General features: G+C 50.1%; 1 long non-coding RNA gene across 2 annotated transcripts; it reads right to left on the reverse strand.

Annotated features, from left to right (window-relative positions):
* Positions 1-17,367: 17,367 nt before the first annotated feature.
* On the reverse strand, positions 17,368-46,156 carry LOC146870079 (uncharacterized). 2 transcript variants are annotated; one of them, XR_014969066.1, is made up of 4 exons: positions 46,076-46,156; positions 45,536-45,629; positions 43,991-44,222; positions 17,368-19,501 (listed from the first exon to the last, which is right to left on the reverse strand). It is a non-coding gene; the product is annotated as an uncharacterized LOC146870079 (long non-coding RNA). The 2 variants fall into 2 exon arrangements; XR_014969062.1 differs by having other exon boundaries at positions 45,510-45,629.
* Between the last annotated feature and the right edge of the window lie 25,933 nt (positions 46,157-72,089).

Consider the following 72,089-nt stretch of genomic DNA (forward strand, 5'->3'; position numbering starts at 1 on the left):
GGCCCCCCTTCTAAAGATGCCACTGAAGTACCCCTTCCCAATAGTCACCCCTTAGATGGGATGCCTACCACAGAGGATGAGAGTGAAAAGGATACTGACAGTAGTGAGGATGAAGGGAGAACTAGCCCAGTGCCAAGTATTATACTTGGCCCAGCTAAACCAAGGCTATTGGGGACTGACAGTGGGTTCAACCCACTGGATCTCCCCAGTGGACTTAACACAGGGCTTGGAAGGCAAAGGAATCGCTCAGGTGACTCCAATGCTTCCCATGGCTCTAGAGGCTCTCAAGGTCACTCCAGGAGAAGGATGACCACCCCTCAGAGGAGGGAACATGAGGCCAGAATGCAGGAAGCCCAGCTGAGGATCAGGAAGCAGGAGCTAGAAGTAGCCCTGATGGAAGAAAAACTGAGCAAGGCTAGGCAGCATAGAGAGAGTGGGTCTATACCCACTGGTGGCAGCAATGTCCCTAGGGACAAAGATAGGGTCTTTGACAATAGGAACCTGTCCAAGATTGTGCCCCCCTACAAAAGTGGGGATGACATCCACAAATGGATGACTGCTCTTGAGAGAGCCTGCAAAGTGCAGCAGGTTCCTGAAGACCAGTGGGCAGCAATCTTATGGCTCTCCTTTGAGGGGAGAGGCAGAGATAGACTCCTCACTGTTAGAGAAGAGGATGTCAGAAATTACAGAGTCCTGAAGAGTGTCCTAGTTGATGGGTTAGGCTTAACCACTGAACAGTACAGGTTAATGTTCAGAGACACCCAGAAGACACAGACTCAGGACTGGTCTGAATATGTGGAATGTGCCACTAAGGCTTTGGAGGGTTGGTTGCTGGGAAGTAAGGTGTCTGATTATACAGGATTGTACAATTTGATGATGAGAGAGCAGATTTTAAGTAATTGTCAAAACCAGCTTCTCCATCAACACCTGGTAGACTCAGATTTGACCTCTCCCCAAGAATTGGGAAAGAGGGCAGATAAATGGGTCAGGACCAGGATCAGGCCTAAAAACCAGGGTGGTGACCAAAAGAAAGATACCACCAAGCCTCAAGAGAAGGGTGGGGATAAAGAAAAAGAGAAACCTTCCTCAGGGCCCCAAAACTCCACACAGGGTGGTGGGTCCCAAGCTCCCTCCTCTACCACAGCTAAAAAGCCCTACTGCCATGAGTGTAAAACTCCTGGGCATTGGAAAACTGACAGCGGTTGCCCAAGGGCTAAAAACAAAACTGTTCCTCCAATTACTCCTGTCACACCACCTATTACTGTCAGCAGTAATCCCCCAGGTGGTGGGAGTGCCCCCAGAAATCTGGGTGGGTTTACTTGGGGAACACAGGGGGACCCTGGCTTAGCCAATTCCCCTACAGCAACCACTCTTGTCTGTGATGGTGGCATGGGGTTTGCCAACTTCACTGCCTGTCCCAACACTTTGGGTAGGTACAGACAGGAGCCCTACATCAATGGTACAAAAGCTGAGGCCTACAGAGACACTGGGGCTAGCATCACAATGGTGGCCCATTGGCTAGTTCCCTCTGAGCAGCTTTTGCCCGGTTTCTCCTACCAGGTGACTAACATTGATGGCAAACAGAACAGTCATCCCATGGCAGAGGTATGTCTCAGCTGGGGAGGGGTCACTGGCCCTAAAAGGGTAGCAGTGTCCCCAACCTTGCCTGTAGACTGCTTACTGGGGAATGACTTAGAACTCTCAGCTTGGGCTGGAGTTGAACAAGACACCCATTCTAAAATGGTAGGCCTTTCACAAAAGGGTAGGGGGGTTGTGCCATTCACAACCCCTGTCCAAATAGATTTCCTCCCTGAAAAGGTTGGAAGGGCAGTGGTAGCCACAGCCCAGGCACAGACAGACTTCCCTGTAGGGACTGGCAGAGCTGTGACAGTCACAGCTCAAACACAAACTGAGTGCCCCCCTGAAAAGGTTGGCAAGGCTGTAATGGTCTCAGCCTATACTCAGACTGACATAGGTGTAGTGAAGCCTGAAACAATGGATCACTCCACACAAACTGAGAGTAGTGGGGAGGAAGAAAAGTCTCCCTCTCCCCAGACATTAGGAAAAGGTCAGCCTCCTCAGGGATCTGACCTCACCCCTTGTGAAGGAACTGCCCCAGAGGTAGCCAGGCCTGGCCTGGCAGAGCCTCTGATGTCAGTGGCCCCTTCCAAGGTGGGATCCAGTCTGGTGCAGGTAGCCTGCCTCTCTCTACCCTGCCTCAGTCAGCCCAGGGCTGCAGAGGTCAGGGAGGCCAGTGGACCCCCAGAGGGCCCCTGTCCACAAGAACCCCCCCATCAAAAGAATGAGGATTGCCTGGCTAGTAGCCCTAGTCAGGTGATGGGTAAAAACATTCCTGAGGGATCTCCTTTACAGGTAGTTAGGGACCTCCCCCAGGGGGATTCTGTTGGGCACAGGCAAACATGGGACCTTAGGGCCCCAAACCTGACCTGTCCCTCCAGTAAGCCCACAAAAGGGACCCAGCCTCCAGCTTTAGGTAGCCAGAGGCTGACCCTGAGAGCACAGTGCAACTCAGTTAAAGAAAGAAAGGCATCCATGGTGGAGGATGATTGGAGGAAGCTGAGGCCTCACTTTGAGGACACTCACTTCAGTACTCCATCTCAACACCAGCCTTTTACTTTGCCAAGACACACCACAGGTAGAGATTCCCTATGGTGGAGACCCTCTGATACCCTTAGGGTGAGGGATTGCTTAGTGGACCATGAGACAGGGGGTAACCATGCCAGTGCTGGTTCCTCCTTATATGGCCACTTGGGCAATATAGGCTTACCTGGTCAAGGTCAGCCTTATCTCCCTTCGTTTGGGGGGGGGTTGTGTAGGAAGGTGGATATCTGACTATGGTTACCCCCAAATTTTTGCCTAGTGTCTAGCTGGTTTTTCGACTTAGTTGGCCTGAGATCCTGCCATTCAGGCTCTCGGGCTATCTGCTCTCTCTGTAAAATGGACTCCATGTACCCTAGGTACATACCCAATTGGTTGGATCACCCTGTCAGCCCCTGTACCAGTGTACACTAGGTACCCAGGGCATTGGTGTACCCAAGGCCTGCCAAGGGCTGCAGCATGTATTATGCCACCCCAGGCTTGGCCTAACAATTTGACACAACTGGCTGATCACTCAGCTGGGGTAAGTTGGTGTAATCACCTCTTACTTAGGTGTAGTATACCTATACCTAACCTTAAATGGGACACCTGGTAACCTATAAGTCACTCCTATGGCAGGCCTTAACAATCCTGAAGGCAGAGTGCTTGGTTCCCTGTGAGATGGTGCTCTGGCATGAGCTGAGCCTGTCTGCAGTGGTCGGAACAACTTCCTTCTACTGTTTCCAGATATCGTCATACCATATACTCTTAAGTGCATTATGAACCTCGCGGTTAAATGCTAACTTTGGTTTGGCTTTATCAAAACATGTCGAGTAAGGTGTCATACGAATTGGAATACTAACCCCTCGCCAATTCTGGCGACGGGGTTAGCATTCCACCCTTCTAGAGGGACACGACATGTACAGTACCTGAAACCCGGGTAAAATCAGACATAGCCTCAGCTCCACAAAATGGATGCTGCCACCACAGACACAAGTCTGCCCTCCTGCTGCTGGGAGTCCTTCCAGCTTGGGAGGTGTGGACAAAGGGTTTCCTGCCAGGGGAGGTGCGTGCACCACCCCAGACAGGATTTTGTGTATTGGTCAGGTAGGGCTTGAAAGAAACCAGACATGCCTGTGGCTCACAAGGAGCCTCGGTGCATATGCCAGTTCAAACCGGTCCTGGGGCACACCAGTCCCGGGCCTGGGGCGAGCTGGACAAAGGATTGGGGGTGTAACCACCCCCCTTCCTGGTCCCACCCTTAGGGAGGGACCTAGCAGGTAGTCCGGCCCCTAGAATCCGAATAAAGGTAGGAGCTGTGTCCTAAGACTTGAGACATCCTGGAATCAACTTGAAACTAAGAAGAAGACGGGAACTTCGACATTCTGCTGCACAGAAGACTGAAGAAAATCTCCCCTGTGGTCAGGGAGTGACCACCTTGCTAACGCAAGCACCATCCAGCGAATCACCGTCTGCTTTGCCGCCGCCTCCCGCCGGAGCCCGAGCCCAGAGACTGACAAGACCTGGACCTCCAGACCTCTCACCGCCCGATCCACAGTCCCTGAAAAGAGGAGACCCGTGGAGGCACCGAGACACGTGGAGCCAGCCATCTTGGAACGACTACGACAAGCTGACAAGTGCAACAACCGAGGCTCCCTCCAAGTTGTGCTTTGGGTCCTGAGAAGCCCAACCCTCGAGCAGCATCTGCACCAAAGGTGAGCCCTCCAGCATCTCCACGATCTGCGTGGGGCCCTTCTGCATTTTGCCACTCGACGCGCCTAACCGGTTGCTGGCCCGCTGGCTAGTGGCCATCTTGGCGACGAAATCTACGACAAACACCGCTGGTCTGGTTGCTCCAGACTGGCCCTTGCTCCCCTCCAAAGGAGCAATCCCTCTGACCTTGCTGGTCAGAACCAACAGCTGATTTCCGAATCCTCCTGCAATTGCTTTTGCCAAGGCTTGTTTGCTTCGATCAAGTCGCCGACACCGCCGACAGCGAGAGCCCGCGTGGGACAGCTCGTGAGCCGACTCCTGGACGTCGTCGACCTTCAGGGACCACGTGGCTGCGGAGACAAGCTACCCCTCATCACCTGTTTGCACCCGACATCGCCTGGTACCCACCTGGTGCCACGCTGGTCACTGGCTAGTGACTGTGAACACTGTCCCCTCTGCTTACAGGTCTTCAACATCTCCGATCCACTCTTGGATCCACTGCATCTCTCCCGGACCGACCGCCTGCAGCATCTTTGTCTTCAAGCTCCACGGAACAGATAGAAGAAACCCGACGCACTTCGAGGCCTATGCACCCGCTTCCTGTGGGTGAGGTAAAGCTGGCACACCTGTGCCCAAGTGTAGTAATACATCTCTAGTGCCTGTGTTCCAAATCTTAAGTTCCTAGGTCATCCGGAAGATTCCTTTTGCAGTAACTTTGTACTTTTTACGCACCCATTGAAACCTATGGTAGCACGCGTGTGACTATTTGCTCTGCACACGCCACCCGTGGACCTCCTGGTCACTAACTGACGTTAGCTCCTTGTAGGCCCAGCGATTCTCGAGGCCCTAGGCCTTTTCCCTTTTCTGTTCGTGGTACTTATACCACTATTTTAGTATATGGTTCGAGTGGCCACCAGGGCCTATCCATATAAAGTGCAACTTCTGTGTATTCTGTGATAATCTTGTTTGACGATTTGTGCTCCTGTGCTCATAAAGAGACTAGGGGTTACTTTGATAAATAAATCCATATATATTTTGAATATATATCTGTGTGGTGTCCTTTCATTGGTATAAAAGGGGGTTGCATTTGGTAAAACAGCTGGCTTAACACGCATCACGAGTTTAGCCTCAAAGACTGCTTAGCCTACGCTACCACTAGGGCAGCTAGTCCGAAAAGGTTGACTTACAACCACACCATAAGGGTTGCTTGGCATGGTACAAGGTGGTCACTAGAACTAGTGAACAGCATATACCAGGCCAACTTCTCACAGCGTGGCCCTGGGGGTCTGTAGATGAGCGTTCCTCTGAGAGTGGTCTTGGGGTCGGTGTGAATCTGGAAGTGTAGGTGTTCGGCGGCGGGGAGTGTGTCTTCGGCGTTGGTTGTGATGTTGATGGTGTTTTTATAGATGATGGCGATTCCTCCTCCGATTTGGTTGATGCGGTCCTTCCGGGTGATCTTGTATCCGTCAAGGATGGCTATGGCGATGTCGGGGGCTGAGGAAGCGTTCATCCAGGTTTCCGTGAGGAAGGCGACGTCTGGTGCTGTTGTGTTTAGGAGGTCCCAGCGTTCGACGACGTGCTTGTGGACGGAGCATGTGTTGAGGAGGATGCACTTTAGGTGGTTGTTTTTGATGTTATGTCCGGGGGGTGGTCTGCAGGTTCAGAGGCAGGTGAATTTGCAGGCTTGACAGGTGAAGGGTCTGTGTGTTCGCTTCGGGGTGGCTTGGTAGCAGGCGGGTGGTCGTCCGGTGTTGAGTGCGTTGAGGGCGGCGGTGTCGTATCTCAGTCGAGGTCTCAGTCGAGGTCCTTGGCTCCGTCGGGGGCCAGGGGCTCAGGCGCTGGGCGCGGTCCAGGCGCGGACGGGCGCAGCCGGGCTTGAGCGGCGCGCCCGCTGCGCAAGTCCGCTGCGCGGCCTCCATATGAGGGGCTGTGGGAGGGAGGAGCAGCTTGGAGGTGGGAGCGGTGTGGCGAATGGGAACAGCGGGGGGCGGGGCCGCAGGGGCGCAGCAGCGGGAAAAAGGCACAGAGGGAGGCGGGGGAGGGAAAGGACACAGAAGCAAAATGGGGGAAGGGGGCACAAGGGCACAGAAAGCAAAAACGAGGGAAGGGGGCACAGGGTACAGAAAGCAAAAACGAGGGATGGTGGCACAGGGGCACAGAGAGCAAAAATGAGGGAAGGGGGCACAAGGGCACAGAGAGCAAAAACGAGGGAAGGGGGCACAGGGGCACAGAGAGCAAAACGAGGGAAGGGGCACAAGGGCACAGAAGCAAAAACGAGGGAAGGGGGGACAAGGGCACAACACAGCAGTACAGTGAAATGCGAAATGCAACGAGAGGACAGGCTACACGTGAGATGGCAAGGACTCACGCAACAACAGGCAGCGGGAGCAGGCTACAGCGTCACCGGGGGTCCGTGTGGCGGCTGGGGGGGCGACCTACCTGGGGACAGGTCAAGGGTCGCTCACTCTACCGCCGCGCGGCCTCCATATGAGGAGCTGTGGGAGGGAGGAGCAGCTGGGAGGTGGGAGCGGGGTGGCGAATGGGAACAGCAGGGGGCGGGGCCGCAGGGGCGCAGCGGCGGGAAAATGGCACAGAGGGAGACGGGGGAGGGAAAGGACACAGAAGCAAAACGGGGGAAGGGGGCACAAGGGCACAGAAAGCAAAAACGAGGGAAGGGGGCACAGGGGCACAGAGAGCAAAAACGAGGGAAGGGGGCACCGGGGCACAGAGAGCAAAACAAGGGAAGGGGGCACAAGGGCACAGAAGCAAAAACGAGGGAAGGGGGGACAAGGGCACAACACAGCAGTACAGTGAAAAGCGAAATGCAACGAGAGGACAGGCTACACGTGAGATGGCAAGGACTCACGCAACAACAGACAGCGGGAGCAGGCTACAGCGTCACCGGGGGTCTGTGTGGCGGCTGGGGGGGCGACCTACCTGGGGACAGGTCAAGGGTCGCTTAACCTGAGAAACACTGGGAATACCAAATATTATAGGCCTTACAGGCTATTAAATTTGGTATCTCCTAAGGGTACGGATGCAAAATCTTGTGGAATGATGTACAAAATTTGAAAAGATACTGTAGTCTGCTGTCAAATAAAAGACAAATTCAATTTGTCAATGGCTAAGTTGCAACCCATGAAACATAGGGGATACGAGATAATATGGCTATGTGTCAGCCATAATATTTGGCATCCCTTTAGTTAATGATGTGGGAAAGCAAAAGCAAGGGTGCTATTTGGTATAGAAATATTGTGCTCCCCCATCCAACATAAGGCAAAGTCTTATTGAATCCTGGTAAGTTCTAACTCGAGAAACACTGGGGATACCAAATATTATAGGCCGTATAGGCTATTATAGTTGGTATCCCCTAAGGGTACGGAAGCTAAATCTTGTGGAATGATATGATGTACAAAATGTGAAAAGATACTGTATACTGTAGTCTGCTATCAAACAAAAGGCAATTTCAACTATTCAATGGCTCAAGGGTAACCCATGAAACATAGGGAATACGAGATATTACAGCAATGCGTGAGACATAATATTTGGCATCCCTTTAGGTAATGATGTGGGAAAGCAAAAGGAAGGGTGCTATTTGGTATAGGAATACTGTGCTCCCCCATCCAACATAAGGCGAAGTCAAATTGAATCCTGGTAACTTCCAACCCGAGAAACAATGGGGATACCAAATATTATAGGCCGTATAGGCTATTATAGTTGGTATCCACTAAGGGTACGGAAGCTAAATCTTGTGGAATGATGTACAAAATGTGTAAAGATACTGTTGTCTGCTATCGAACAAAAGGCAATTTCAACTATTCAATGGCTCAAGGGTAACCCATGAAACATAGGGAATACGAGATATTACAGCAATGCGTGAGACATAATATTTGGCATCCCCTTAGGTAATGATGTGGGAAAGCAAAAGGAAAAATACTGGGGATACCAAATATTGTAGCCGGTAAGGCCATTATATTTAGTATACTCTGAGGTATGTGAAAGCTTGCGCAATGAAATCAAGAATGTGAAAAGATATAGCTGTCTGCTAGCAAATAAACGGCAACTTAAGTTGATATGTGGCTAAAAGGTAACGCTTGAAAAGTTGGGGATTCTAGATACTACAGCACTGCAGAAGCTGTAATATGTGGTATCCCCACAGTAAAATATTATGGAAAACACAGGGAAGGGTGCTATTTGGCAGGAAAATACTTTGTCCACAGAATGCCATGTCAAATTGAATCCTGCTAAGCTCCAACCCAAGAAATTTAAGGGATACCAAATATTATAGCCCAAACAAGGCGTTATATTTGGTATCAGCGAAAAGAACCAGATGTGAAAGCTTGTGGAATCAAATGAAAAATGCAAAGAATTAGTGTAATCTACTCTCATATAAAAGGTAACTTGAATTGATCAGTGGCGGAAAGCTAACCGTTGAAACGTAGGGGATATCAGAAATTACAGCAATGCAGGAGCAGTAATATGTGATATCCCCACAGTAAAAGATGTTGGAAAACACAGTAAAGGGTGCTATTTGGCAGGAATATAATGTGTTCATCTAGACCAAAGTATGCCATGCCAAATTGAATCCTGGTAAGCTCTAATCCGAGAAACATAGGGAACACCAAATATTACAGCCCTTGTAAAGCATTATATTTAATATCCCCAGAAGGACCCTGATGGGAAAGCTTGTGGAATGAAATCACAAATATGAAATGATACTGCAGTCTGCTATCAAATAAAAGGCAACTTGAGTTGAAAAGTAGGGGAAATCAGATTTGACAGAAATGCATGAGCGGTAATATGTGGTGTCACTGTAGAAAAAGATGTTGGAAAACTCAAGCAAGGATTCTATCTGGTAGCAAAAGTAATGTGTCCGTAGAGCCAACATAAGGCCATATCAAATTGTATCCCGGCAAGTTCAATCTTCAGAAAAATAGGGGTTACCAAATATTATACGCTGTACATGCCATTACATTTGGTATACTCCAAAGGAACCAGATGTGAAAGCTGTGAAATTATATCAAAAATGCAAAACAAGACTGTAGGCATCTAACAAATAAAAGGCCATTTAAACTGGCCAGTGGCTAAAAGGAAACCTTTGAAAAGTGAGGACAAAGATATATTAATGCATGAGCAATTTTGTTTGCTACCCCCATAGAAAAGGAGATTGGAAAACACAAAGATTGGTACACATTTTTAGAAACAAATATTGTGTTCACTTAACCAATATGGAAATGTCTCGTTACTTACCCATTTCACATGTTTTCTAAATGTGAAATACAAAATGCTATGGAGCAAAGGGAGAATGTGCTGTAACCAGTAGCACAGATTGGCTGCTAGTCACTAACCAGACCAAGTAGAGGAAGTATCCACCACCTAAAACCAAATAACATATTGAGGCTAAGGATATTTTTTAGCTTTCAGTTTTTTTTAATTTGCTATATTTACCCTTGTATTTGGCATGCCCTTCACTTTGCACCTGAAGCAACAGCCTAGTACACCTATAAACTCTGATCGTAACTTTTATGTGTTAAAGTGAAGCTTGTACTGCAGGTATTTGAATGTCTGTATTCTCTTTGGGTTGTTGACCATTACACTGTTCATTACCACACAGCTCTTTTAGTGTTCCCAAGCCAGTCAGTCTTCTCTTTTAAACTACAAGAGCGCTTTGCATGCTGCAATTTTTCAGCCATACTGTCAATCTTAAAAGAGAAACTAAAAGTCCCGGAATGCTCAATGTAGACAAAAAATTGAGGATTTACATCTCTCATAATAAAGAAAGACTTGACACTAGGGCTGCACCAGAAACAAATATCATTTGGTTATGTTTACTATTCTGAAACAGCCAATGAAAAGGTATTTGTGTAAAATGCCCTGTATTCATTTGTAACAATTATGCTTCCTTTTAATAATCATTGTAGGAAATGACCATATTTTGTGTGGCGTCCCTCTAGTTTTTCCCATATCTGCTTTGCTGGCTTTAAACTCTGTGCAATTTACCCCTGCTAGTAGAGTGCCTATGCGCCCTCGTAGATATGGTTAATTTGGCTTATTCCTCGTTGGAATATTTAACTTGCTTGGATGTCACTACTATACGATGTAAAAAGTGAACACAGGGTCTGGAAATGTAATGGCACTAGAGGACTGCAGTGCCTATAGTGCCAACAACTACAGCGGCAGGGCAAACAGGACTTCAGGCCTACCCTGTGTATTTCTGACTGCTGCACTGTGAAAATCTTCTGTGCATTCATTTAACAAAACATTTTTGTTAGGTAAAATCATTTCTTTTAAATATCAAAAAGTCACTCCTGTGTAGGCCGTATAGCCCACAAGGCAGTGTGCGTAGTCTATGAAAGTAGAATAGTAGAAATATACAGTTAACAGTAGAAATATACAGTTAACATACCCTTATAGTGACTAGCACCCAAAGGCTATTTTTACTGTGAGAAGTCTCTTGCTATCCCAAAAGGAAACACTAGGAAGCGATTGTAAAAATAAATGTTGGTATCTCCAGTTAGGGTCCAGCTACAAAAATGATGAAACAACTATTCTCTATTAGTTATTAAAATCACAACTCAATGGTGTAAAGTCGTATTTTAATGAATTTTAGGAAAAGGTATATTTTAGAGAGTAAAATTTTCCCTGCTTGAAGCTGCTCGGGCTAATTTGCATTCTCTCATAAGCAGTGGCACAGCCAGAAATAAGCTGTGATGAATGGTATGAAAAATGATCATAGGGCAGGTACAATAGCTTGGGAATCTGGAGTTGTTTTTCTCTTCCCCTGGTAGAAAGACCAGTGGGGTTGGCCCAGGAACTTAATTTACTTTGAAGGGGTGTCCCCTGTAACAGGCAAATGTTTGGTAACACCTGGAGAGGTCCGGGCTTATGTCCTTCTGTTGGAAAGTGGGTTATTGGTAGGGGCAAATGTAGGTCTGCCACTGGCAATAAGGCCACTAACACATGTCAGGACTCAGCATGGGTCTCAGAAAAGTATTCCTATGCTCAACCCTTGGTAACGTGGCTGCGAGCAGACAGACTTAACTTCAAAGACAGGTATATAAAGCATTTAAAAACACCAATTCAGTAAATAATTAAGACACAACACGTAATAGAAATCCAACACCAATTTATAAAAATAGGAAATATTTGTATCTTTAAAATCACACCAACACCACAATAATCCAATTTAGGGAACCGGAGATATGTATTTTCAAAGATTTAATAAAATATAGCACTTAGAAGATTATAGCACCATATTGTTATACCTGCTCGCAATAGACCGGGCCAAAGTCAAAGTTTCAGGCCAGGCACGATGGAGCCCTGAGCGGCAACAGCTCGCGGCAGGTCCCGGTCTCAGTTTCTACTTTCACACTTAGAAACTTTTCTGGAGCTTTTTCTCGCCGGGTCTCTCGATGCTCCCAGCCAGTCCAGATCCGGTGAGGGTTCGCTGGCTTGCCTTTTGACGAGCTCCTGGTCAATTTCCCTGTAGCGAACTTTGAAAATTTTCCTTTAATGCTTTAGCGGGGCAACCCAAGAAACCAGGCCGACACGCGATGGAAGGCAGGCAGGCAGCTTGGCTCTTGCGGTTGCTCCCTGTCACCTTTTCTACAAGCGCACTTAGAAACTTTTCTGGAGCTTTTTCTCGCTGGGTCTCTCGATGCTCCTCATGTAGCCGGATCCGGTGAGGGTTCGCCGGCTTCAGTTTTCTTCTAGTCACGGTCTAACCCTGGAAGTTGGACCTATGGAGCTTTTAACGGGACGAACCTGGATGGTTTGGCCGGCTCGCGGTTGAAGGCAGGCGGCCTGGCTGGCCAGGTTGAGTCGGTCCCTCTATGTAGGTTTTTTTCAAAGTTGCTCCAAAGTTCTCCAAACTTCTTGAACTTCTTCCTGAAGTTCCTCAAGGGGCTCCAAAGTGTCTCAAACTCGCTCCAAGGGTCTGGAAGTTCCAAGATGGTCCTTGAAAGTTGAGGACTTCAGTTCCCACAGTGCACTGGTACAAAACCCTTACAAATCCACTGGTAGTTCTCCAATGTGTAGATTTAATTGGTGATGTTCCAGATGAGCTCTTTTAACCTGTAGCTTTCAGGGAGTCCACTCTTTAGTTCTTTTTCCGCAAGATAATCCACAGGGCTGTAGTTTCAGATGATGCAGTCTTCAGAGGTCAGGCCTTAGAAATCTTTGCACAGCAAAACTTTTCAACAGGGCACTTCTTGCTTCAGTAAGTTTCAAGCAGCAGATCTGGAGGGCTCTGCCCCTCTCACATACTTATTCCAAGTTCTCTGGGTCAAGCAGGAGGTCACTTCTGACCAATGGGAGCAGGGTAACTCCTCCAAGATATGACCACATCCTGTAGAGTGTGGTATTATTTTGTCCCAGAGTGCATTAAATCTTCCAAATCCATAATGGCTGATTTTCCAGCTAGGCGGTATGAGCTGGCTAAACACACCCCTAGGATGGCTAATTTACTTAGACTCTCCCCCTGCATCTGCTCATACCTTCCTTAATCCTACCATCTGCCTAAGGTGGGAAGTTCAGCGTTGTAAATGACACTGTTCTCTGCTCTCCTCTTTGAAGAACATAGTTTACGAGTCCTCCCCCTGGCCTGGCATTCCTATGGAACAGCGCACTGTCCTGCCAGCAGAGCTGGGTAACCCCAGGGGCTCTTTATCACCTCTACAAGGCAGCCTGGCTAATCCACTTAACTCTGACCAATCAGGGCAGACCTCTGGAAGGCTGAATGTGGACTTACAAACAAGAAAGTCTTATAACTTCTTGTATGTACACTTTAGGAGAAATTCAACAATATGATATTGTTGGATTTATTAATACCATTCTGGGAAGTCTTTAATGGCATTTCTAGCCCTCTCCTATCAAGAGTTATTAATCAATAACTTTCTACCATGTTAACCTATGTAACAGGGTATTTGCAATGGGAAAAATGACTTGGACCATTTTTCCAGCACCAGGACTTACAAAAACATATTTTATAAGTACGTGTCTTATATCTACAGGAACCCTACCCCATGTGCAACTAGGGGAGACTTTAGGGGTTCTGAATCTGTAGAAATATTGCAGACCCTCCCTCCACAGTGCTCCTAGCATCAAAGTTGAATTTGAGCAGCACTTTACCACAATGTGGGGAGTGAAATGTGAAATTTCAATCAACCCGGGACATATAAAACTCATTTTATAAGGGTGTACCTTATAAATATCTGCCCCCCCCCCACCACTGGGACACCTAAGGGAGACCCTGGGGGATTCTAATATGCCAAAACATTGTAGGTTATCCATTTTTAAGTGCGCTAAACCCCAAAGTCGAGTTTGGGCACAATTTGCTTTTTAAAAGCAGTCCTGGAACCCAGTGCTTCTTTTAAACTGACCCCAGGCTTCAGCAGTGCACACATGCAAGTGCAAAAAGAGCTGCTGGCCTCTAAACTGCCATGCCCTGGGGTACTAGGGACTTCTAGGTAGTTTCAATCCCCCTGCCCTAATATATACTAGGGGCCTATAGGGTAGGTCATGCCAATCACAGGGGTACCCCACCATACCATTGTGTACCCTAGTGTGTGTAGGTGTTTTAACTGTATTCTAATGTGTCTCTTTCAGCATAGCACTGGCCCTGGGCTTGGTTAGGCAGAGCCCAGGGTCAGTCAGAGTCAGTTACCACCAGTACTATTCAGCAAAAAGTTAGGGGTGCCCAGGGCACAGGATGACTTTGCAACACCTTCTTATTATGCTGGCCTCAAATGCTACCTCCAGAAGTGGTGTAGGGTGACCTCAGAGAAGGAGAGTGTTGATTTCCCTACATCTGGGAGGGCAGTGCACACAGGCTCTGGATAAAGAGAAAAGGATTTCTCCATCTTGGATTTTGAGAGTGAGGGGGCACTGTGGGATTGTTTACAGAAGGGCAAACAGGAACAGTTTCAAAAGCGGGTAGGGTTACCCCTAGGAACTTTTAAACATTCGCTTTGGGCGCCATTAGGAGCAATACACTATTTGGTACCAAGCATTATTATGTAACCTCAAGACACCCTTTATGGACCTGTGGAAGAAGAGAAGAGGACCGGCCCTGATTTCTGTAACTAGAGCAGAGCCTTGAAGGATTGGACTTGCTTCCCCTTGTAACCGGGACAAAAAAGTAGACGCCTATTGACCTGTGTAGCTATAGGGACACAACAAGCTGAAAGAGGACTTTTCCATGCAGTGCCCAGCTGACCAATAACAACTGGACCTGACTTGGAACCTACTGATGGCCTCACCTGGAGTGAGTCTTGACTCCCAACTGTTGTTTCTCGGGTCCTGGAAACCTGAGCTGTGTCTAACTGCACTTGTCATACCACCTCTGAAAAGTTGGGACCTACAAGGTTTTATATTTCCAGTTCTCAGGAGGACCGGAACACACAAATCCATTCTATCCAACCAAGGCATAGCCACGCTGGTTTGAAGAAAGTGGTTTCTCCCACTTGGAGCTTCACCGCAGCAGCAAATCAGTGGGCCCTGATCGATAAGGTACCCGGCCTCATGGAACTCACTGTCGGATACAGCCTGGCGGCTTGACTTGCTGAAGGATTTTGACTTCAATTTCAGAGACTGAGTACCAAGGAAAAACTCTACTGTGGCCATTGACTATCAATGGTGTGTAATCCTTTTCAGTGCTATTATCACTTTAATTGTTTTAATTCTTATCTGTTGTATACCTTATTGGATTAATCTTGTTTTGGTGTCATTTTGCTTATTAAATTTTACTCTATTTTTATAATTCGGTTTGGTATTTGTATTGCTTCGTGTTTTTTACTTTATTACTGTTCTGACAGTGAATAAATAAGTCACACATTGCCCTAAATTAAGCCTATCTTATCTACACCATTCCTATCAGCGGGTGCCGCTTAGGTTAATTAGCGACTTTGAAGGTCCACGCTGTCTCGAGTTGTGATTATTTCTTGAGATGTATTGTTGTCCACCCCAAATATAAATTCAATTTCTTGCAATCATAGAAGAAATGCATATTTTTAAAAGACTGCTTTGTGTGCTTCTTGTTTTAGGTGTAAATTTTAAAAGGAAAAAAAAAAAGACATAGTTGTGTTGCTATGTGGTTGAACCTAGGGAACGCACATGTGTTGTCTGGAAGACCTGTTATATTGATAAAGGAGTTTGCTCCTGCCTGCTGCTTATCATTGGTTCAGTCCAGTGTGGCTCTTCTTTGTTGCCTCCTAAGTGGTTCATGCAGCGATACCTCACTTCAGTTTTTCGCAGAGGAGCACCGCCTAAATACAGTTTCTTGCCGCTTGCATTCTTCATCTGTTGTTGGGGAGAACTATTTTTTCTTATTGTTGCAGCGCGGCACGCCATGCTTTATCACTGTGCAACAAATGTAAAGCCCAGCTCTTATGTACAGCCGCCCACCACTGCATTTCTATCATTCCCATCCCACAACCCCCACCATTTCTCTCATCAGTCAGTGGTGAGAATAAAATAGTGGAGGCTCGCCTGGATGCTGTGAACCTAAATGCATGAAATGTGCCCTCCACGTGACAGTGCCTCTGCTAAGAGCTGTCTCGCTTCTTTCGCTAGTACTTGTGTTGTGTTGCTGTCGCTGTATTAGGTTTGCGAGCCCTCAACCATGATTACGCAGTTTGCGATCCCTTAACCAAGATGGCACAACCTAAGCTGATTACCTTCAGCGTTGATAGTACCTTAACTAATATGGCGCCCTTAGGGTGACAATGTATGGGTGCTGTGCTGGTCAAAATAATCCAGTTTTTGCCTTCCTTCTGCCTCCGGTGCTGGCTGAGCTGCTGGAGGCCCTGGAAGGCAGCAACGAGTCCATAGGTTCCACGCTGCTGCAGCAGCAGCAGCAGGTGAAACTGGGTCTGGTGAAGCTGGAGCAGTCAATGCGCATGGCCTTGGAGCTCCATTTGTTAAGGTAGGGCAGGGGTGGTAGGCTGTTCGGGCAGGTACAGCATCACAAGTTCGGCAGGAGTGCTTTTTAATACAATACATGCTGAACACCTGAAACTGTTATCTGCATCTGTGCAAGGCATACAAAATGTTTCTGGAGCGTGCTTTGGGTATAGTTTTACTTCTGATTTGTGAAGCTAGACTATCGTTTTTTCAGAGCGTAGTGCAGCCTTATTTCCTCTTCGTAGTGCTTCAGTGAATGTATTGGTCAGGTGTTTGGTGAGAGAATAAGGACTTTCACCTAGCCCATCAACTAAATCAGTACATTAAACATTCTGGAGCCACCCCTCCAGATGAGTGCGCCAGTACTAATTGTCGCTGTGCGCCATAGTATGTCTGTGCTTATGTGCATTTATGTGCGTCTGTGTGTTAATACAATCTGCGCACAGACGCGAAAGCTTTTAAACACAGAGTTCAAAGTCTTCACCAACATCACGGCGCATTACAGACTGATCCTCTGTAATGCCGTTGGGCGCATAATCTGGCGCACAGTACAATTAGTGTTGGTGCAGTCATCTGTAATATAGCCCCAGAATATGATATATTTTGTTTGGTCTTCCAATCGAGTAAGCATCAGAGAAACTGGGAAGCTGCTGCTGTGTAGGCTCACTCGGAAATGTTGCAGTCCTCAGAACAAAAAGATGGTAATGCTGCCCCTACTGTGCCAGTCATGCCATCCCTTCCTTGCGCTCACACGGTTACAAGTTGGAAGGCTCCGGAAACATGTAGCATGCCTTTTGTGTGCATGACATGCACCAGAGAGTTTACAAATAGGCCTATATTTGGCAGTCTCAATGCCACAGAGTGGCATAATTGTGTTCATCAACAGGGCATTGTCAACTTGACTTGCAATGTGCAGAACACCACATGCAAGTGCTATAAATGGGACCAGTCATCAGACTTTTCCTTCATCAGTCATAATTAGTAACTGTCTCCTGTAAGGTTTGATGGAACACAGCATTTAAGATTTGAATGGGTTCAACCAGCATCCAAGTGTAATACTGTGTTGGAAGACTGCAGATTAGGCAGGCATCCAAGCAGCTGACAACAAAGCATAGTTTCGGGGTAAGGGCACAAAACCACCACCAACTTCTGAACTGTAAATGGGATTTTATGTTTATTGAGATCTGGGCCACCATGTAGCCTGATATATTATCCAGTCTTGACCAAAGGTCCAATAAAGTACAACACATTCCTTTTTATAAATATTTTCCCTATGTATCCATCTTTATCTTTCGATACCAACCATCTGTAACTTTCCTACCCATGCATCACCTACCATCTTTTCTTTCATCTGATCACCCAGACATCCATGCATGTACTCATAGAGCTATCCATCCATTCAAGCATTCATACAAATAGCTATCATTCCACCAACCCATCCATACTAACTGCACCTCTGCTTCTTAAATGCTCACATTATCTGGATGGTAGCCACATAATTCCACTACACAATACATACACCGACTCTACTCTATAAAACATTAATATTTACATTTACAACACCAATAGCTCTAACTCTTGTTTTCTAACTGATCACTCCACTGCAAACAAAAAAAAGCATTTGCAATGCAATAGTTCTCGCATTTGCGAGAGTTTAAGCTACCGGTATTGTAAATGGCAATGCCTTTTATTTATCTATTTTGCAATTAACACATAAATAAAAAACATTGTCATTTACAATGCTAATAGCTCAAACTCTTATAAATACGAGACCTATTTCCTTGCAAAGAAGCAGCTGCCATTGTCCCGGGCTACTTGGAAAGTAAAAGTATCCATGGCGCAGTGAATATTGCAGGAAAGCCTGTTCTGCCTGCAGTAGGAGAAACTCATTTGAAAACCAGCATTAGATTGTGCTGTGCAGCATGAGGCATAAGCGTGCACTAGGTTACATGCGTGAAAACCAGCCATGTGGGAAACCAGCATTAAAGTGTGCTGTGCAGCGTGAGACACAAGTGTGCACAAGGACATGTGCCTTAAAAACAGCATTATGGAAAACCAGCGTTAGAGTGTGCTGTGCCGCATGAGACACGAGTGTGCACCAGGGTCCATGAATGAAAACTACCATTAGTGTGTGCTTTGCTGCGTGAGGCATGAGAGTGCACCAGGATCCGTGTGCGAAAACCAGCCGTGTGGGAAACCAGCATTAGAATGTGCTGTGATGCGTGAGACACAAGCGTGCACCAGGGTCCGTGTATGAAAACTAGCATCAAAATGTGTGCAGTGCTACATGAGACACGAGCATGCACCAGGATAAGTGCATGAAAAATACCCCTGCGGAAAACCAGCATTAGTGTGTACTGTGCAGCATGAGACATGAGCGTGCACCAGAATCTGTGCATAAAAAACACACATGTGGAAAAGTAGCATTAGAGTGTGCTGTGCAGCATGCGACACAAGCGCGCACCAGGAGTTGTGTACGAAAACCTGCCCTGCTATGTGGAAAACCAGCATTAGAGTGTGCTGTGCAGTGAGTGACATGAGCGTGAACCAGAATTCCTGTACAAAAACCTACCACGGAGGAAGCTGGCACCAAATGTATGCCGTGAGCCACCAGCGTGCACCAGGATCCGTGTACGAACAAAGGCAGTAAGGGAACAAGTCCCAGAATGTGTGCTGTGTAGCCTGAGACACAAGTGTGCACCAATATCTGCGTACGAAAACCAGCAATGTGAGAAACGAACATCAGAATGTGTGCCACCAGTGTGCACCAGGAACCATATATGACAAGCATTTGCAATGCAATAGGTGTTGCATTTGCTAGAGTTTAAGCTATTGGCATTGTAAATGACAATGACTTTTATTTATCTGTTTTGCTAATTAACACATAAATAAAAGGCATAGTCATTTACAATGCCAATAGTTCAAACTCTTGTAAATACGAGACCTATTCAAAGAAGCGACCGCCGTTATCCCTGACTGCTCGGAAAGTGAAAGCACGCATGGCGCACTGAATGTTGCAGGTAAGCATGTTGTGCCTGCAGTAGGAGAAACTCATTAAAGAAAATAGTGCTTACAGACTAAAAAAGACGTACTGTGTAACAACTGAAGTAAAAGGGCCAAGGCGGTACTAAGGAGGGACTTACAAGCCTATTTACGAATCAGAAGCCAGCATTTACGAAGGACAATGACACAAGCCAATGGCAAATATAGGAGGAGAGTGGGCGGAGCTTCTAGTCCAGGCTCCAATACATCATGCCACAGAGTAGCACATTCGCTGGCCAGGCTCGTCCTAAAAAAGAAGTAAAAAACATTGTCATTTACAACGCCAATTGCTCTAACTTTCACAAAAGTATGAGACCGATTGCATTGCCAATGCTTGTTTAATTAGCATGGACAAAAAAAGATAGGGCAGCTGGTAAAATGCCAAGTATGTTGTATGAGTCAAACTAAACATGCACTTTTATTCAACATATTGTGCAAGTTATATGTTTGTTATTAACACCTTGTAACATATTCATTATCTGAAAATCAAAACACTTTCTTCCCCGTTTTAATACTTTGCTTTTTTCATTGCCTTTTTTTTTACCTTTACCCTTTAATCTTTTGCTCGTTTTGATATTATTTTCCCCCTTATTTGAACCCCTGCCATTGTTTCTATTCTCTTCCCCTCATGTTATTTCATTACAATTCGATATGGTTCAGCAATAGTTTCTATGCTTTCACAATGTTTATTAACTTAATTGCTATTTCCATTACGATTCATTCTATTTATTTCTGTCTGTCTCTCTTTGTGCAAAAGTTACAGGTGATTTATCATCAGAGCCGATTTTGGCATTGGGCCAAAAGTGGGTACAGCACAGACCACAGACTAGCTTGTTGGTGTGGAAAAGGCCGCTTTATTACATTCCTTGGCCTGTGCCGTACAAAACTAAAACCTCACTAAATATTATCCTCCTACCTTACCCCCCTCCCCTCCCCTCCTCTAAAATTGTTCCCCCAGCAAAAACATTATAAACCCCCAAAACCTGCAACTTCCTAACCTTTCTTCACCTATCTATCTATGTACACTTCCTATGCTCTTTCCCCTTCCTGCGTGCTCCCGAAGTGACCTTCCCAACCAATAAACTGTAACTGTAACAGCTGTACCAACTATACCCAGGGAAAAAACGCCCCCTCACAACATAGCTAACCACACCAGCACCTGTTGCAAGCGACAACCAAAGTACATGCTTCCCCCCCCGATGCACTTGTTCCCAACAAAAACTACCCAAATTTGCTCTGGAAAACTAAAAGCTGTCTACCCCTCCCCCCAGGGCTTCCAGAAAACCCCCCTTTACTTTGGGGCGGGAGGGCGGGACAAAAGTTTCCACACTAATTTCCCCCCTTTACCGGCTGTCATGTCACAACCACCAAAATGGTGGCTAGTGACATAAAATGGCCGGCTAAATACCTGCCAGCCCAAAGCCAGCCCACAACCTAGCCCAAGGCACCCAACCTATCCCAGAGACAGCCCAACAAGCCCAACTGGGCTCCGGCTGCCCCTGGTCCAAAATCCCCAGGAGGGGCAGGCCTCCAGGTGGTCGGCCACCCCCCCAAAGCCCTATTGGGCCAAAAGGGGGTACAGCACAGACCACAGACTAGCTTCTTGGTGTGGAAAAGGCCGTTTTATTGCAAACAGGTGCACCTTACACATTCAACATTCCTTGGCCTGTACCATACAAAACTAAAACCTCACTAAATATTATCCTCCTACCTTACCCCCTCCCCTAAAATTGTTCCCCCATGCAAAAACATCATAAGCCCCCAAAACTTGCAACTTCTTAACCTTTCTTCACCTATCTATCTATGTACACTTCCTATGCTCTTTCCCCTTCCTGCGTGCTCCCGGAGTGACCTTCCCACCAATAAACTGTAACTGTAACTGCTGTACCAACTATACCCAGGGAAAAAAAGCCACTCAGAAAATTCCGCCACAGACTTTTCTGACCCCCCCCCACTTGGGCTCCTGTCGTTTCGGGTATGTACATATGCCTAAAGCCCTGTCCAAAGCCTCCTTAAGCTGAACTATGTATAACTCCATACCATACTGGGACAAATAGATCCCATCTTCCCTAAAGAAATAAACTGCCGCATAACGTAATTCTGGATGTTCCATCCTTCCAAAACCTTCCTTGTCACAGAAAATCTGCATGTCCCTGTTAATCTTTCTTCGTGCCTTATCTATTGACGCCGGCCGCTCTGCCCCCCTCCAGCATCTCCTGGGAATAAACTCTGACCATATCACATGACAACCTGACCACTGCCGCCGAATCTCCAAAAGGTCCCTCTTCATTTGCTTCAACAAAGCCAAGTCCTTACACTGCACCAAATCGTTTTCTCCCAAGTGGATAATCAACACGTCTGGGCAAATCCCACCACGGATCACCCTGTTCAATGCCGGCAACAACTCGTGCCATTTCATGCCCCCTTTTCCCTGCCAATGACACCGAAACAACCTAGGATCCAATTCTAAATTCACATTTTTCAGAAAAGAATGTCCTACGATGAGGATGGACAATGCCTCCGATGCAGGCCCCGCCACCGCACCTGAAAAGACACAAATGTGAGAAAAGAGGAAGGAAAGTCATGCCTCTCCCCCCTCAGCACCCCGCAGTCTGATGTATGTCTTATAACAGTCTGATTTCCATCGCCCCAAGCGCATAAGGTCTTCCCTCCCCCACCCCTGTCTTGCTGCATCCGCTGCCGCACCTATGCGAAATTAATGTGTCCCAAATTGTCCCGGGTTCTCACCCAGGCTTTGAAGGGCACGCCTCAATATCCACAGTAGTTGAGACACTGTCACCCTGCCACCTTCTCCCCGGCGGAGAACCTCCCCCACACCTAGACCCCCCCGGCTGCTAAGAGCCTACCCCACGCCGCGGAGCACACCTCCTGTTCTACTACTGACCCCATAACCACCCACTTCCCTGCTCCCCGTTGGTCCGTTTTCGAGCGCCCCAGTAAAACTGTAACTTCATTGACCCACAGGTCCACCCACCGTGCACCCAGAAGCTCTGAAACTCGAAACGCCCCAAAGTACATCCACGACATTAAAGTGGAAAACAGAACCGATTCCTCACGGTTGCGGCATATTTGCGGCATAAGCCGTGTCAAGCCAACGAGAATACCCATCATTATGGGCCGCCGTTGCCGCACTCTGTTGCCTCTTTCCCGTGCCCAGCCTTCCAATAAACGCGCACCCAATTCCCCCACTGACGGTGCGTAACCCCACCACAATTTTCCCATGAAGGCGATGGCTGACAGTTTTCCTGCCATCGTCACCTTGGACAATCCTTTGTCCATCATGGCCAGAATAAATGGTACCACCTGCTCTCTTCCCTTACCCATAGCCTGTCATACCGCGTCGCGCCACTTTCCAGGAAATCCCGCCACTTCTGCTCGTATGCCCTCCAGGTGGATGTGGCCACTGACCCTCTTACCAATTGCAGGACCCTTTCTCTCCTACCGACCACATCCCTGCTGGCACCGGTGTCCTGCATTCGTCCGCCTCCGTGGCTAGCCCATGGAACCTCTGCCACTGTGAACAAGACAAAGCGTCCGCAATGTCATTGTCTACCCCCGAAACATGTCTGGCTCGAAACAAAATATCATGTTCCGGGGGCATGGCCAAGCGAGCCATCATGGCGTACGTGTGCTAGGAGAGCTCCGTCCAGCCCATGCCGTAATCCTCCGATATACTGCTTCCCCGGTCCACCATCCAGCTTCAATTGTACCTGACAGGCGCTGTGGACCACGGAGCATTGTCATTGCGGCGTCTGGAGGTCCGGGCGACTGTTATCAGCGGAGGCTGTGGTCGGGCGGGAGGCTGGAGACAGAGGTCGCGCTGCCAGCGGGCACTGGGCCCCGCCACAGCCGACGGCAGACGATCCGCATGGGTGGCACTGGCCTTTTCCGATGCCCTGGAACCTTGGAGCCACCTGCAACGGACATCAGAGGCCTGCGGAGTGCGGACTGCGCCCCCCTGCCAGCAGCAGTGTGGTGAGTCCCACGGTGCGGCGGCCATATCGGGCCGCGTGGGAGAGAGCCGGGGGGGTTGCGGGGGTGCGCGGCATCGGACCGGCGTGGGGGGCTCCCGGACACCTGAAGCCCTGTTGGTGCCCGTTTTCCCCATGACGGGAGGGGCCCGCATCGGCGGCCATACCGGGCCACGCGGACTCTTATAGGGGGTAGGGACAGTGCCCCTGGTGGCTGCAACGTGCCCCCCTGTTGCCCCCCCCCCCGGTGATCTGTCGTTATCGGACCGGCGGCCATGTTGGGCCGTGTGGGGGAGGCATGCTAAATATCCTCTCCGTGGTGCGCGACTCCTGGGCCCTGTGGGTGCCCGGTAGGAGGACTCGGGGTCGTGCCTGTATATTGATTGTCTGGGAGGCCAGACGCTTGGTGCCATCTCCATTGTGAAGGCGCGCTGGCAGCTCTATGGGTAAAGCTGGTATTGGGTGCTGGTGTCTGGAGCTTCGTAGTCCCCCCCCTTCATCTCGTCTTCGAGTCCATCCTGGGATCGGCGGCCAAGCCGGGCCAGTAGGAGGGGGCCCCGGGATAGGTGCTGAACTTGGGGCTGTGGCATACTACTTCCATCCGGGGGCATCTTGGGGCCTCATACTGTCCGTAGCTTGTCCTGCAGGGGTCAGGCGAGACAACCCCTAACCTACAGGGAGGCCTTGGATGGATAATGACAAGAGATCGGCCAGGTGGTGGGTCCTCCAAACAGAGTACTATGGACAAATTCACGGGCCCCGGGGCCTCTGCCGTGGCGTCCGGGGGGATGCCTGGCGCGGTGCCCGATAATGCCACCCTCGCTGCAGCCATCACTCAGTCACGAGACGCCCTAGACGCCAAGATAGGGGCAGTGGGATCAGACGTCATGTTGCTGCGTCAAGATCTACGCAATGCGGTGGCACGAATCACAGAGACTGAGACGCGGGTCTCTGGGGTGGAAGATGTAGTAGAGACTCTGCAGAAGCGGGTGACCTTCCTGGAGACTATTCAACGTGGGCTGGCGTCCCGAGTGGGGGATGCGGAGGGGATGGCCCGCCGCAATAACCTTCGGTTTGTGGGATATCCGGAGGGATGCGAGAAGGATGGTATGGAGCGATTCCTCACCCAGTGGCTCGAGAGTTGGCTCCCTCCAGGGTCGTTGTCCAAGTGTTTGGTGGTAGAGCGCACTCACAGGGCGCTGACCCAGAAGTCCCCGCCTGGTGCTCGCCCGAGACCTGTCATTGCGAAAATACTAAACTATCATGACCGTGACACCATCAGGAAACAAGCTAGGGTCAAGGGTCCACTACTATTTGACAATGCCCACATCCTCATATTCCCGGACTATACTAAGATGGTCCAACAACGCAGGCAGTCTTTTACGGTGGCGAAGGCTCATCTCCGAGAACTCCAGCTCCCATATGCTCTACTATACCCGGCTAGACTGCGGGTAGTCTATCGCTCTCACATGTATTTCTTTGATTCTCCGGAGGAGGTCTTTTACTGGACAGATGAGACGGTGCACCTTCATCCGCACACGCCACCCCGGAGAAACTCGAACTCCTCCGCGAGCGAGATGGTCCGGAAGCAACCAATACCAAAGGAGAAGGGACGGCGACGATCCAGATCCAGGCACAGGTCCCAGTCATGTAGTACCTCATCCCGAGCTGCATCGATCCAGCATCTGCCTACTACATCAGACTAACTTGGGGGGGTTCTTGTACTTCCATAGTTTCTAGAGCTGTTTTCTGTGACCGGGGAAGCACAATTGAGGGCCGATATCCCTGTAACACGTTTGTTGACAGGGAAAGGGCCAGCTGACAATGGGCTGTATGTTCGGGATCCATTGGCAGGCGGGGGAGGGACCTCCTGTTGGGGTCTCCCGCTCATACTCGCCGCGACAGATACTTCATTGTTTCTGAGGTATAGGGTGGGGGGGAGTGTGTTGTTGGGTTGTTTGGGGGGGGAGGGGGGGTTCTACTTTTTAATCGCACTGGCCTACACTGCACCGGAGGTATTGTATTCCGACCAGGTATTTGTGCCCGATACACATTCATTCTTTGAACTTTTTCATGGCTGGGCACCTTAGTGACGCGCGGGCCCCTGTTGGGACCCTCAAACTAATGAGTTGGAATGTCAGGGGGGCGTTGGATCAAATTAAGCAGGGCGCAATTTTGAAGCAGGCGAAGAGAGAGCAGGCAGATGTTCTCCTGCTGCAGGAGACACATCTTATGGTGTCTAAGGCGCTTTGTTTTCAACGATTTGGGTTCATGCATGTATTTCACTCCGGGTTTGCGTGGGGTTCTTGGGGGGGGTTGCGATACTGATACATAGACGGGTCCCATACACGCACATAAAGACCTGGAGGGATATGCAGGGTCGGTATCTCTTCCTTCAGGGGAAGATAGGGACAGAGTCTATAGTTTTGGGATGGGTATACACCCCTCCCCCTCTTTCTTGGAGCTTGGTGGAGAAGCTTACGACCCTTTGGACACACATGCCTGATGGACTAGCTGCTGTGGGCGGAGACTGGAATGATGTGCTCGACATGGTTGGAGACCGCTTGCGGCCTGGGGGCCTGCCAGCCGCAGGTGGGACTACCAAGCTCCACTCAATGGTATCGGGCCTGGATTGGGTGGATCCGTGGCGTCGTTTACATGGGCCGGAGCAAGGCTATACATACTTGTCGGCTGTGCATGGCTCCTTCTCCCGCCTTGACTACATCTTCGTTCCCCGGGTCATAGACTACAGGGTGGTTGCCGCAGATATTCTTCCACGTGGTCTCTCAGACCACTCGCCGATCACTCTTACATTGCGCGTGGATAGAGCGCCGCAGCCATTTCGGTGGCATCTCTCGGCGTGGAACCGTCAGAGAGACAACTATAGAGAACATATGGCGGAAGCCATCGACCACTTCTTATCAACTAATGTTGGGACAGCAGAGGGGGCGGATTGCCTCTGGGAGGCGATGAAGCCTACGCTTCGAGGTGTGGATATCTCATATTGTGCAGCGGCCCGCAGATTGCGTAGGGAGTCCCTCATTCAAGTGGAGGTGAAGCTGTTGGAATTGGAATTTAGCAGCAGGAATAGCTCCGGTCGACAGGCTCGCTGCCAACTTCTGTTGACGCAGCAAGAATATTCCCACACTTTGCTGGATGAGGCCCGACAGGCGTGGCTGGCGACCCGGAATAGGATCTACCAGTGGGGGGATAAGTCCAGTAAACTACTGCATAGGTTATGTCAGCGGTCGCTATATTCTCAGTCGCTCCCGGGCATTCTGGGTCCAGATGGGTCCACCCTCTCGGACCCCTCCGTGATAGCGAACAGCTTTGCTGCGTAATATGCAGATCCTTATGCCCCCAGGGAATGCCTCCTCGGCTGCTTTCTCGAGGATTTACCGCCCAGGACCATCTCCGATGATGTGCGCGAGGAGCTGGATCTCCCGCTCACGGAAGAGGAGCTAGGTGCGGCATTGGGTGAAATGCAGCCCGGGAAGGCCCCTGAGCCCAATGGTTTCCCATGTGAATTCTTTATACACTATTTCTTGCAATTGGGACCACATTTCAGGGGAGTGGTGGAGGAGGCCAGGGAGCGAGGTTGCCTGCCCCGTGACTGGAGACACGCGGAGATCATAGTGTTTCATAAGCCCGGAAGACCTTCGGATCAACATGCGTCGTATCGCCCCATCTCTCTTCTTAATGTGGAGGCTAAGGTGCTGGCCAAGGCCCTGGCCAACCGCCTTCGTACACATATTACATCTCTGGTTCATCCCGATCAGGCCAGGTTTATGCCTCAGCGGGCAACCCGACACAATATTCGCCGAGCCCATGTGGCGGTGGCTACCGCCCAGGTGTTGGGGGAGCGAGCCACGCTATTGCTTGTGGACATGGATAGGGCCTTTGATTCCCTCAGCTGGGTGTATCTATTCGCTCTCCTCCGCAGGTTAAATTTTGGACCACGCTTCTTGTCCTATATAACTCTCCTATATACAGACCTGACTGCGTCTGTATGGGTGGCGTGTTCTGTCTCCTCCACGTTCTCTATCAGACGGGGCACTAGGCAGGTGTGTCCACTGTCTCCCTATTTGTTCGCCCTAGTGATGGAACCTTTTGCGTCCTGGGTATGGATGGATGCCCAAGTGACTGGTCTGGAGTGGGCGACGAGCCTGTCGGATCGCATTGCTCTATATGCGGATGACGTCCTCTTCTTTCTTACGGATATCGACAGGACGGGACCGCGCCTTCTGCACATTATGCACATTTTTGGGGAGACCTCGGGCCTATATATGAACCCTCGCAAATCTACTCTATGGGTCATTGGGGGAGGGGCGGGCCCTGATTCCTGGGCCTCCTCTGTTGAGGTGGCCTCTGGGGGCTTGCAGTACTTAGGAGTGTTCATATCGGACTCACCACTCGTCTCATGGGAAAATAATCTAGCCCCTGTATGGGATCTTGTGCGCGAGGATTTTAAAGTCTGGTCCCACATGCCCCTATCAATATATGGCAGGTAGCCATCTTTAAGATGGTATCACTTCCCCGCCTCCTTTACCAATTGCAAAACCATCCATATCCGATCTCTCCCGGATGGTTCCGACGGGTTAATGCGGCCCTGAGTCAGTTTTTGTGGGCGGGTGGAATGGCGAGAGTGGCCCTGCGGACGTGCTTTCGGTCCACATATTGTGGGGTCTTGGCAACCTCTGATTTACTGTACTATTATATGGCCTCCCACCTATTAGTCCTGAACGAGTGGTGGTATGGGGAGAGGGCGGATCCAGCCTAAGCGGTCGAGAGATGTTGTATGGGGGACCACACCCTACATACTATACTTTATTCGGCAACGCTTCACAGCTCCTTGCCCCCGGCTACGAAACTTGTCTTTCAAATCTGGCGACAGGTGCTGCGGAGGACCGGGTGGTGGAACAAGCTAACTCGGGAGACTCCCCTTTGGCACAATGGGAGACTGCCGCAACTGGCTACATTGTCAGGTTTTCGAGACTGGGACCATATCGGCATTTCTACTCTTGGGGATGTCATGCGGGGCTCGGTTCTGAAGTCCTTTCAAGATTTCCAAAAAGACTTTCAAATGCCTAAAACCCAATTTTTCAGATACCTACAGTTCCGTCATGCTATCACCCCATATATCGAGGGGTTGGGGTCCCTGGCCGAGTTTAGTCCCATAGAGGCTAAGGTATTTATGGGGGACCTCCACGACCGCAAAATCTCAAAGATCTACCAGTCATTGTTCATGCATTGCTCCCCTACACTACAGAGACTTAGAGAAGTCTGGGAGGAGGTCATAGGCCCGCTGGAGGAAGAGGACTGGGTGGAGGCCCTGGCCTCCCCGCAGGGGGTATCCATAGCCGTGAGTCTTCGCCTTATCCAGTTTAAGTATCTCCATCAGGTCTATTTCACGAGGGTCAGGCACTGGAGGGCAGGATTGGTGGCCTCCCCGGTGTGTCTCCGATGCCAGCACGAGGAGGGCAATCTGCTGCATACTATCTGGCACTGCCCTAGCACAATTTTGGCGGGGAGGTTTGTCGTGCCTCTCTGAGGTGCTGGGATGGGACCTCCCCAACTCCCCAAAGCTAGTCCTGCTGCTTGTGATGGACGGCATAGGAGGGAACATATACAAGCGCCATCTTATGCTACTGGGGTTCACCTTGGCTAAGAGGGACATCGCTAAAGCATGGAAGGCTCCGAGGGCGCCCTCGGTATCAGTTTGGAAAACTGGCATGGATTTTTGTATGGGGCTAGGAATCCCTATCTTTGTGGCCAGGGGGTGCCCGCTTAAGCATTATAAAATTTGGCGGCGATGGGCAGAGTGTCTAGGCCTAGAATTGGGACCCGTTTCAGTAGCCAGTCCCCCAGACTTGGCGTCCCTCCCGGTATAGGGGTTATGTAACATTGCTTGGTGGATGTGGGCGTACAGTATCTGGACTGCTGGGAATGTTTCCTCTGGTGCTGCTTTTGGGTAGGCGTGGGTGCGATTGGGGGAGGGGGTTTAGGGGGTTTGTTTCTCTTTATTTCTTAGGGTAGTATTGCAACTGTATTGCTCTCAGTTTGTCCTATTTTGTTCCAGAAAGTGTCAAAGTCATTTCTGTCTACATTTTCTTTGCATAACTGGCTGGATGGCAGTGCTCTGCAATATCTTTGTTATTTGACTATTAAAATCTGTTTAAAAAAAATATATATCATGTTCCAAATATAGCAGCACAAACACCCTCAACAACTTGAGAACCTGCATGTCCCTGGCTGATTGCCTGTTCACGACCTGCACCACAGACATATTGTCCACCTTGAAAATCATCTTTTTGTGCACCAACTCCCAAGCCCACACAGACACGGCCACCACTAGCAGAAACAGTTCCAGAAAGGCAATGCTCCTCCTCCCGTTCTTCCAGTGCAATGGCCATTCTTCGGCACACCACGTCCCTTGCCAGTAAAGTCCAAACCCTCCTGCCCCTGCTGCATCCGAGGAGATGGTAACGTCCCATTCCCATTCTTCCGAAGGGGCCATTGGAATACCATTAAAGTGTTCCAAAAATGTTCACACTTGCGCAGATCCTCCCTGGTGCCCACCGACAAGCGCATATGATGAGGTAGAGTCAAACTGGACAATGACAAACCTAGTCTTCTGCAAAAGGTTTGCCCCGCCCGCACCACCCGGCATGCGAAATTCAAATGCCCTAAGAGGACCTGTACTTCCCATACCGTCACCTTCTTTTTCGCCAGCAGATTGTCAATCAAGAGCAGCATATGCACCTTCTTATCCCCCGACAAACGGGCTTCCATGGCCACTGAATCCAACTCGATACCCAGAAATTACAACACTGTGCTGGGACCTTGTGTTTTCTCTGGTGCCAGGGGCACACCCAGGTAGCCCATGAGCTCTTGAAAACTAGCCAGCTGCTGCTGACAGTCCACCGAACTGGGCAGTCCTACCAGGAAAAAGTCATCCAGGTAGTGTGTCACCGTCTCTTTACCGGTGTGCCACGAAAAAATCCACTGCAAGAAGGTACTGAAACGCTCAAACAAGGCACAAGATATGGAACACCCCATTGGCAGCGCTTTTACCCAACAGCTGATAATCCTCAGGGTGTACCGGGAGCAGTCGAAATGACGACTTGATGGATGTTGCATTTTGCCATGACGGCCCCCTCCCCTACCTACACGACCAACTGCCGCGCCACGTCCACAGAAGAGTAGGACACCGAGAAAAGCTCAGCTGCGATGAAATCATTGACCGACGCCCCTTCCGGCCATGACAGGTGTTCTATCAGCCGGTATTATCCAAGTTCCTTCTTCGGTACCACTGCGATAGGTGAGATGATCAGGTCCCGAATAGGAGTCTCCTGAAAGGGGCCCACCATACGCCCTTCCCGGACCTCCTTGCCCAGTTTTTCTCGTACTACCGCACCGTGCGACCTGGCGGATTTCAAATTTTTGGCCCACCTGGTGGCCCTCGGACCCTCGTACCCCAGCCGGAAACCCTCCAGAAAACCCTGCTGCAGCAGTCTGGCGTCCTCGGTCCATGGATAGGCCGCCAAAAATGTTTCCAGACAGTCCTGTTTAATTGGAGTATGAGCCTTTGCCCAGATGCCCCTGTCCTCCTCTACCCCCTCTACCCCCTGCCTGCTGCCCCATATGCGTAGCCTGCGACCCTGTCCGCCGCTACCCGTCCCCCAGCATTGCACAACTGGGTGTCGACCTGCGCACTTGGAGCATTTGTGCCGAAACTTGCAGTATTGCCGGGCGCAAGAGCCCTTGTTAAAATCCCAGCACGCTCCCACTGTTCCTTCAGTGTTGCTTCTCGCCTGACCCACCCCTCCACGGGTGGGGCGGGCCAGAAAGGGGCTCCAGCCTGCTCAAGCCCACCCGCTCCCTGCAAGTGCGAAGCAATTCCTTCAGGTCAACACTCCCCCTCTGCTGCGCGCGCTGCCTCTCTGTGTCCCTTTCCCTGCTACATGACTCCTGGCCCCGTGCCCCTGCGGCCGCATCGACCCATCAGGGTGGCATCACTAGGGACCAATCACCCCACCTCCTGTACTCCGCTACTGTCAGGTCCCTCGTGGGTGCGCAGCTGCCCGCACGAGGCAGAGCCAGCCCATCCTCTCGGTGGGTTAGAGCCGCATGCAACTCTCCCGAGCACCTCGTCATTCTCTCCTGCCAAAAAGAAGTGGAGTCCGACATGCCGGGGTTAGTCCTACCCCTCACACCTCCACTCCTCCAGTCCTCCCCCCAGGGAACCCCCCCATCCCCGTCCGACCCCCGCCGCACTGGATGAATGACCCACCCGCCGCGATGGTGTAGACCTCCAGGACCCTGGCTCACCCCCCTGCCCAGGGTGCCCCACGCCCCCTCCGGGAAACCTCTCTTCCCCCCTCCATCACTCCATTCCAACGAATCCACCACCCGCCGCCCAGAGCCACCTTCCCGCGCCCCTCCCCGGACCCTTGCGCACCCCTCACCTCCCACGGCCTCCAAAGACCTCCCCCAATCCGCCGATTCCGACCACCGGTTGAGCATGCCTATTGGTGCCCTCTCCAGCCAGCCCCCCAAAGCGAGTGATGCCATTGGCCCCCAACGCGGCCCCTCCCTTGCGGCCACCCCCATCCTACCCCCCTTGTAGGAGAGTAGGATTTGCACTTATGTTGCCCCCACTTTTTTTCTGATGTTAACACTGGTTTCTGGCTATAGTCTGGCTGGGTCCCTGCCAATCAGGACCCCAGCCTCTGTTCTCTCTAAACAACTTGGAGTGCATATTAGATGCACTAGTGATTGGATACTGTGGTACCTTATGAGTCCCTAGTATATGGTACCTTAGATACCAAGGGCATAGGTACTTCACAGGCCTACCAGGGGCTGAAGCATGTATTATGCCACCCCTGGGAAGCAGACTAAATCTGACACCACAGGCCTGCTGCTGCAGCCTGGGTGAGGTAGTGTTAGCACTCCTCACTGAGGTATAGGTTCCCTATATCTCACCTTGCACACACATATAAACCTATCAGTCACCCCTAAGGCAGGTCCTATCAATCCTGAGGGCAGAGTGCTTGGTTTCCATGTGAGGGGGTGCCTCTGCCTGAGCAGGGCCCCTCTGCAGCTCTCAGAGTCCATTCTCTGTAGCTGTTTGTGGATGCGGTTAAACCATATACTCTTAAGTGCATTATAACCTAGCGGTAAATGTTAACTTTGGGATGGCTGCATCAAAACATGTCATGTTTGGTGTCAAACGCTTTGGAATCCTACCCCCACACCAGTAACTGGTGTGGGAGTATGATCCCACCCTTCTAGAGGGATAGACATGTACCCACTGTGGAAACCCGGTAGAATCCTGAAGAGCCCTGGCATCACAAAATGAATGCAACCAGCACAGACACTGGGCTGCCCTCCTGCTGCTGACCAAAACACGCAGTGGAGGAGGCCCAACAATAGGCACCCTGTCACAGCGAGGTGTAACCACCTTCCAGACAGGATTTAGTGTATTGGGGCTGGGTGGGAGCACTCCTAGAGTGCTTTGAAGTCCTGCACTGGGGGAGCAGGAGGCTCCTCTGTGCATATGCCAGCTCAAACCGGTTCAGGGGCTACCAGCCCCTGCTCTGGTGCGAAACTGGACAAAGGGAAGTGGGTGTAGCCACCCACTCCCCTGACCCTCCCATAGGAGTGGTCATAGAGCAAGTCCCTCCCTTTCATTTAGTATAAGTTAGGGAACCCTTGCCATTGCAAACTAGATATTCCTGGATGACGCTTTGAAGAAGAATCCTAGACCTTTGACGTTCCACTACCTTTGAACGACTGAAGAATCTCCCTTGGATTCAAGGAGTGACTCCCCTGCTTGGCAGGCACCAAAACTTTGCATCGACAGTCGCAAACCTTCCCGCTCCCGCCGGAGTCCGAAGTCCCTGAAGCCCCGGAAGTGGATTTCCTGACTTCTCAACAGCCATCGTGAGTCTCTAGCAAAGCTGAGGCAAGTGGACCCCACGAGTGATGAGGAACGGCAATACCCGGGTACCGTGCACTATTGTCAAGTGCAACCCCTTCACGACGTTCTACGATCTTGTGCTTTGGACCATGTATGGTCCAAGCCTCCAGCAGGATTTCTGCTGAAGATCAGAGGCCTACCTCGTCACGAGTGACCGTGGGCTCCTGGTGAGTGAATCCTCCAGAGGCGTCTTTGTGATCCTTTTCCAGTTGACTTGTGGGTCCCCAGAAGACTTTTCTACAGAATCAAAGGGCTGGTTGCTCCAGGCCTGCCCTGACCTACCCTTCCTGGGTGAGTCCCTCAGACCTTGCTGGTCTGCACCACTGACTTTATTCACTTTCTACAAGACTTGCTGTTGCCAAGGCTTGTTGACTCCAATCCAGTTGCTGACACCTCAGTAAGCTGCAGACTTTATGGGACACTCCGAATCCAGCCCCTGGTCATCATCGACGCCTCCTGGACCTCGTGGCTGAAAAGTCAAGACACCTGTGGTCACCTGAATTCACCCGACTACTGTGGGCATCCAACTTCCTGGCCCCGGGTCACTGGCAAGTGACTTTGAACACTGTCTCCTCTGCTTTCAGGTCTTCTTTCTTCAGAATCCAGCCTTGGATTCCACCGGACACTTCTCCTGTCTTCACAAGCAGCAAGTCTTCTTTGGCTCCCATTGAAAACGACGCCGCGACCCGACACCAAAAGACACCTATGCACCCGGCTTCCCTGGGAGAGGTAACTTGAGCACTCCGGTGCTCCTGTGTGTGTTGGCTCTAGAACTACTTACCCTGTAAGTTACTTGCTTGTAGACTCTCCCGAAGTATCCTAAAACTTTAAAATTCCAACCGCGACTTGCTCCATTGAAGTCTATTGGGATCCGCGGCTGTGTTCTAACACTGCATGAGTCTCCCGTGGGTCCTTTACTTACCTGCCTTGGGTGGATTAGTGAGGCCCCAGCGCTTCTGAAGACCTTAGGCCTTCTCCCTTCTCAAGTCGTTCTTTTTATACCTCTTTTTTAGTATATGGTCTGGTAAGGCCCTAGAGCCCGAGCCATATAAGTGCTTAACTTGTTGTGTAATGTTGATTTGTGCATATGTCCTTGACTTCTAATCTCATAAAGAAAATAGTAGAGTGTGTCTAGTAATAAATACATATATACTTTATATATATACCTGTGTGGTGTCCTTTCATTTAGTGATTCAAGAGATTATAAGGTAAAACAAGCTGCTTTACATTCCTCTGAGACTTAGCCTGAAGGTTGCTCTCCACAGCTACCACTAGGATAGCTGTCTTTAAAAGGTTGTCTTAAACCTATCTACCATAAGAGTCGAATTGTACTGGTGCAAGTTGGCCACTTTAACTAGTGACCAGCATATACCAGGCCAACTTCTCACATTGGTGGGCAGCTTGTGGGATTACAGCTTGCCATTGTTTTACCAGAAAATCTCTATTTGAATTACTAACTGAAAACCACTAAAGGTACTCAAGGTACATATAAAGTCAAGCTTAGTATCAATAAGTTCTACTGAACTTAGAGCTGTGTGTGAAGGGATAGCACACCCTTGCTACAGCTCAAGCTAGGATCAGTAGGCCACAAACTAGTGTAGGTAGTACAACACTGCATAACACTAGAATGTCCTTAAGGGTTGGAACCAGTGGGTCCACCCAGCCTCAGTATAAGGACATGACTTTCTTTGACTTGAAAGCCATGTGTTCTGCAAGGCACTTGAGGATAGGACAGAGTCCCTCCACACTACACCTGATAGATCTGCTGACAGCAGATGATCTTAGATTAGCTCTAGGAGCTAAAGGGTCTGAATCAGGAAGTGGGTCAGCTATAGTCTCTGAGTCAGATGATGAAAATCAAGATGACTTGGACTCTGTGGTTGATGGGCCAGATCCACAGGGATCTGAAAAGGACAGAGCAATTCTCCCTAAGAGAGCTGACAGAGTGGAAGAGAGGACTAGGTCCCCTTCAAGGGAATCTGACCACTCCTATCAATCTGGCAGAGAATATGTCCAGCAGAGGAATTCATACTTTAATAGAAGAGAGACCTCCTCTGAAAGAATTTACAAACTGCTGCAGTATGAGGAAGCAAGAGTTGTCCTCAAGGCCAAGCAGTTGGCATTAGACAAAGAAGCCTTTGAGCTCCAGAGAGCTTCTAAAAGCGAGGGGTTAGAACACGCTGGTGGCAGCAACAGTGTCCCTAGAGTCAGAGATTACATTCCAGACCATAGGAACCTGTCCAAGGTTGTTCCTCCCTACCAGAGTGGGGATGATATTCACAAATGGATAACTGCTATAGAGAGGGCCTGTAGAGTACAACAGGTCCCCCAGAAACAGTGGGCAGCAATCTTGTGGCTCTCCTTTTCAGATGAAGGCAGAGACAAGCTCCTCACTGTTAGAGAAGAGGATGCTGATGATTATGAAGTCCTGAAGAGTGCATTAATAGATGGGTTTGGCTTAACCATTGAACAGTACAGGTTGAAGTTCAGAGACACCCAGAAAGCACAGACTCAGGACTGGACTGACTTTGTAGATTGTGCAACCAAGGCTCTGGAGGGTTGGCTGGTTGGTAGTAGAGTTACTGATTTTAAGGGATTGTATAATCTTATGATGAGAGAACAGATCCTTAATAATTGCCAAAACCAGTTGTTGCATTAGTACCTGGTGGACTCTGATCTGACCTCTCCCCAAGAATTGGGAAAGAAGGCAGACAAATGGGTCAGAACCAGGGTGAGGCAGAAAACCTAGAACCAAGGGGGTGACACTAAGAAGCAGGATCCTAAAGGCTCTGAGAAAGGTGGGGATACGTCAAAAGACCAGAAGTCTTCACAAGGGCCCCAAAAATCTGCATCTGGTGGGGATTCACAGTCTAACAAAGGGAAAGGCCAAAATAAGCCCTGGTGCAAATTCTGTAAACAGAAAGGGCACTGGACTTCTGATTGTAACAAGTCCAAAGACCAAACCACCACCACTCCTGCCCCTAAGGCAACTGTTCCCCCTAGTACTGCTACTGGCGGAGGAGGTAATCAGAATAAGGGTGTAGTAGGGTTGACCCTGGGTTCTGAAGTGGACTCTGGCCTAGTCAGAGTACCCACTCAGGCATTGCTGATTTGTGATGGAGACATTGATATGTCCTTCCTAGTGAGCCCCAGTAATCTGGGCAAATACAAACAGCAGCCTGTAATAAATGGCAAACAGGCTTTGGCATTCAGGGACACAGGTGCTAGTGTCACCATGGTGGCAGAGGATCTTGTGGACCCTGGGCAGATCATCCTGTGTGAAATGTACCAGTTTACCAATGAAAGCAATGTCAGGACCAACCATAGTCTGGCAGTTGTGAATTTCTCCTGGGGAGGGGTAACTGGCCTCAAGAAGGTAGTAGTCAGTGCAGACCTCCCTGTCAAATGTCTATTGGGCAATGATCTAGAGACTTCAGCCTGATCTGAATTAGAGTTATGGACTCATGCTGAGATGTTGGGCATACCTGCAGAGGTATTTGCTGTGACCAGGTCACAGGCCAAAATGCGTTAAACTGAACCAGTTCTGGATCCTGAAAGTATGGACCAGGTGCTACCCAAGAGGAGGAGCAGTAGGGTTAAGGTAGTGCCTTCCCCTCTGTCTCAGATTACAGATTCCCCTCCTGAGGGAGGAGAAGCAGATCCTGAAGAAGAAACTGTCCCAGAGGGACTTGAGCCTGATCAGGTTGAATTCTTGGGGGCAGGGGACCCTTCTCGGGAGATCTGAGCAAGGAGCAACAGTGCTGCCCCTCTCTTGAACCCCTCAGACAGCAGGCTGCTGCTGAGGCTGCTGGGAGTGCTAGTGGGTCCCATAAAGTTTATTGAGATGAGGGACTCCTATATTCTGAGGCTAGAGATCCAACCCCTGGAGCCACCAGGAGGTTGGTAATACCTCAGAAGTTTAGGGGGGTCCTCTTGACCCTAGCACACGACATCCCTTTAGCAGGTCACTTGGGCCAAAACAAGACCTGGGACAGGCTTGTTCCACATTTTCATTGGCCACATATGTCAGAGGAAACCAAGGAGTTTTGTCGCACCTGTGTCACTTGCCAAGCCAGTGGCAAGTCAGGTGGCACAACAAAGGCCCCCCTGATACCACTACCTGTGGTGGGGGTACCCTTTGAAAGGGTAGGGATTGACATTGTTGGTCCCCTTGACCCTCCAACAGCATCTGGGCACGGATTTATGCCTGGTGGTAGTGGATCATGCCACCAGGTACCCAGAAGCAATTCCCCTAAGGACCACCACAGCCCCTGTGGTGGCAAAAGCCCTCATTGGAGTTTTCTCCAGATTGGGTTTCCCAAAGGAGGTTATATCTGACAGTGATACCAATTTCATGTCAGGATATCTAAAAGCAATGTAGAAGGAGTGTGGTGTAAATTATAAATTTACTACTGCCTATCACCCACAATGCAATGGGTTAATTGACGTTTCAACAAAACCCTAAAGGGAATGATTAAAGGCCTCCCAGAAAAGCTTAGGCGAAAATGGGACCTTTTACTTCCCTGCCTTCTGTTTGCAAAAGAGAGGTTCCACGGAAGGGGTTGGTTACAGCCCATTTGAACTTCTGTTTGGGCATCCTGTAAGAGGTCCATTGTGTTTGGTGAAGGAGGGCTAGGAGTTACCTCTCAAATCTCCCAAACAGGATGTGATGGACTATGTACTTGGTCTCCGCTCCAGGATGGCCGAATACATGAAGAAGGCAACTAAAAACCTGGAAGCCAGCCAAGAACTACAAAAAACTTGGCATGCTAACTGTGTACCAGCCAGGACAGAAAGTATGGTTGTTGGAGCCTGTGGCCCCAGCAGCTCTCCAAGACAAGTGGAGTGGCCCCCATACAATTGTTGAGCAAAAGGGAGAAGTCACCTACCTGGTGAATCTTGGAACTCCCAGGAGCCCCCTCAGGGTGTTCCATGTCAACAGATTGAAACCATATGTTGACAGGGCTGACATGGGCTTGCTCATGGCAACTGATGAGGAACAGAAGGAGAGTGACCCTCTCCCTGACCTGCTCTCACAGAACCCTGATGATGTGTCAGTAGATGGTGTTGCTTTGGCAAGCAGCCTCACTGATCATCAGCAAACTGAGTGCAGACAAGTTTTGCAACAGTTTAGACATATGTTTAGCCTGACCCCTAGTCAGACTTCCTGGTGCACCCATGAGGTGGACACTGGAGACAGTCTGCCTGTCAAGATTAAAATCTGCAGGCAACCTGACCATGTCAGGGACTGTATCAGGACTGAAGTCCAGAAAATGTTGGAACTAGGTGTGATTGAGCCTTCAGATAGCCCTTGGGCTAGTCCAGTAGTCCTAGTACCCAAACCTCATACCCAGGGTGGTAAGAAAGAAATGAGGTTTTGTGTCGACTACAGAGGCCTCAATGCAGTCACCAGGACTGATGCCTATCCAATTCCCAGGGCAGATGAACTGATTGATACTTTGGCCTCCGCCAAGTATCTGAGTACATTTGACCTAACAGCTGGCTACTGGCAGATCAGGTTAGCTGAGGATGCCAAAGCCAAAACAGCATTTTCAACCCGTGGTGGGCACTACCACTTTGTGGTGATGCCCTTTGGTTTGAAGAATGCACCTGCCACTTTTCAGAGGTTGGTGAACAAAGTTCTGACAGGGATGGAAACTTATTGCTCAGCTTATCTTGATGATATTGCTGTCTTTAGTTCCTCCTGGCAGGATCACTTGGTCCACCCCAGAAATGTTTTGGAGGCTCTGCAAAAAACAGGCCTCACTATCAAGGCCATCAAGTGCCAGATAGGGCAGAGTTAGGTTGTGTACCTGGGCCGCCTTGTAGGTGGAGGCCAGGTTCAGCCTTTACAGAGAAAAATCCAAACCATCATGGAATGGGTTGCTCCACCCACCCATACACAGGTGAGAGCCTTTTTAGGCCTGACTGAGTACTATAGGAGGTTTGTTAAGGGATATGGATCTATAGTGACCCCTTAAATGATCTTACCTCAAAGAAAATGCCAAAAAAGGTTCAGTGGACAGCTAGCTGTCAGAAGGCATTTGAAGACCTAAAGCAGGCCATGTGCACTGCCCCCATCTTACAGAGTCCAGACTACACCAAAAAGTTAATTGTCCAAACAGATGCTTCTGAGCTGGGTGTGGGAGCTGTACTGTCTCAACTGAATGATGAAGGTCAAGACCAGCCAGTAGCTTTTATAAGCAGAAGGCTGACCCCTAGAGAGAAACGTTGGTCAGCTATAGAGAGGGAGGCGTTTGCTGTGGTGTGGGCCCTGAAGAAGCTGAGGCCATACTTGTTTGGCACTCACTTTATAGTTCAGACTGACCACAAGCCCATCCTATGGCTTAAACAGATGAATGGTGAAAACCCAAAACTTTTAAGGTGGATCATTTCCCTACAGGGGATGGACTATACAGTGGAACATAGACCTGGAACCCAACATGCCAATGCAGATGGACTCTCAAGGTATTTCCACTTAGAACATGAAGACTCAACTGGTCAAGGTTAGTTTAGTGTCCCTGCATTTGGGGGGGTTGTGTAGGAGAGTAGGATCTGCACTTAGGTTGCCCAAACTTTTTTTTCTGATGTTAACACTGGTTTCTGGCTATAGTCTGGCTGGGTTCCTGCTAATCAGGGCCCCAGCCTCTCTGTTCTCTCTAAACAACTTGGAGTGCATATTAGATGCACTAGTGATTGGATTCTGTGGTACCTTATGAACCCCTAGTATATGGTACATTAGGTACCAAGGGCATAGGTACTTCACAGTTCTATCAGGGGCTGAAGCATGTATTATGCCACCCCTGGGAAGCAGACTAAATCTGACAGTGGTGTTAGCACTCCTCACTGAGGTATAGGTTCCCTATATCTCACCTTGCACACACATATAAACCTATCAGTCACCCCTAAGGCAGGCCGTATCAATCCTGAGGGCAGGGTGCTTGGTTTCCATGTGAGGGGGTGCCTCTGCCTGAGCAGGGCCCCTCTGCAGCTCTCAGAGTCCATTCTCTGTTGCGGTTTGTGGATGCGGTTAAACCATATACTCTTAAGTGCATTATAACCTACCGGTAAATGTTAACTTTGGGATGGCTGCATTAAAACATGTCGTGTTTGGTGTCAAACGCTTTGGAATCATACCCCCACACCAGTAACTGGTGTTGGAGTATGATCCCACCCTTCTAGAGGGATAGACATGTACCCACTGTGGAAACACGGTCGAATCCTGAAGAGCCCTGGCATCACAAAATGGATGCCACCAGTACAGACACTGAGCTGCCCTCCTGCTGCTGACCAAAACTCGCAGTGGAGGAGGCCCAACAATAGGCATCCTGTCACAGGGAGGTGTAACCACCTTCCAGACAGGATTTAGTGTATTGGGGTTGGGTGGGAGCACTCCTAGAGTGCTTTGAAGTCCTGCACTGTGCATATGCCAGCTCAAACCGGTTCAGGGGCTACCAGCCCCTGCTCTGGCGCGAAACTGGACAAAGGGAAGTGGGTGTAGCCTCCCACTCCCCTGACCCTCCCATAGGAGTGGTCATAGAGCTAGTCCGTCCCTTTCTTTTAGTATAAGTTAGGGAACCCTTGCCATTGCAAACTAGATATCCCTGGACGACGCTCTGAAGAAGAATCCTGGACCTTCGACGTTCCACTACCTTTGGAAGACTGAAGAATCTCCCTTGGAGTCAAGAAGTGACTCCCCTGCTTGGCAGGCACCAAAACTTTGCATCAACGGTCGCAAACTTTCCCGCTCCCGTCAGAGTCCGAAGTCCCTGCAGCCCTAGAAGTGGATTTCCTGACTTCTCAACGGCCATAGTGAGTCTCCAGCAAAGCTGAGGCAATGGACCCCACGAGTGACGAGGAACAGCAATACCCGAGTACCGTGCACTATTGTCGAGTGCAACCCCTTCACGACATTCTACGAACTTGTGCTTTGGACCACATATGGTCCAATCCTCCAGCAGGATTTCTTCTGAAGATCAGAGGCCTACCTCGTCCCGAGTGACCGTGTGCTCCTGGTGAGTGAATCCTCCTGAGGTGTCTTAGCGATCCCTTGCCAGTTGGCTTGTGGGTCCCCACAAGACTTTTCTACAGAACCAAAGGGCTCCTCTGGTTGCTCCAGGCCTGCCCTGACTTACCTTTGCTAGGTGCGTCCCTCAGACCTTGCTGGTCTGCACCGCTGACTTTCTTCACTTTCCACGAGACTTGCTGTTGCCAAAGCTTGTTGGCTCTAATCTGGTTGCCGACACCTCAGTAAGCTGCAGACTTCGTGGCACACTACGAATCCAGCTCCTGGTTGTCTTCAACGCCTCCTGGACCTCGTGGCTTAAGAGTCAAGACACCCGTGATCACCTGAAATCACCCGACTTCTGTGGGCATCCAGCTTCCTGGCCCCGGGTCACTGGCAAGTGACTTTGAACACTGTCTCCTCTGCTTGCAGGTCTTCTCTCTTCAGAATCCAGCCTTGGATTCCACCAGACACTTCTCCTGTCTTCACAAGCAGCAAGTCTTCTTTGGCTCCCATTGAAGACGACGCCACGACCCGACACCAAAAGACACCTATGCACCCGGCTTCCCTGGGTGAGGTAACTCGAGTACTCCGGTGCTCCTGTGTGTGTTGGCTCTAGAACTACTTACCCTGTAAGTGACTTGCTTGTAGACTCTCCCAAAGTATCCTAAAACTTTAAAATTCCAACCGCAACTTGCGCCATTGAAGTCTATTGGGATCCGCGGCTGTGTTCTCACACTGCATGCGTCTCCCGTGGGTCCTTTACTTACTTGCCTTGGGTGGATTAGTGAGGCCCCAGCGCTTCTGAAGACCTTAGGCCTTCTCCCTTCTCGAGTCGTTCTTCTTATACCTCTTTTTTAGTATATGGTCTGGTACGCCACTAGGTCCCGAGCCATACAAGTGCTTAACTTGTTGTGAAATGTTGATTTGTGCATATGTCCTTGACTTCTAATCTCATAAAGAGATTAGTAGAGTGTGTCTAGTAATAAATACATATATACTTTATATATATATACCTGTGTGGTGTCCTTTAGTGATTCAAGAGATTGTAAGGTAAAACAAGCTGCTTTACATTCCTCTGAGACTTAGCCTGAAGGCTGCTCTCCACAGCTACCACTAGGATAGCTTTCTTTAAAAGGTTGTCTTAAACCTATCTACCATAAGAGTCGAATTGTACTGGTGCAAGGTGCCCACTTTAACTAGTGACCAGCATATACCTCCATCACCCGGGGATCCTGGCTGACCATGGCTGCCATCGCTCACTGCAGAGTCACCCAGCGATACTCGGACACCACACGTACCCAGGTGAGCACCAACACGACGAAAAGCGCCACAAACCCACAGACGACAAAAGTTTCCACACTAATTCCCTCCCTTGGCCGGCTGTCATGTCACAACCACCAAAATGGTGGCTAGTGACATAAAATGGCCGGCTAAATACCTGCCAGCTCAAAGCCAACCCAAAACCTAGCCCAAGGCGCCCAACCTATCCCAGAGACAGCCCAACAAGCCCAACTGGGCTCCGGTTGCCCCCCCGGCCCAAAATCCCCTGGGAGGGGCAGGTCTCCCAGTGGTCGGCCGCCCCCCCCAAAGCCCTATTCTGTTGAATCATGTATCCCCTAACTCAGCCCCAGCAGTGATCAGCTGCTTCTGTTTGAACCTGCCCGGGCTGAGTTTTGTTTCCCAAAAGTGCCGAAGAGCAGGGGACACACGATACCATGGGGATACCAGATATTACACAACACCGTAATGGTGTCTGTTCATGAGCACACAGGTCAGCGACGGCCAGTGGCACACGCACACCCTGTCGCTGGAGGTGGACGGAAATTATGCCAGGTTAGTTCTGGACCGAGTTCACATTGCGTCGGGCACTGCTCCAGGAACCCTCCGGACGCTTAACCTAGACAACCATGTCTACTTTGGTGGCCACATCCGACAGCAGGGCACACGACATGGGCGGAGTCCACAAGTGAGCAACGGTTTCAGAGGGTGCATGGTTTCCATTAATCTTCACGACTAGAGCTTCCTTTGAACAGCAAGTCCCGCAACTATGCGCACATTGTGGAATCAGTCGAATTCTCACCGGGATGCTCCCTCTCTGCTCTGGAACCTTGCTCCAGTGGCCCCTGCCAGAACGGAGGCGCGTGCACTCCAACCGCCAGTGGAGGTAGGCCAGCCTTTCATTTTTCAAGCATGTTATTCATTGCGCGAAATTACCCCCTGAAAAGTTTAAATCTGTATCATATATTGTGTCCAAAAGTGCGCTGCCAAATTGTAGTTTTTTATTGTAAAAGTTAGTCTCTTTCCAAATTCATAGACAAATTTGAAACGGACTATGATTCATGCTTTTAGAAGCTACTGTGGTTTTTAGTTGCTTGAAAGCGTGTACAATTAATAATGTGAATTCATAACCGAAAGTGAAAGGTGTCACTATTACATGGGATACATTTTCTTTCCTTAGAGAAACAGCTGCTCAGTTACTGTCCATCTTGATTTGTAGTTGCATTCATACAGTGCTGTATACCCCTGACAAGTTGCTGATTGCTCGAGACACCGTGTCAGTGGTAAGGCTGGCAGTGCGTGTCGATAGTGTTGTGTTTACTCTATGTTGTCATCGCGACCTGCCTCGCGCTGTCCCTTCTACTATAGAACCTTGGGCGAGGGTGGCGGTTGAGGGCAGTTGGAGGATTACTGCTGTCATGAGGAGACGCCTATTGGTGTCAGGGCATTACCTTGAATAAAGGCTACTTCACGTACCTTTATCTGGTGTCGTGGTCTTTAAAAATTTGGCGATGAGCGCCCTGGCACCACGACGGACCTGCGTGTGTGTGTTCTGTACACCTCTGTCTCCCTCCGGATATACATCTTCGTGATCGGAGTTCTTCAGGCATCGACTGCTCCAACTCCATTGCCACTGTACCGACGTACTGATGTTGCAGATCGTGTGGTGTAATTAGAGCAAAGATTCTTCCTTTATTAATTTTAGGCCCTAGAGGAGGGAGTAGAAATGAAATGTAACAGAAAAAACCTCTATGCCGGCCTATATACTTATGTGAATGATCTAACTAGATTCTACATTACCAAAACCTCCAGCTTTATGTCATACAATATCCTACTATCGCTCTATGTAGACAAATTATAACTTCTTTTTATTTTTAAGCCAGAATTTGTATTTCTTTTTTATGAACATATACTGTTAAACTTAGTAGCACATACAGTTAAACAAACATAAAATTTTTTTTCCTTTTTTTAACATAATATGATTTTTGTACTCACTATAATTTTGGTACATACATATAAAGTGCTCTATATTTCAAAACGACATCCTAGACATATAAAATCACTTACATACTCATTCATACTTGCATTCATACGAAGAAATGATGCACTATCTAAAAAGAGGAAAAATTTGGGAAAAGGGAATAGGGAACAGAGGACCCTCAAGTTGGTCTCAATGTCGTCGTGTGGTGAGTTAGATCATAAATTTCTCCAGGTCACCATGATGGGAGACATCAATCTCCAATATCAGTATGCTGAAAACAGATTCGCGGTCAACGCACGTTTCAGTGGGAGACCACCTTCTTCAGGACCAACAGGAATTTTTTAAAAGGTGAAATTTATATACAAATTGTCAGGATGTCTGTAGAAAAAACAAAAAGGTGGTGACATTGGCAGAGATACTTCCTTATATTTATTTATACTTTCTTTATATTAATCTCTTTGTTTGCTAGCAGTGCTCAAATTAGTGAAAAGTGTATCTGATGACTCTATGCCCCAATAATTCTGTGTGGCTAAAACAAACACCACGAGATAGAAATTGTGTAGGTCCCATAGAGATTAGTAAAGTGGGGGTAATGTAGAGGGTGAAAGGATTCCAATTTTAGCCCAGGATCTGTTATAGGGGTTAAGACACACCACCCTGGGGTCTGGGCTAGGAAAAACTGACCTGTAAGTCAGAATGCAAATTCCAGACAGAATGCTGTAAGAACCATCTGTGCGTTCTCTAGGAAGGTTCCAACTTTGAAAGAGGAGACATTATTTTTACTGAAGCTAATCATTATTTTTGTCTCAAAACAAAGTCTAAATGTAAAGGCCAATGTACCTGTGGCAGCTTGGATGAAAAAAAAGTTCAAAGGGAATTTTTATGCGTCCGTATCAATTTCTGAGGTCAATTTGCCAGGTGCTAAAAAGAAAAGAAATGACTTATCCGTGTCATAATCTCCTACGGATGTTTAGTTTTCTAGCAAGAGGCAGTTGTTCCAATAGATTTGTTTACCTTTTTTAGGGCATGAGGCTGCTCACCTGACCAGCACGAAGCAGTTGCCAAATTCTCCGTATGCTTCTAAGATCTTTTCTTTTTTATTTCTATAGGGGATACTGTCCAGCCTAGTGTTATCTGGAAGATAATAGAACAAATTGTCACATATCGAGAGATGCCCTTGATATAATATGCGATGTCTTGTTACTTAGATATATAACATACTAGTCTTGGGAATATTGATTCATTTTGCATAATCAAAGGGAATACTTTATATTCACTATGATCTTAGAAACAGTTCAATATATGCTTGCTGATGCCATGTCGTGTTAGAGAGCATTTCAAATGCCTATTTTCTCATTTCCATGTTCTCCCTAATATATGAATACAACGGAGTGCTTTATATACAAAGGCAAGCCCTCTGAAGCAACTATCGGTTAAAAAGATTTACTAGAGACCGCAAGTCAATACTAAAGCTTGTATACAAGTGATGCACTTAGAGGTTCCTGTTAAAATAAGCTAATGAAAAAATAATAAACTGACTGAACGTACCAATCACTATTGAACATGAGAGTTCCACATACCTGTACGGGTTGGAGCCCTGCCGCCAAACGCTAAACTAATCTTCGGAAAGAAGCAGAACTCCAGAACGGGCGTATTTTAACGCTGTGGCAATCTCGCGAGATTTAAAGCCAACGTGTTCTCGGCTTAGTTATTCTAAGTGCGTGTAGATGCCATCTTTGAAAGATGATAAAACGGTATATTTAGGATCATAAAGAAGGTAAAAATGTGGCTCCACTCTATACTTAGATATTCTGCACGCAGACCTACACGATGTGTGGACTCTTACTCTAATGTAGTCATTTCACAAAGTGAAAGGCAGAATGACGTAATTTGCGTTACAATTGTTCTAAGAAAGCGCCATCTTGGAATGGTGTTAAAATCATGTCTTAAGAAAGACTGACATGGGCAAAAGTCCATATTGTTTTATACTGTGTGAAGAGATTTTGTCTAATGATGTCCCTGTATATGGACTATAATAATAGCTCCCAATTTTTTTTTTCATATTATATTATGAGTGAGATTGATACTCAAGCGTGACTGTATTACTCTGTGTTTATCTCAGCGCCATCTTAAGAAGGTATTAGAACAGTAAGGAGTCAGCACAGCGTGGGTTATAGAGTGTACTCAAAAAGGCAAGTACATCCTAAGTGGGCCATATGTAAGGAAATCTTACTTTAATGAAATGTAATGCCCCATTAGTGATGCATGGCCATTCAGAGAGAAAGAACGTGAAATCACGCTACAAGTTTGTGGAAAATGAAAAAATAAAAAAATAAAAAGCCAAATAAGTCTAAAAAGGATCTCATATTTCCAAGCATCTCTGTGATACATAAGCCTTTGATCGATGAAGGTCTACAAACAGGGGGAACACCCTGGTCATATAATCGGAGCTACTGTGTCAGAGAGTATAGGTATGATGTGTGGGAATCAGAAGATGTACTTAATATCATTGTATAGCTACAAGGCCGAACAGTCCAGTGGGTATCCCTGTATGTCCACAGTGCCACCCAAACTATTGGAAAAAAAATTCAGGACTACAGGGCACAGGTGCTGTAGTAGATAATTCAAAGGTACCAGTGATGGGAATTGAGAGATAAGATCTAAATAGTTGTTATTATGTGATGATCCAAGTTATCTCTTCATTGAGGCCCCTACGTACTGTGTCACAATGGAAAATCCCAAAAGTCTCTCTATTTTTCCGCACTTTACTGATTTCTTGACCTGGTTTGTAGGTTATCTTTTCTAAAATCAGCCATTTCAGATCGTGTTCCCCATGGTTGTGATCTAAAAAGTGTTTTACCATGAGAGCTTGTGTTTTTCGTGTTCTGATCGCCGATTTCTGCTCTGATAGCCTAGTACGGAATTCTCGACCAGTCTCGCCTATATAGCCCAGGCCACAAGGGCAAAGGATAAGGTAGATTACGTTATTGCTTCTACAATTGGTATGGCTTTTGAGCCTCCCTGTCCTTGTGCCATATGACCATTCTTCTGTTGTAATGGCTGTGGGGCATGCGTGGCATGTTCCACACCTGTGATTTCCTAAAATCTGTGGTAGTCCATCAATGGTCGTTTCTCCAGCAAGAGTGTTGCTTTGCTTCATTCTGCTGTGGACTAATTTATCTCGTAAATTAGAGTTTCTTCTGAAGGCCACTATAGGTTTGTTAAGTGTTTTACTGCTTTCATCAGTATTTAGAATTTTCCAATATAAGTATATAGGCCAGATCGTGTGGTGAGCAGTATAATCTCCACTTCACGTAGAGATCCATGCTGGTTGTAGCTACTTTGCCTGCTCTGCGCGGTCTCGCACCGATTGTGGGGAGCCTTTGATTTCAGCGCTTTGTTCGCCTGTGATATTCCCAAGGACCGAGCTGTGCGTGAAGGTGTTGCTGTTCGCGAAGGTATTGCTTCTGGGTCATTGCCTTTGAATTTCTCGATGCTTCCTTCCACCGTGACACTTGCGCTTCTCCTCAGACTGCATCGTGAGGGCCTACTGCGCACTTAATTACGTCACTGGAACGCATGCGACTTGCGGCCATTTTGCCTTGGGTTTACACGTTCTACGTACAGCAGCCATTTTAAGAGCATCTCACACGTCACTGGAACGCATGTTAATTGCAGCCATTTTCCTTTTGAGCTAAATGTTCTACGTACAGCGGCAAATACAAGAGTATTACACAGTGATGCGCACACTTCCTTTAACATTATACAGTGTGTTTAGACTGTTACTATTATGCGCACACTTTCAGCTTTATCACTCCATATGCCTCTCATCCTGGATTACGAGCACAATCTTGAGGACTAATCCATGGTTATGCACACTTTTCCTCCTGGATCACAGAGTGCATTTCTACTACAACAACGACTGTAATTAATATTCTGCTGTGTTGCGCACATTTTTTTTTTTCAAGTTACACCTTATTCCTCACAATCCTGCATAATAAGCACTACGGCCTGTATACTTCAGTGATGCACCCACTGCTTCGTGCATCTTTCAAAGACTTGTTGTATTTTTATATCATTTATGTTATCTTCTTTGTCACCTGTTCCAGTTCCTTCTCTACTATTCACTGTTCTTACATGTTCCTTTCCCTCTACATCCCTATTCTCTCTATACTCTACTAGTATACAAGTTTCCTTCTCTTACTTTTCCTTTCCCTTCCATCCCGTTCTCTCCATGGCGTCAGGCAACATTTGGAACCTCTCACCTCCTCAAACTTTCATCCCTTCGCCAGGTGATTCATCTCTTAAATGGAAAGACTGGCACGAGTACTTTGAAAATTACATCTCCACTTTTGAGGAGGAGGGTGAAGAGCTAACTTCAGAAAGAAAAAATAAAATTTTACTACACTGTTTAGGTGCAAAAACTATGAAAATTTATAACCGCATCAATAAAAAACCCAGACCTGAAGGGGAAAACGATGTTTATGCTAATGCCTTAGAGGATCTGACACATTACTTTAAACCCACTGTTTGCGTATCAGTCCACAGGTACAAATTCTTCCATCATAAACAGAATCCAGAAGAATCCATTGAAGACTTTGGTGCCGATCACGATCCGGTAAAAACCGGGTACGAACCGTCGGACGGAGCATAATCTCCGTCCGACGCGTACCCGGTCGTCAATTTTTACAAACAAGGAATCACGATTCGCACGGGTACACCATTACCGTACGAATCGTAAAAAAGCCCGACCGAACCAAAAAACACCTACCAATGCGATCCGGGAAAGCGCCGACCTGACGTCGGGACGCTCGCAGCCAGCCATTCACGACCCAGGAATCACGATTCGCACCGACGTCACCCCGCACGGTGAATATTTTGCGGCAGCCAAAAACTGCCGGGAAATCAGGACGACGCGAACAAGGACCACCAGTACGCGACGGACAGACGACGACGCGAACAAGGAGGACCAGTACGTGACGGACACACAGGACGACGCCACCAAGGAGGACCCGTACGCGACAGGACGACGCGATCAAGGAGGACCCGTACGCGACAGGACGACGCGAGCAAGGAGTACCAGTACGCGACGGACAGACATGGACCCGAACCTACGAGTCATCCCTGCCCTCATAGCAGTCCACCTCCTCTACAGGTTACGACGCAGACGCCGCAGAAGGTCAGAATAACTAAGGGAGGGGGGAAAGTGGGGTGGGGTGGGGGTGGCAGGACCAGGGCAGGCCACAAAACAACCACATAAGTCACACACCACACATGGCCTGGACATACCTGACTCCCATGCCCTGGTCACCACGAGGGGGTGGGGGCGTGTCCTGATAAGCCAGCGACCGCCACAACGGAAGTCCGTCACCACGCGAACCGGCAACACAACCAGACAGGTACGTCCCGTACCCACGCCTGAAGAGCGTGGGTACGAGTCGGACCACGCCCACACACGTCACCCCAACAATGGCGGGACGGATCGCACCCACGTGGCAAAGGCCTGGGTACGGGCTGCACAAGCATCACATAGCGTGGGCACGGATATGTACGGACCCTACCCCCACCCCGTATGCAAGGAGCGTACCCCCCACCCCAACAGTGAAAGTACGACCCGTACCCCCACCCGCGTATGCATGGAGCGCACCCCCCATGCCAACAGTGTAAGTACGACTCGAACCCTCACCCGCGTATGCAAGGAGCGTACCCCCCAGCCCAACAGTGTAAGTACGACCCGTACCCCCACCCGCGTATGCATGGAGCGTACCCCCCACCCCAACAGTGAAAGTACGACCCGTACCCCCACCCGCGTATGCATGGAGCGCACCCCCCATGCCAACAGTGTAAGTACGACTCGAACCCTCACCTGCGTATGCAAGGAGCGTACCCCCCAGCCCAACAGTGTAAGTACGACCCGTACCCCCACCCGCGTATGCATGGAGCGTACCCCCCACCCCAACAGTGTAAGTACGACCCGTACCCCCACCCGCGTATGCATGGAGCGTACCCCCCACCCCAACAGTGTAAGTACGACCCGTACCCCCACCCGCGTATGCATGGAGCGTACCCCCCATGCCAACAGTGTAAGTACGACCCGTACCCCCACCCGCGTATGCATGGAGCGTACCCCCCACCCCAACAGTGTAAGTACGACCCGTACCCCCACCCGCGTATGCATGGAGCGTACCCCCCACCCCAACAGTGTAAGTACGACCCGTACCCCCACCCGCGTATGCATGGAGCGTACCCCCCACCCCAACAGTGTAAGTACGACCCGTACCCCCACCCGCGTATGCATGGAGCGTACCCCCCACCCCAACAGTGTAAGTACGACCCGTACCCCCACCCGCGTATGCATGGAGCGTACCCCCCGGCCCAACAGTGTAAGTTCGACCCGTACCCTCACCCGCGTATGCATGGAGCGTACCCCCACCACACCAGTGTAAGTAGACTCGTACCCTCACCTCGAATGCATTGAGCGTACCCCCACCGTGTATGTTCCAAGCGTACATATCCTGAAATCGGAGGTGTGTGTGCAGAGTCCACCCAGCAGTGCCCTGAGACAGGAGGGGTGGGTGCCTATCACTCCCAGCATTGCCCTGAGACAGGAGGGGTGTGTGCAGAGTCCTCCCAGCAGTGCCCTGAGACAGGAGGGGTGGGTGCCTATCACTCCCAGCAGTGCCCTGAGACAGGAGGGGTGTGTGCAGAGTCCTCCCAGCAGTGCCCTGAGACAGGAGGGGTGGGTGCAGAGTCCTCCCAGCAGTGCCCTGAGACAGGAGGGGTGGGTGTGGAGTCCTCCCAGCAGTGCCCTGAGACAGGAGGGGTGGGTGCAGAGTCCTCCCAGCAGTGCCCTGAGACAGGAGGGGTGGGTGCCTATCACTCCCAGCAGCGCCCTGAGACAGGAGGGGTGGGTGTGGAGTCCTCCCAGCAGTGCCCTGAGACAGGAGGGGTGGGTGCCTATCACTCCCAGCAGTGCCCTGAGACAGGAGGGGTGTGTGCAGAGTCCTCCCAGCAGTGCCCTGAGACAGGAGGGGTGGGTGCAGAGTCCTCCCAGCAGTGCCCTGAGACAGGAGGGGTGGGTGTGGAGTCCTCCCAGCAGTGCCCTGAGACAGGAGGGGTGGGTGCAGAGTCCTCCCAGCAGTGCCCTGAGACAGGAGGGGTGGGTGCCTATCACTCCCAGCAGTGCCCTGAGACAGGAGGGGTGGGTGTGGAGTCCTCCCAGCAGTGCCCTGAGACAGGAGGGGTGGGTGCCTATCACTAACAGCAGTGCCCTGAGACAGGAGGGGTGTAACACATGTGTGTGAGGCCAGAATTATCCACATGCATACTGGCTACAAGGGAACATGTCCCCATGAACTCATGTCAACAGACTCCACACACAAGTACAGTGATCACCAAGGATGCCACGATTGTTGCAGGTGGAGACATGGCCCTGCATGCATGGCCAAAGTAGAAGGGCTCCGTCACACACACAGCTCATGTAGACACAGCTCTGCGCTAAACATTGGGAACACCCTGCAGGGAAGAAAGCTGGGTACACAGAGGAAGGAATACACCCTGGGACAAGTGCACCATGCAGTAACTGCTTACATGAACAAAGAAAGTTAGCCAACACCTTGTGATGGCACACAGATCACAGGGTCCCACCAATGAGCAGTACACTACTACATATCCCACACACCCAACCCCTTACACACCACCCAAAACCATGTAGCAGCTCCACCAACACCAACACCAGCATAGCAGTAGTGTGATAATGAAAACAAAATTAAGCTTTATTCAGCATGAGCACAATGTCCGTGGATCGCAGGCAGTTCAATCTTCACAAAGCCCATAGGGCAGTCAATGATTCTCAGCTGGATGGGGGACACAGTGGGATGCGTGTCCCCTACCTTGCCTGCACAGTCAAATGGCATCGTCTTCCACACTGGTGAGGGCATCAGGGGGGGGGGAAGCAACAGGCACCGCAGGGACATCAGGGCAAAGGGGCGGCGTTGTGGGTGCAGGGATGGAGGACTCCACCACAGGGGGTGGGTCAGTGCCAGTGAGGGAGTGGACTGGGTGAAATGCGGACTCCCACTATGGCTGCGTGTCACACGTTTGCCCCCCGACCCAGTGGGTGTGCCTACCTCACCCTGTGTGTGCGTGTCAGGAGGAGTGCGGTGGACCTTCCCTGCTGGTGTGGTGCCCGTGTCCGTTGATGTGGGTGCATGCCGACGTCTGGGTGTACGTGGGACAGGCATGGGAGTGGGAAGTGTGGATGGGGCAGGGGTAGGTGGGGGGAGGTCGCGCTGCAGGAGACCCACTGCTGCAGTCAGTGTGGAGTCTATGGACCTCAGCAAGTTGCGTTGGTCAGCCTGCGATGAATGAATGCCCTCCAAGAAAGCCTCGATGTTGGTGAGGGTTTTGCCGTGGGCATGGAGGACATTAAGGATCGCAGCCTGACCAACCTGCAGTTGCCGCTGGATGTCCACAGACTCTGCATTGGCGGCAGCAGTGGAGACAGGGGCAGGGGGTGCGGTGCCTGGCAAGAAGGAGACATGCTGTGACCGGGCACGCTGGGAAGGGACACGAGCAAGTGGGAGGCGGCTGGTGGAAACTGAGGGGGCGGTGCGAGGTGTTGTTCCGCTGTCAGCTGCTGGTGCAGCCTCCGCCCACTCGGAGACATCCTCCTCGGACCTGTCAGCTTCGTAGTCTGATGTGCCAGTCGACAGGTCCTCGGCCACACTCTCCTCCGCCTCTGTCCCACTCGATGTGCCAGACCCGATGTCACGGCTGGCACTGGTGCTCGGTCCCTCCGCCTGGTCTGTGTCCATGTCTCCCTCTGTGTCCCCCGACGATGCTGTGGGCAGGGTGGAGAGACAGAAATTAATCAGACACCTGTACACATCTGTCACATGAGTCCAATCTACATAGGTAACATTGCATGGCCTGAAAAGGAAGATCCCTAACATCTACTGAACAGGGTACCGATGTAGGGCATGAAACACACAGTTGGTTGAGCCACCATGCCACTGAAATACCATGGAGAGCATGAGACAATAGCTAAACACAGGAAACGGAGTCTGACATAGCACCCAGGCCCTGGGGACAATCCAGCACTGCATCTGCACCACACAGCGTTGGCGAAAATACCGATGACCAGGGAGCATATCCATGAACTTGAGACACATGCTGCATAGGTAATGCTGAAAACATGCACAACATGACTCGGTCACTGCACATTGCGTGTGTGTCCAGACACATCACACACTGCCCAGACCCAGCAAGTGGAAATCAGGAGTTAACACATAGGCATTGCCCGCCCCAACAAGACCCTACACGAGGCAAATTGTTGTGACACAGGTGGCACCAACATCTCATAGTCTGGGTGATACACACAGGGGCAGGCAAAAAGCAAGATTGGACGCCAAACAGCCAAGGTGCGCCTGTACAAATAATGAGGTACCAGTGCCCATCCTCAGATGAGTATAAAAAGACACACAGGCACTGGCAACTGTGAGTATGAAGAAGGACAATCAGGTCAGGCTCCACAGTGGACACCTGTACAAAATAGCACGTCTATATACATGGTGACAGGGGACAATGGCACAGAGCACAACCTACGCTGTAGACACTGAGATTGGTCACGTTTATGATGACACATACACCACTGAGGAAAAGGTGCCCCAGGGGACAGTAGTGGGCACGCAACTACATGCTACTGAATGGTAATGACTGCAACACACGTCACCATCCCTGCACTATGTGTATCGCACACTCATGCACATCATGTCACAGGCCACTACATAGGACATGCTCGCTGTAAGGCATGACACATGAGAGACCAACTCCCATGTCTGGAGTCAGCATCAGTGCCAACTGACATGGAACCCACATGCAGTGAACTTGACAGTGCACAGGCAAGGTCCCACAACCTGTTACACACCACCCCCACACATGATGCTACAGTCATTGTTCTCGTGGACAAAGCGCCAGCCTACATTACCTTGTGAAGGAGTGACTAAGCACAGAGCAGGGAACACATTGCAAGGAGGGGAAGGGTGGCAGGGGCACAGCGCTATACTGGGGCAAACAGGATCTGCACAGCACCTTTAAACCCTGCCAGTGAATTCATGCTACTGTGCCCTTACAAATGCCGGTGACACACAACAAACACACATGTACCTACCCCCTTCCGGCTGCTGCATCGCCTGTAAGCGCCTCTCCAGGTCTGGAAAGACCACCGGCAGCACACGCCTGTGGAGGTGGCTCAGACGGCGGCGGCCGCGGTTCTTGTGGCTCTCAGGTGAGTCCCCCAGCAGGAGCCGTGCAATCCTCCACGTCCAGCACTGGATATCCTGCCAGCGTTTCCTCACCTGGGGCAGGCTCCGCCTCCGACCATCCACACCCCTCACAGCACTGACGGCGGTCAGCCAGATCTGCTCCTTGGCAGTGGCGCCTACCTGTGAGGAGGAACAAGTGACACCACATCAATACACCAGCCACATGTCACAGAGAGACATATGGGTACAAATTAGCTGGTTACAACAAGGCATGTCATGCAGCCAACGCATTGCACCTTTGTCATAGGGACATCATCCCCTGGTGAGGGCAAAAGCAGTACGTGCCACAGTGGGTACACAGGTGGAATGATGGCAATGTCACAATCAATGATCAAGGCTCACACTGTGCATCACACCCACCCCTCCTGTCTCAGGGCACTGCTGTGAGTGATAGGCCCCCACCCCTCCTGTCTCAGGGCACTGCTGTGAGTGATAGGCCCCCACCCCTCCTGTCTCAGGGCACTGCTGTGAGTGATAGGCCCCCACCCCTCCTGTCTCAGGGCACTGCTGGGAGGACTCTGCACACACCCCTCCTGTCTCAGGGCACTGCTGGGAGACATCAGGCACCCCCCCCTGGGACCCCCCCGACAGTACATGGCATGTGTGTTACACCTGGACGCAATGGCAGAAGTCACAGTCACAACATAGGGACAGTCTGTGGCAGTGGCCTATGCACTCACCTGATACCCTGGTCGCCCATACAGCATGGAGTACTGTGGGAGGATCACATCCAGCAGAGCCATGTTCTCCTCCAGGGTGAATGGCTGTGTCCTCTCCACAGCCCTTGACATGGTTCCAGGGAATCAGTAGCAGCAGCTGGGTCGACGAATGCAAAGATGTGCAGGCAAGTGCTCCCTCATGGGACCTGGCTGCCTTATATGTGCCCTTCTGCCCAGTCTCATGCACAGGAGTACAGAGTGATTGGTCACTCACATTTGCATCCTATGTTTCCACCAATCCCTTCAAACCTAGCAGTCTGTGGGTTCTCTATCGGTTTCATTCTCCTGCATGATGTCAGCCCCACAAACACATTGCAACAAAGTAGAAGAATTCCAACTGACTTCTGCTGTGCACCTTCCAGAACAATTTCGAAATTTGAACTTGGTCTCCATGACAACCAGCATGCATGTAGGCCTTAATACTTGTCCCCTATGTAATTTGGAGCATCACACACAGGTACGGTGCGTTTCGGGGCCCTAGGGCACCCCAAATGCATGGCAACGGCCCGTACATGCATGCCTACGTTCACTATCACTATGGGTCTGCACGCGTATGCGTACTCGTAGTGGTACGGACCGTACACACGCATGTACGCTCACTATCACTATGGGTCTGCACGCGTATGCGTACTCGTAGTGGTACGGACCGTACACTCGCATCTACGCTCACTATCACTATGGGTCTGCACGCGTATGCGTACCCGTAGTGGTACGGACCGTACACACGCATGTACGCTCACTATCACTATGGGTCTGCACGCGTATGCGTACTCGTAGTGGTACGGACCGTACACACGCATCTACGCTCACTATCACTATGGGTCGGCACGCGTATGCGTACCCGTAGTGGTACGGACCGTACACACGCATGTACGCTCACTATCACTATGGGTCTGCACGCGTATGCATACTCGTAGTGGTACGGACCGTACACACGCATCTACGCTCACTATCACTATGGGTCTGCACGCGTATGCGTACTCGTAGTGGTACGGACCGTACACTCGCATCTACGCTCACTATCACTACGAGTACGCATACGCGTGCCGACCCATAGTGATAGTGAGCGTAGATGCGTGTGTACGGTCCGTACCACTACGAGTACGCATACGCGTGCAGACCCATAGTGATAGTGAGCGTACATGCGAGTGTACGGTCCGTACCACTACGAGTACGCATACGCGTGCAGACCCATAGTGATAGTGAGCGTAGATGCGTGTGTACGGTCCGTACCACTACGGGTACGCATACGCGTGCAGACCCATAGTGATAGTGAGCGTACATGCGAGTGTACGGTCCGTACCACTACGAGTACGCATACGCGTGCAGACCCATAGTGATAGTGAGCGTAGATGCGTGTGTACGGTCTGTACCACTACGAGTACGCATACGCGTGCAGACCCATAGTGATAGTGAGCGTAGATGCGTGTGTACGGTCCGTACCACTACGAGTACGCATACGCGTGCAGACCCATAGTGATAGTGAGCGTACATGCGAGTGTACGGCCCTATCACTATGGGTCTGCACGCGTATGCGTACTCGTAGTGCTACGGACCGTACAAATGCCTGTACGCTCGCCATCACGATGGGTACACATATGGCAGCACTCCCACAGTGATTTGGGAACATGCACAGGCCCTCTCAGCAGCAGTACGGCGGTTTTTACACATCACTGTGGTGATAGGCGACACACAGGTAGGAATAGGGCGGACATACTTGTCCATGGATGGACATACTTGTCCAGGAATGGACATCAAGGCATCGTCTGTGCATTACTACATGTGTGGGGCACAGGTGTCACAGGCTGTGATGTGGAACATGCCTCCTGAGTGGAGAAGGCACCAGATGTATGATGAGATGTGTACAGGTGTACTGTGTGAGGGTGCAATGTGTGCCAGGCATGCCCTTGACTCCTTTGACATGTGTGCATGTGGGACTGCGCACTTGGGGTGAGCGTCACTGGCATGGCACGGACACCAACACACGGAAGTGTCCCATGATGCCCGGTACAGGGGTCATGACACATGACTTGTCACTACCCACAGTGCACAATGTGACTATGTCATATATGTGTCCGGGATTTACATCAGGTTGATGTTGTAGCACCCTCAAAAGCTGCAGCCGTTGCAGCAACCAACATGTGGCTGTGTGTAGATTGTCATTGCACACTGTTCCGCACACCATGCCACATGTGTTATCGGATGTGAGGTGCACATGTATGCATGGGACACGGAGTAGCGTGACAAGGCCATGTCAGCATCCTCACAAGGAATGTGTGGTGAGTCATGACATGTGCACCTTCATGGCAAGGTGTGTGGGCTGGACTAGTGTAATGTCATGTGACCTGTGGCTCCAGTGTTCCGCTACCAGTCTCTGCAATCGGCATCCCACTTCTGCTGATGTGTGGGTGTATGTCACTCCTGTCTTGCGTCGGGCTGTGCACTTGCACTGGGACACAGCTATGTCCATGGCGTGGCATGGGGAGGTTCTCAATCACTGTGTGTAGCTGGGTCTTGGAAGGAGTGTCACCTTGCATCCATACGTGTCCTGGGCATGTAGCACATACCTGACTCCCTATGTAGCATGTGTGTATTGCCAGATTTACATGTGCTCAGTAGACATGAGTTGTTCTCGTAGTGCACTCACTCTTCCTTGTCACTTCCAAATTACTGCAGAGCGCCGCCTCTTGCCCGAAGAATTCCAGACTTGGCTACCATGCAGGAGAATGACAGGATCCGGCTCTACCGCTTCACCCAACCGTTGATTCTGGAGCTGACGGCGAGACTGGCACCACACCTGCAACCGCAGCACAGGTATCCTACGGCACTGACACCCCAGCTGAAGGTAATGGCTGCCCTACATTTTCTTGCCACGGGTACCTTCCAAAATACCATAGCTCATGTTGGTGGCATGTCCCAGAGCATGTTCAGCGGTGTGCTGCATGATTTCTTGGAGGCCATGTTGATTCACCTGGATGACTTCATCAAGTTCCCAACCCCTGAACAGATGACTGAGGTCAAGCGTGGATTCTATGCCCTGGGAGGGATGCCCCATGTCATTGGGTCCATAGATGGGACACATGTAGGTTTGGTACCACCACACGCACGGGAGGTGGCGTACCGCAATCGGAAGCACTACCACTCCATCAATGCCCTTGTGGTGTGTCTGTCCAATATGGTGATTTCACATGTCTGTGCTCGTTTCCCAGGGTCAGCACACGATGCCTACATCATGAGGCGTAGCGGGATGCCTGATATGATGATGCAGCTGCGCAACGAACGGGCATGTGTTGTTGGTGGGTACAGTCTGTCTGTCCTGTATTCTGTATAGCCGACCAGCAAGACCGCTTCACCAGTTCTAACGATGTCCATGTGCTTCCCATGTAGGGGACGCTGGCTATCCCAACATGCCTTGGCTGCTGACACCTCTCCGCAACCCCATCACGCCGGCCCAGCTCCGCTATAACACCGCCCATGGCCGGACAAGGCGAGTGATAGAGAGGACGTTTGGCATGCTGAAGAGCCGATTCCGGTGCCTCCACAAGACCGGCGGTGCACTCCCTTATGCCCCGGCGAAGGTCTGCAAGATCTTCATGGTCTGCTGCATGCTGCACAACATGGCAGTTGAAAGAGCTGTGCCACTCATCCTGAATCAACATGACGAGGACCATCCACCCGTGGAGGACGAAGGGCTTGGCAATGGGGCTAGTGATGTGGAGGATGTGGAGCCGCAAGAGGACATCCGGACTCGGCTCATACGCGACTTCTTTGCTTAGTGCTGAGTACCAGGGTCTGAGTGTGCACGCATTGGTCCCCGTGTGGCATGCGTTGTGATGTGTGTCTCCACCTGCATGTATGGCACGTGGGTCAGAGGTGTGTGTGGGTGTGTCACTGGAGTGATGGTGGCAGTGATGGTAGTATTTCCCCAGTCATAATTGTGACCTAGCATGTTGTCATCCATACATGTGTCGAGTAAATGCACATGCAAGTGGCTGTGCTTTTTGTGGCTGACTTCTTGTGTGTCTCTCTTCCCCAGGTACCTGCGCATGCCGTTTGCTGGTTGCATTGTTGTGGCACTGCTATTCCTCATGGACATGACATCGTGGGCTGACTCAGCGTTACAGGCACGGACACGTTTGGAAGTCTCCATGGGGTAAGGGATGCATCTGGGGTGTATTGGGTGTGGCAGTTGTTCACCATGTGTGCACACTGCCCCGGTCGGGGTTTGGTTCCTCTGCAGTCATGTGGCATCCCCATGGGACACGACATGCAGCTGGGTACACCTGAATAGATGGGCTGCCTGGTTGTCAGTCATCAGTGATGGGATAGTGGATTGTGATGATGGCATCAATGTGTGTGACACTGCCCTCGGACACATACGGTTAACATTGTCTTGACATGGCGTGGGACTTCCACATCAGCGGATCTATGGTGTATGTCAGGCTCTCCGTGTGCAGCTGTGGGTTTTAGCTGTTAGCCGACACTTGTGTGCCAGTTCCATGGCTATCACGCATTTGTGCTGCAGAAGGGGGGTGCCAGTGTTGGACCCACATGTTACTCCACATGATGTGTTCATGTGTACTTCAAGTTGCCTCTGCAATCCCAAAAACATGACTAATAAAGGTGTCCCTATGCCTCCAAGGTGCCTCTTCTCAGTCAATGCTGGTGTGTTGGCACGGTGCATCCTGCATGTCTGGCATGGTATTCCCTGATTGTGGCTATGTGTCAATGTGTCGAGTGGCAAGATGCAAGCTGTGTGTGTGTGCTGAGACTGTGTATTGGGCATGATGTCCATGACTGTGTGGGTATTCTGACATGTGCCATCCCCATGCATCCAACGTTGTCCATGACCCCATTCTCTGCATCCACCGGACTCAAGCTTGCAGGACATGGTTCTGCCACCTGTCTACACATACCTGGGTGCCCCCCAGGACACTGGCCAGGATCCCTGACCTCTGCGCATGACTGTTGCTGTACTCAATGTGTCTGTCAGCACGGTTGTTCGGCCACCCCCTCAGCTGGTTCTGCCCATCACGGGTGTGTATGGTGCTCCATGTCTGTCTTGCCTAATAAACTGTGACCCATGTGTCCTGTGCCAGACTCAGGCCCCAGGGTGTGGATGGTTGAAGTGAACAGATGACTCAGGCATGTTTAGACTGTACAAGACACATGTTAGGTAATAATGCTACCAGCAGGCATCTACTCTTAATAGTGTGATTTATTATTGGGGGGGGGGGGGACAAAGTGAGGGGCTTTCCGGGATTAGGGAATCCAAAGTTCAGTAGGGGAGTTGGTGTCCTTGCCATTGGAAATCCTCAGAGTCCATGCCACAGTCTTTGTCAACATTGGTCAGCCAGTGACCAGCAGGGCCATGTGGCAGAGAATGTCTCTTGATGCTGTGATGCTGTTGCTCCAGTGGGCCAGGTGCCAGGCCAGGTGTCCTGGGAGATGGTGATGTAGCAGCCACCCTCACGGTCCTTTCCGTGGACGACCCGGCTTCCTGCGGGGAACCTCAGCAGCAGGCCGTGACGACGTCTGGGATGCTCCGTCGGATGTTTCCTCCTCCTCCTCCTGATCCCTCCCTGTGGGTGGTGATGTTCTCCGCCTTCTGGCACAGGGAGGGTCGGCCATGGTGTCGGCCATCCGACGGAGTGTAGCGTGAATCCCCTGGAACGCCGTCACTTGCTCAGCCTGTCTGTCCTCCATCCTCCGTTGGTGTACCTGTAGACAGGCTATTAGCTCCGCATGTTGCTGGGCCTGCTGGACCTTGATCCCCTCGAGGACGGACACGACCTGGGCCATGCCCGTGGTGTCCTGCCGGTATGAGTCCAGGATGTTACGGACATGGGAAAATACCGGATCCCCAGCCAACTGGTCAGGCTCGCGCCTCCGCCGTCCTCCACTCCCACCACCCCTGCCCACTTGCGTCTGGCCTGCACTTGTGGGCACATCGGGTCTCCGGGACCCCTGAGGGGTGGCATTGGCGTTGTCGCCTGCCTCCTCCTGGGTGCCCGGGACACCGTGTCCCTCCTGGCGAGCCTGGCTGCATTGTGGTGTTGGGGCAGGGATCCTGGGTGTCTCCTGGGATGTGGCAGGAGTGGGGGTGGTGGTTGGCACGGTTGTACCTGACGCAGGTGCTGCAGGTGGTTGGACACCAGAGGGGCCAGGTCGGTCGGGGTCGTCCGCAGAGTGGTGAGAGTGGTCGCTGCCGGTGGGATCGGTCTCCTGCAGATCCGGGTCCTGTGAGTGTTCCCCCCCAGTGTTGGGGGGTGCAGCACGACGTTGACCTGTGTGTGAGAGAGAAAATGTTAATTTTGGTCCATGCAACATCCATGTTTCATCCGTTTCAAAGTTGGCACATTTCCTCTTGGAATTAGGATCTGTCTTGCATTCCACTCACAGTGCACTTGTGCATGGGTGTGTCCCTTGGGCACCAATTTGGCCCCTTTAACTATGTGTGGCACAGTCTTACTTGCTGCGTCAAGTGTGACTGCAGTCAGCAGTGGAGTGTGCAGGTGTGGCGAGCCATGCATTTGCGCCTTCCTTGTAGCACTGTACATGTGCACATGGAGTGGATCCACACACTTATATGATGCAGGTGGCTGTCCTTGTGCTCGTGTACAGGTTGTGACATGGCCCTGCGTTTTGCCATGATGAAGAGGGGGGGTTCTGGCACTGGCCACCCTTGTCTACATGCACGCAGTCCACCTGCTGACGAGCAGACATTCCCGCACACCAAAGGACTGATTTGCTATCCCTGTGTCTCCCTCCTTCTCTGTCCCCCTCTCCCTCCCTCTCTGTCCCCCTCTCCCTCCCTCTCTGTCCCCCTCTCCCTCCCTCTCTGTCCCCCTCTCCCTCCCTCTGTGTGTCAGCCTCCTCCCTCTGTCCGTCTTCCTGTGTCTCCCTCCCTCTCTGTCCCCCTCTCCCTCCCTCTCTGTCCCCCTCTCCCTCCCTCTGTGTGTCAGCCTCCTCCCTCCCTCCGTGTGTCAGCCTCCTCCCTCTGTCCGTCTCCCTCCCTCTCAGTCCCCCTCTCCCTCCCTCTGTGTCCCCCTCTCCCTCCCTCCGTGTGTCACCCTCTGTCACCTTGGCCCAGCTTCCTGGGCACACACTGTTAGCAGATCTTTGAGTGTCCCTTGGCCTGTTGATGTGAGTTTGTTTCTGATCTCCAGGCACCCATTTTGTCTGCTGTGTGTCTGTGCGCTGCTGCTGTGGTGGTGTGTGCTGCCACTCTTTCACAATGTTGGCTGTTCATTAGCTGCTGTCATGTGCAAAACAGTGCCTTCACCCCCATGTGTTGATGCAAGGCGTCCGCCATTTGCTGGCAAGTCATTCCTGTGTTGGGACACAGTGTTTGTCTGGCTGTGACCTAGGCCATATGGGCAGAGGGCATTGTTGTCTGCTTTGGAGTCGCACTATGTGATTTTTGGTGCCCAGCCTCCCGCCATCCGGGTTACCGTGTCATGTGTTGTTGTCTTCTGTGGCCTGTGACTTGACATTGTCCAGCTGGGTGCATGGGGCATGGTGGCAGCAGTGGCATGTGCCTGCTCATGGAGTGTGGTTGAGTCATGCGATGGCTTGTGGTGGTTGCGTGCCTGTTAGTAATTTTGGTTGTGGTTGCAGTTCCCCCCATGTGAGGTGCGTTGTTTGTGTACTCACCCGGGTCTCGGAGTCCTTCTACTCCTTCAACTGCCTCCACCGGCAGTATGGCCATCACCCTCTCCTCCCAGGGATGGTACTGTACGGCTCTGCGGGAGGGCCCTCCTCCGGTGGCGTTGGCCTGGTCGTGTTCCTCCTGCCTCTTGGCTCTGACCCTCCTCCGCAGATCGTACCACCTGTTCTGGCAATCCTGCTTGGTCCTCCTGGTGTCCGCAACAGCATTCACAGCATCGACGATGGTCTGCCACATGGCTGTTTTGGCTGCCTGGCTGGTGCTTCTGACCAATGTTCCAAAGATCTGTGGCTCGACTCTGAGGATTTGATCAACAAGGACCTCCAACTCTCGGTGACTGAACTTTGGATTCTTGGTAGTGGGCATGGTGAGGGGTGTGGGTGGGGATGGTGTGGGTGTGTGGGGTGTGTGGATGTTGGGGGGGGGGTGTGGATGGTTGTGTGTGTGTGTGAATGTGATGAGAGGGTGTTTGTGAGGGTGGTCGTGTGAAGGTGTGCAAGTGTAAGGTGTGGTGTAGCTTGTAGTCTGGTTCTGTGGTGTCTGGCAGCAGTGAGTCTGTTGCAAAGGCTCATGGTTTGTGTGTGTGGGCCCTTTTTATTGGTCCATGGGTGGGTGTGGCAGTTTTTGAATTTTGGGTGGGTGTGTTATAAGGAGTGGTGGTGTATTGGGCCTCTGTTTGTTTTTGGCAGTTGCAGGTCAGTGATTGTGTTATTTTAGTGGTTGTTGGCCATGTTTAGTGGCTGTGTGCCTTTCGAATGTTGTATTCTTGTGTTGTTTTATTTTGTCCTGGTTGTGTACGTGCGTTTTGAGCGTGTGTACGGTGTGTACATGGGCCATTTGGTTGTACGATGATGTCCTTGTGTGTGGCTTTGTACGACTCGTACATGCGGTTGTGATGTTGGGGCATGGGGTGCGCTCCGTACTTAGGAGGTTGTGTTGGGGGTGCGCCAGGAACTACTGGGGTGTAGGTTCACGGTGGTACGACACGTACTGGGGTGGGGGTAGGACTGGAACGTACAGGGGTGTAGGTACACGGGGGGTATGACACGTACTGGGGTGGGGGTGGGGCTCGAACGTACTGGGGTGTACATAGACGGTGGTACGACACGTACAGGGGTGGGGGGGTGTACATTGACGGTGGTACGACACGTACAGGGGTGGGGGGGTGTACATTGACGTTGGTACGACACGTACTGGGGTGGGGGTAGGACTGGAACGTACTGGGGTGTAGGTACACGGGGGGTATGACACGTACTGGGGTGGGGCTCGAACGTACTGGGGTGTACATAGACGGTGGTACGACACGTACAGGGGTGGGGGGGTGTACATTGACGGTGGTACGACACGTACAGGGGTGGGGGGGGTGTACATTGACGTTGGTACGACACGTACTGGGGTGGGGGTACGACTGGAACGTACTGGGGTGTAGGTACACGGGGGGTATGACACGTACTGGGGTGGGGGTGGGGCTCGAACGTACTGGGGTGTACATAGACGGTGGTACGACACGTACAGGGGTGGGGGGTGTACATTGACGGTGGTACGACACGTACAGGGGTGGGGGGGTGTACATTGACGTTGGTACGACACGTACTGGGGTGGGGGTACGACTGGAACGTACTGGGGTGTAGGTACACGGGGGTATGACACGTACTGGGGTGGGGGTGGGGCTCGAACGTACTGGGGTGTACATAGACGGTGGTACGACACGTACAGGGGTGGGGGTGTGTACATTGACGGTGGTACGACACGTACAGGGGTGGGGGGTGTACATTGACGTTGGTACGACACGTACTGGGGTGGGGGTACGACTGGAACGTACTGGGGTGTAGGTACACGGGGGGTATGACACGTACTGGGGTGGGGGTGGGGCTCGAACGTACTGGGGTGTACATAGACGGTGGTACGACACATACAGGGGTGGGGGGGTGTACATTGACAGTGGTACAACACGTACAGGGGTGGGGGGGTGTACATTGACGTTGGTACGACACGTACTGGGGTGGGGGTAGGACTGGAACGTACTGGGGTGTAGGTACACGGGGGGTATGACACGTACTGGGGTGGGGGTGGGGCTCGAACGTACTGGGGTGTACATAGACGGTGGTACGACACGTACAGGGGTGGGGGTGTGTACATTGACAGTGGTACGACACGTACAGGGGTGGGGGGGTGTACATTGACGTTGGTACGACACGTACTGGGGTGGGGGTACGACTGGAACGTACTGGGGTGTAGGTACACGGGGGGTATGACACGTACTGGGGTGGGGGTGGGGCTCGAACGTACTGGGGTGTACATAGACGGTGGTACGACACGTACAGGGGTGGGGGGGTGTACATTGACGGTGGTACGACACGTACAGGGGTGGGGGGATGTACATTGACGTTGGTACGACACGTACTGGGGTGGGGGTAGGACTGGAACGTACTGGGGTGTAGGTACATGGGGGGTATGACACGTACTGGGGTGGGGGTGGGGCTCGAACGTACTGGGGTGTACATAGACGGTGGTACGACACGTACAGGGGTGGGGGGGTGTACATTGACGGTGGTACGACACGTACAGGGGTGGGGGGGTGTACATTGACGGTGGTACGACACGTACAGGGGGGGGTGTACATTGACGGTGGTACGACACGTACTGGGGTGGGGGTACGACTGGAACGTACTGGGGTGTAGGTACACGGGGGTATGACACGTACTGGGGTGGGGGTATGACTGGAACGTACTGGGGTGTACATAGACGGTGGTACGACACGTACTGGGGTGGGGGTACGACTGGAACGTACTGGGGTGTACCTAGACGGGTGGGGGTATACATATACGGGGGGTACGTGTCGGACGTACGGGGGCTGGGGGGAGTGTTGGGCGCGTATGCGGGCACATGTCTCCATGGTTGCTATAGGTGTTCGGTGCGGACGGTGTTTTTTCCATACGGTTGTAGGCTCGGACGCACGGGATGGATCGTGATTCCTCGGTCGGACTTGGATTTTTACGTTTTTAAGGTAAATCGTCCGAGGACGTGTCGGACACATTTTCCGACCCGAGGACGTGTGGGGAATGATTCCCAGTGCGGTTCGTATGGACTTTTTACCATGCGAATCGTGATTGCCAGTTCGTACGGCACTTGTACGATTCGTACGGTAAAAAGACCCGATACGAGTCGTACGGGGACATTTTTTACCGGATCGTGATCGGCACCTTTGTCTCTGCACTTAAAAACTTAGCACTGTCCTGTAGAGTTGGTGAGCTACATGACAAATTCATTCGCGACCAGATAATAATGCGGTCTGCCAATCGCGAAATCCAAGAAAAGCTGTGGGCTAAGGGTGAGGCTCCCCTCCAAAAAACTCATTGACATGGTTAAAAGGACAGAACTAACTGGTAGGTGCGCTAAAGCTGACCTTTCTGAAGACAAACATAAACCTATAGAAGAAGAACAACCCATTGTAGCCAGGGTAAAACACTTTAGAAACACCGCCAAAATATCCTCTCATGATCCCAACCCAAGGAAGAAGTCTTCTTCTAAAGCCATGTTAACCGGAAACAGAAAATGTTTTAGATGCAGTAGCAGATTCCATTTAGCGAACGATAAAAATTGCCCTGCCCTCAAACAGAAATGTACCAAAGGCGGAATTATTGGCCATTTTGTTAAACAGTGTCATAGCAAACAAAGAAGAGGCTCTAATATAAAAGTGGTTGTACCTGATGAATATGATGATTTTGACTCTTCAGATGACGAAGACATGAACCTCTTTGTACTTCTCGTTGATGATAACGATTTTCTTAATGTGAAGGGCAAGAGTAGAAAACCTATATGTGATCTACATATTGGTGTGGTGGACATTTCAATTGTAGCTGATTCAGGGTCACCCTATACCATTATAAACAAGAGCGTCTGGGAAGAAAAGTTTGTACCGGTGTGGGGCCGCAAGCTCGCTAGTCCCGACATTTCCCCCAAAACATTTACTGGAGAGCCCATTGATGTTTTAGGCTACAGGGGACTGCCCTTCCTGTTCAAAGACCGACACAAAGTGAGAAAGTTGTATGTTTCTGCCATTGGTCCTTCAGTACTTGGATGGATAGACCAGGGAAAGCTTGGTTTACTCCCAGACCCCAACAGCCCGGATCCTGTATTATCTTTGCAATCCGAGGGTGAGTATAAGAAAGTTAGCAAAAACAAATTTCCGTGTGTATTTTCTGAAAAAATAGGGAAGTTGAAGGGATTTCACCATGAAATCGAACTCAAAAAGGATGCAGTTCCTTGCATACATAAATGCAGAAACATCCCTTTCTCTATCAGAGAGGAAGTTAAACCTGAACTCATTAAACTACAGAGAGCTGGTATCATAGGACCCGTGGAGTCTGCGGAATGGGTCGCACCCTTGGTTTGCACCAAAAAATCCAACGGCAAACTCCGTTTGTGTGTGGCCCTCCAGGAACTTAACAAAAATATTCTCACTGATCAATACCCCTTGCCTAGAATCAGCAATATGTTGTCTCATACAAATGGCATCAAATGGTTTTCAACTGTCGACCTGACCGCAGCGTACCATCAGGTTGCATTACACCCCGACAGCAGAAGCCTCACTACTTTTGTGACACCCTTTGGGTGTTTTAGGTTCAAAAGGGTTCGTTTTGGACTGGCCTCGGCTGCGGCCATGTTTCAAAGACTTATGCATATACTATTTAAAGAGGAGCCCAACCTGTTGATTTTTCAAGATGACATTATGATCATGGGAGTCAGCAGGGAGGAGCATGATGCAAATCTAAACAGAGTTCTAAGGACTTTGGAAAATGACGGTCTCACCGCTGACATTCAAAAGTGTAAATGTGCTGAGACCAGCGTCACCTACTTGGGACATGAAATTTGTGGAGAAGGCATCAAACCAAAAAAAGAGTTGTTATCAGCTACAAGAGACGCTCATTCCCCAAAAATCAAAGACGAAGTGAAAGCTTTTCTGGGGTTATCTGAATTTTATGCAAAATTTGTTCAAGACTTCCCTTCCAAAACCTTCCCTCTCAGACAGCTTGTGAAGCAGGGGTGCAAATTCTTGTGGTCTGACGAGTGTGAGAAAACATTTAATAACATAAAAGACAACATTTGCAAGGCCCCACCTTTGCAAGGTTTTAATCCCTCCCTACACACTATAATCACTACTGATGCTAGCGGTAGGGGTTTGGGAGCTGTTTTGAGCCAGATTGACAATTTGGGAAATGAAAAGACTGTCGCCTTTGCCTCACGCTCCATGACACCTACAGAGGAGAGATACTCCGTTATGGAGCCTGAGGCTTTGGCATGTGCATGGGGTTTAGAGCACTTTAGGCAGTACATATGGGGATTTAACATTACCCTAAGAAGTGACCACAAACCTCTGGTTAAAGTCCTGACAACTAAAGGTCTGCAGAGTGCCTCTCCCCGCCTTGTACGTATTTCAGTAAGGATGTTAGATTACAATTACAATGTACAATATGTTCCTGGGTCCAAGAATGTTGTTGCAGACTGTTTAAGTCGTTTACCATTACCTTTTGCCAGTGATTCCATTGTAGACATTGAGTCCTTCTACGTAGCTAACATTCTGGATGGAATATCTTGTATTTCACAACATGATTGGTTGTCAGCCCAAGAAACAGATACCACTTTGTGCCAGGTTGGAAAGTATATTGTAGATGGTTGGCCAATTAAAAAGACTTACCCCACCATTTACGCACTTTCTGGGAATTAAGGCACGAATTATCGTCAGAATGTGGTCTTATCCTCAGAAATGGCAAAGTTATACCCCCTACTTCACTCCGATCCAAACTGCTTGACATTTGCCATGACGGGCATCTTGGTATCGGAAAAACAAAAAGTAGAGTTAAAAACTCATACTGGTGGCCGGGGTTGGATCTAGAAATAGACACAGTGCTGGCGCTAAAGCTATCATCAAGTTCTTAAAAACTGTATTCTTAAGGGAAGGATTGCCCAAATGTATTGTAATCAACAACGGCCCACAATTCATTTCCGATACTTTAAAAAAAATGTATCAATGACAATGGCATTTCTCACAAAACTACCTCCCTGTACCACCCAGCTGGTAATGGTGCAGTAGAGAGATTTAATCGCGTTGTGAAAGGAATTGTACAACTAGCTAATCATAACAACCTCTCTTGGAGGAAGGAATTAACTCACAACTTATGGGCTTTCCGTGTAACACTCTGTGAGTCAACTGGTTCTAGTCCATTTGTGTTAAGAGGCAGAACACCTATCACCAAAGACACTGTTGGGTGGTTAACTCCTAAGAAGGTGGACTGGTCCATGGAATCAGTCAATAGCAAAATTTCACACGCTCAACAAACGAGTAAAAATTATTATGACTCCAAACACGCCTGCAAACATGTCAACATTCACGTATGTGAGTGGGTTAGAGTCAAAAGTAGTGGCTTTGTTAGAAAAGGACTTAACCGTTATTCACAACCCCTTATGGTAAAGGAAATCTTTTGCAACTCCGCACTTTTATGTGACGGAAAGGTATGGCACTTTTCGTCCTTATCATTGTGCCGGGGAGATGGTACCTCGCCTCCGCAGCACTTGGTCGAGAGCGGAGGAGTACCTCCACCTCCTCTAGATACGATTGGATTCTTGATGATGACATCTATCAGGGCTGTCACCCTGAAGAAAGTGAGGTTACTCCCTCGAGCGACCAGGAGGAGGGCACCAGTGGTAGCCCCAACCTGGGGGAGAGTTTCACCAGACTCAGTAACCCTAATGTAATTCCCAAGGATGACCTCACTCCTGATATTTCCGCTGGAGAAACTATTCTTAGCACTCCACGTGACTCCATCACTTGTAGTGCTGATGACACTCCTCAAGCTGGAACTTCTGACATGACACAAGATGGTTCACCCCCTCAGGATTCCCATGCTGGCGGAACCATTATCAAGGAACCTACCACTAGTAGACATGGCAGAGAAATAATTCTACCCAAAAAGTTACAAGATTTTGTATGTGATTAACTTGTTTTTCCTCTAGCACATATGGCATATATTGTGCTCCCATACTGTTATAATATGTTGCAATTGATTGTATTGTTTTCTCCTCGCTCCTTTTTTTCCTTCCTTCCCCCCTTCCCCTCCTTGCATATTTCACAATATTTTGTAAATGAGGAGATGTGTTGTGTTTACTCTATGTTGTCCTCACGACCTGCCTCGCGCTGTCCCTTTGCCGCGTGCCCTCGCCCGGGATGCTATGACGTTCCTCCGTTCTACTATAGAACCTTGGGCGAGGGAGGCGGTTGAAGGGCAATAGGAGGATTACTGCTGTCATGAGGAGACGCCTATTGGTGTCAGGGCATTACCTTGAATAAAGGCTACTTCACGTACCTTCATCTGGTGTTGTGGTCTTTACAGATAGTCCACATGGGTGGTGATCAGATGTTCTGCACGAGGAGCACAGTTGTGTTCTTGTCTTGTTTGTCTCTGTGCCCAAGTGTGAAGCGGAAACAAAAAAGGTCCCGAATGGGACGCTTAAACATTAAGACAGCGTTCTAAGCTTGAATTATTGTTTTCCTGCTGCCTGATAAAGGCCCAGCCATGCATGAAGATGTCAGGTTGGCACTTTACGAAATGAAATGTTTACCCACTGCTTGTCAGCCACCATTGATGTCGCCGAGCCAGCAGCCATCACTAAATAAGGCATGCATTATTGATCCCATTTGGACTGCTAGATATCCCTTACAGGGCCCCTGGGGCCCTAATGGCTCTGCTCCCTGGCTCCCAGGAGAGGCCTTCCTTTAATGATCTGTGCTCTAGATGAGGCGCAGTTGGCACGTGAGCCTGAAGGAAATCAGAGCATCACTGCTGGCTTCACCAGCTGTGCACGCTGCTAGTAGACGCACCTTCATCTGGGAAAATGATGGGCTCACTCTGCTTATCTGATAATTAGCTGTATGTCTATTTACATTAACAGTTTTACTTTCTGTCACTCTGCTTTGAGCTTTTGTGTGCGGCAATTTTCCGTACATGCAACGGTTGTTTTTGCACTTAATTTTAATGCACTTGCTGACTGTAATGCGAAACTGCTTACTTTCGATATTTAATAAAACAATTGGAATTACACTTTATCATGTAGATCTTAATGCGTTTTGAGTCTTGCAAGGTTGCAGGGATTCTGAACACAATATGGGTAGCGGAAATAACCCGGTACAACAGTAAAGTGTAGCGTTTACACTCAGGTGAGAGCATCAGCCAGTGCATGGGTAGTTTACATTTTACGTTCACCGTTTTCCCTCTAAACATGATTCGCTTCAGAGCCAGAATACACCACCACGAGGGAAGGAAACCACCAATAAATGAGAGCAGACCTTTGGCCGGTGTACTGTGCTCTGCGCTGGCAGACAAAGTCGTCCTTCAGCACGATGCAAGTCCCATCATAGAGACATGGGTCGGACGCACACGGGTTAACAATGACGTCACAGTGTGTGCCCATGAACAATGATGTACACTTGCAGAAATAACCTGAAACGGGAAAGATACCATTTTTTTAACATTCTCTAGCAGTTTGATACTTCGCAAAAAATTAATCTTAAAAGAGACGAGGATCTTGTAAATCGCGCATCAGAAATAAGGGAAGGTAACTGTAGGAAGGTGGATATCTGACTATGGTTACCCCCAACTTTTTGCCTAGTGTCTAGCTGGTTTTTCGACTTAGTTGGCCTGAGATCCTGCCATTCAGGGTCTCAGGCTGTCTGCTCTCTCTGTAAAATGGACTCCATGTACCCTAGGTACATTCCCAATTGGTAAGGATCACCTTATTGGACCCTGTACAGTGTACCCTAGGTACCCAGGGCATAGGTGTACCCTAGGCCTCCCAGGGGCTGCAGCATGTATTATGCCACCCC

This window comes from Triturus cristatus, chromosome 1_1 (genome assembly GCF_964204655.1).
Source record: "Triturus cristatus chromosome 1_1, aTriCri1.1, whole genome shotgun sequence".
NCBI lineage: Eukaryota > Metazoa > Chordata > Amphibia > Caudata > Salamandridae > Triturus > Triturus cristatus.